The sequence below is a fragment of the Mytilus trossulus genome, unplaced genomic scaffold (genome assembly GCF_036588685.1).
Source record: "Mytilus trossulus isolate FHL-02 unplaced genomic scaffold, PNRI_Mtr1.1.1.hap1 h1tg000220l__unscaffolded, whole genome shotgun sequence".
Lineage (NCBI taxonomy): Eukaryota > Metazoa > Mollusca > Bivalvia > Mytilida > Mytilidae > Mytilus > Mytilus trossulus.
In genome coordinates, this window is record NW_026963313.1 from 208,748 (window position 1) to 269,349 (window position 60,602).

The window sequence follows — 60,602 nt, forward strand, 5'->3', positions numbered from 1 at the left end:
ACGTTTATTGAATGCATCACCGATTTATCTCTTCTATTAATTTATAATGTTGTATAACATCAAGGATCATTCAGCGATACGTTAGGCAAATCGATGAGTGATAAAATGATTGAATAGGGTTATCAGTTATGATTATAAACATCCATCCAACATCACCAGACAAACACATTCACACCATGTGAAGGTCATTATACGTTAATTGTATTCGTAACCGATTTATCTGTTTGATTACCTGTATAACTCGAAGATTAATCAGTGATAGTCATATCAAATCGTTAAATGATAACATGATTGGATAGAGTTATCAATGTTGATCATAAACATCCACCCAACATCACCTGAAAATAAACACACCATGTGAAGGTCAATATATAATAATTTTATTTGCAAAAATACACCCATATGGGTCAAGCAAACACAAATACAACATTTAATACAGACAGTGAAGAATTACAAATATAAACATAACAAAAAAACCATACGTGTATTATATTCGTGTATTATATTCGTTACCGATTTATCAGTTCTATAACCTGTATAACTCAAAGATTTATAACAAATCGTTAAATAATAACATGATTGAATAGGGCTATCAATGTTGATCATAGACATCAACCAAACATCACCTGAAAAACAAACATTTCACGTGAAGGTCAATATTTAACGTGTATTGTATTCGTAACCGATTTATCTGTTCGATGACCTGTATAACTCAAAGATTTATCGGTGATAGTTATAACAAATCGTTAAATGATTACATGATTGGATAGGGTTATCAATGTTGATCATAGACATCAACCCAACATCACCTGAAAAACAAACACACCATGTGAGGGTCAATTTACGTGTTGTATTAGTTATCGATTTATCAGTTCTATTACCTGTATAACTCAAAGATTTATAACAAATCGTTAAATAATAACATGATTGGATAGAGTTATCAATGTTGATCATAGACATTAACCTAACATCACCTGAAAATCAAACATTTCACGTGAAGGTCAATATACGTTTATTGTATTGTTAACCGATTTATCTGTTCTGTTATCCTACTATATAACATCAAAGATCATCAGAGATCTGAGTCAGGTACACTTATGGAAAAGTGTTGATTTATTACATGATTGAATAGGGTAATCAATTATGATTTTAGACATCATCCCAACATCCGTTTATTTTTTTTAAGCCGATTTATCTATACAATAAGTATATGGTGTAAATCTAGATAGAAGAGACCAAATCAATCATGGATTGAATACTTAGCAAATAAAGGTGGTCTGGAAAGAGGGGCTTTATTTCTGTGTTCTTTAATTTCTGATGGCATTGTTTTCCCATTCTATAATTTTCGTCCTTAAATTTGTTTTCAGAATATTTACGAACCCAGTTATATTTTTCAGCCCATTGTTCTTCCTCGTGAAAACCCCATAACCTCATACCGTGTTGAACGACTAGCAGTTATGTCCAGTGTTAAGAAAATAAAAAATTCAAAAACCACGAAGAGGATTTATATTGATACAGGTATTACTGGTAGATTACAGGATAAGTCGAGTCGTCCCCTCGTGACATAAGCATTTGAAAGGTGTTCGATTGAATATAATGTCTCTGAATCATCTTCTCTCACCGCTTAATTATGAAAGCAATATTAAATACAATCTATCTTATTTCAAACATCGTGTTGACAATTCGAGTCTTAGAAAAATGGTTAACACCCATGACTACTAGCATGCGAAATGTTGTGCTGTAATTAGAAAGCCAATTATTTTGTCACCGATCTGCGGGACTGTATATACCAAAGAAATGCGTATCGTCATTTTATGGTTGAGATGCGATTTTGTTAAGCCGTCACAATAGACCACTTTCGAGTTCATCCGTCACCGGAAAAAACTCGTCAATTATACGCGCTTTTATCACCGTCATTTGTGCGGTTAGGGGCGTCGTCATTTCCCTTCCAATGTTGAGCGAGTGGTTGGAAAACTATAATTCTATATTATACGAATTATTCGGCAAATTGAATTCTCAAAATTGACAATCAACACTGCTGTCATTAGGGAATTGTCAGTAAGTACCTACAGAGCAACCATTATTTCTAGTTTATCCTGCACAAAGACGATCACTAAGACGCTTGATGAACGTAAATAGTGCAGGGATACAGGCGACCCCCTCTATCTGGTAAATGACGTCATACAGGCGTGCATAATTGACGAGTTTTTGCCGGTGACGGATGAACTCGAAAGTGGTCTATTGCGACCAGCTCCAGGGTAAGGTTTAAGACTGTTTATTATATGTTGATAATGCAGTGTTTGAATCCAATTGACTTGAAAGTCACTAGATTCTATTACTTCAGAAATTGCATGTAACAGTTATTGTTAAGGTATAGCAACATTGTTTCAAATAAACAGCAAATATCTTTGGATGTTTATATTAACGTAACTAATGTTCAATATTTACTTGTAAAAGAACAGCGCAATGATAAACACTGCCGATAGTTGTTGTTAACTAGGTAACCTTGATAACCTTATCTGTAAAAAAAAACCAGGAATTTGATTTTGAGATATACAATATTTTTTTTATCTTGTTTACACAACTTAAGAAACATTTTACTTATTTATAATATTTTTGTTTATATTAATCTCAAGATACGTCAATTTTAAAATAACGAAATAATATATATATATGTCAACACTATAAAACTGAGTTACAACTGGGTTTTTTTGTCAACCAAAATACAGAATTATAATTATGTTGGATTACTATTGATTTATTGAATTGTCTGTTTACATGTCTAACTCCTAACGTTGTCGTGTTGGTACAATATCCTCTTTTCAAAATAATGGCCTTCATCTTGAAATAAAAATAATTCTGAAACTGACATTATCAAGATGCTTGATTTCTTGATTGACAACATAGTTGTTACGCTCGGAGGACGTGTTTTTCAACAGACTGTCGGCATTCCAATGGTCTTGGCGACTTATTTTTTATTATTATTTTGAGTCTGACTTCAAACAGGAACTTGTCAGGAAGAAAGATAATATCCTTGAACTCTACTTTCCGCTATATAGATGATGTTCTTTCAATAAATAGTTCAAAATTTTGTGACTATGTTGAACGCATTTATCCCATCGAACTAGAGATAAAGGATACTACAGATACAGTTAAGTCGGCCTCATATCTTGACTTACATCTAGAAATTGAGCGTGCGTTGCAAACAACACTTTACGACAAAAGAGATGATTTCAGCGTTAACTTTCCATTTCTAAGTAGCAACATTCCAACAGCACCTGCATACGGGGTATATATCTCACAATTGATACGATATTCCCGTGCTTGCATTTCCTATCATGATTTTCTTGTTAGAGGGTTGCTGCTCACAAGGAAGCTATCAAACCAAGAGTTCCAACTGGTGAAGTTGAAGTCATTCTATCGTAAATTTTACGGACGCCATAACGAGATGGTTAACCGTTATGGAATAACCGTTTCACAAATGATATCGGATATGTTCCTTACGTCGTAACTACAATACCATTCCCTTTTATCAATTGTGACCTACCGAATAAGACTTTTTTCATTTTTAGCCATGGCGTTGTCAGTTTATTTTCGATATCAGTAGGAGAACAGGGCTGGAATTGCAATTTGAAAATTTAAAATAGAGCTAGTCCATTTGTGTCTACAGGCTAAGTATATGATGCTATGCATCAATTGCTAATCAAACAATTTTAAAATATATATGATGTAGCAAGTCCCGTACCAATGTAACCGATAATGATACCAGATTGACGATAGGTGACATGCGTACATAAAGAAAGTTTCTTAACGATGAAGGTTCTTCGAATTAGTTTGCCATCCACAAAATCAAAACCGGACTGAAATCCATTGCTTTGGAACGGTAAATAATATTTGTTGTACATGTTGCGCTTGTCCGTATCAATTAATCGAAAGCATAAAAAAAAGGAATAGTCAGATAAACTTTGCTTCTTACAACGAACCTTATTAAACCGAATCCTGCATAAACCGAAAACCTGTTTAAACCAAACATGCTCTTAAGCACCGTCATATAGGTATCTCTATAAGGAATTCCCTCCTTCAAAGGAACACTTCTTTCCAGAATCGGTTTAAAAGTTCACAATATATATTTACAGGAGTATATTCACAGGGTCATACAGGGTTTACAAAATCTACGCCTGTAGGGTGAATGTTTGCTACATTCAATGGTCCTTTCGTTAGTTTGACGGCAGAACATATCAAATTGCATACGTTGTGAACCTGATAAAATCGAATATTGGCCAAAACCGAACACAAGTCCTAAAGAGGTTCGGTTTAAACAGGTTTCACTGTATGTTTGAGTGAAAGTATGTTTTGTCGGATCGCATTTCTCTTTCCCGGCTGTACTAATAACTATACATTTTGAACCGCAATTCAAATGTTATCTCCCTTTTATGCTCAGTTTTCTCTGGTCTCCAATTTCACCTATAAAGACTGGATGTTTATACCGATTTATGCTTTTCAATATTTGCCTTTCACTGGCATTAAGTATTTTGTTTGGTAGTGATAATCTAAATCGAAATAGATTGTCGAGACAATTGAAATTGGTATGAATGAAAAAAAAAATACTTCATTATTCGCATGCGTTCGAATTGAATCTTTGGATTAAGCTACATCAGAAACGCCGAAACTCAATCAATTTAAAGCCAAGGTGTATAAAAGACCTAAACATGAAGAGCTATATCATGGGATCAGGGTGAATCAGTAAAACCAGTGTTCTTCATAAGTAATATTTCAAACAAACATACTTAGAAACTTTTCCCTTTTCCCCACAAACCTATAAATTGTACCAATTAATGAATTTCTCGAATGTTATGACTCTTAATAACATTAATTTAAACATATATAACACTACCATCACAACGTTTGTTCAACAGTATTCTGCTAAAATCCTTCTGTCTTTAAGTACGATAAATCTAAACATTAAGCAATTTATAGCCCAAACTATCCCATTTAACAACTGCTTATATCATTATCGCTGAGTTAAACTTAAGTGAACTTTTAACTTTTTCTATCCCTAATATTCAAGGTCATAATTTATGTTTGCTTATATTCAAGGTTATAATTTGGGTTAAATTTTTTCAGAAACACATTCGGGTTCATTTCTGTTGTAAGAATCTGGGACATATACTTAAACTTATATAGATTCTTATATATCACCACTTGATATATGATGTTTAATATGTTAATTTTTGTGTTGTGTATATATTTGCATTGTCTTGTTTATATATGCCTTCAATCCCTAGGTTTTGAATTTTCCTTCGAGTTCGGTATTTCGGTTATTTTACTTTTTTCTTTAAATTTTTGGCCCATTATTTCTTGTTCTGTTAATCACATTTAGACGATCATTTCAACGTCTGACACTTACTTTAAATGTGCATTTCATTAAAAACAAATTAAAACATAGAACACATGTATTTTATGTTAAAACTGTGAAGACTTGTTCCTAGTGTCCATTAGGAGATGTGATATATTCATTGCTAATCAGACTCTAGTCTGTAGTAAGATTTCAAATGAGATAATTTTCCACAAGGTAAAACATAATATAAAGCTTACGAAATATACCTATACCCACTTACAGACCATAGGACGGTTTGGGCTGATTTTCGGTTTTATCGGGTTCACAACGCATGCAATTTGACGGTGCTTAAGAACATGTTTGGTTTAAACAGGTTTTCGGTTTAGTCAGGTTTCGTTGTATTATAAAGACATGACATGTAAAAATAGACGATCTTGGTTTGGTGTCCTCATTGCTGTGTTGTTCGAATATCGTGGCAATGTTTCTTTTTTTATTTATTTCTTTATTCAGATCATTATTATTCTTTATATTCTAGCACCTAATTAAAACCTATGTTTTCCATTTGTTTTCTCTTTTTTTTTTTATCAAATGTTCATAATGTTAACCCCGAGGGTATCATCAGGCGTGTAGTACTGAATACTTTTCTAAAATTTTTCATTGATAAATTCAAAAATTATTCCAAATTATAAAAAAAGAAGATGTGATATGTTTGCCAATGAGACAACTGTCCACAGTAGCCCAAAATGCCATAGACATTAACAACTATAGGGCAACGTACGGGTTTCAACAATGAGCAAATATAAAAAAGAAGATGTGGTATGATTGCCACTGAGACAACTATCCACAAGAGACCAAAATGACATAAACATTAAAAACTATAGGTCACCGTACGGCCTTCAACAATGAGCAAAGCCCATACCGCATAGTCAGCTATAAAAGGCCCCAATATGACTATGTAAAACAATTCAAACGAGAAAACTTAGCTTATTTAGAATGTTTAACAGCCTCCAATCGGCAATCCTCGGGTAACTCTGCTGCTCTCCTTATATGAGATACGGAATCGGCCGAGTTTTGACGAATGAACTGACTCGTGCAACGCAGATCTTAGATGGTATATGCGTTTTTTTTCAATTAAGTTCTTTGCTGTTCATATCCCTTCAAGTATTCAGACAATATTGGCTTCAAATCGTTGCTCCTGAACGTCCTGGTTGATGTAAAAGATGCTTGTTATGTTTTGTGAGATTTTCGGAATGCTCTAGTTTTATCCATTTGAATGCCTTAAAAAAATGCCCTTTCACGCACATTTTTCTTTTTCGATCTTTTACATATATAATTACAAACCCTGTAAAAGTCTTATAAAATCTTTGTAATTTTTTAATAGTTTCAAAATTACAATGGCTAGTATCTTTATTGGTTCTTTTATTAATCCCCTAATAATATATGCTATGAAAAGCTTAGTATTTTAGACTTAGTAGCGAACCTCCTTAAGCTATTTAAAGCGCTTAAAAAATATCACACAAGTCTATAATTTTAATACTAGATTGATTTATGAAACTTATGTTAACCATATATATAAAGAGGCAATGTCAGAGAGCACTAGACATGACTGTTCAACAAAAAATATAATTTGGTCAAAATATATTTTACCCTTTCAGTATAAAATTATTTTGAAAGATTACAATCGTACGCACTGGTGTGTAATATTGAACTTTCAATGGTATCTTTAATTCGATAAATGTATCATGGCCGATAAAATATTAATGAAATACTATACACGACTGGTGAATATAATAATTTTTTATGTGTCCTCCGGCACTTATTTTTCCATGAACCCTCGGAACGGGAAAACTAAAATACTTATATCATGAAATAACTGATAAATGACTATTTAATTATGCATGAACAGTAATACACTACTATATTATCATGGTATATTGTTCTATATTTTGGATAATTCAATAAAGTATAAAGGACTAAGGTCAATTAGTTTAGCTTAGTCTGGTCATGTTTATATGTTAAACTGAACTTTTTATTTTCAAATGAATATCAAATTGTGAAGGAAGGGCAAAAACTATCGGAGCAATTTTCAAGCACACAAGTCAAAAATATTCTGACATCGCCATAATTAAAAACGAAAAAAAAAAGAACAACAGACAACAGTAACAAACACTCTGGAAGGATAAGAAGATCCTGCTCCGTACGTAACACCTGCTGTGGATTTATTTATTTTCGTGGGTACTTATTTTCGTGGCTAAAGGAAAACTAGCATATTTGTAGATTTTTAACTTCGTGGTTTTGTGTCATTCATTTAACTTTTAATTTCGTGGTTCACCTGTACCAACAAAATGCACGAAAATTGATATCCAACGAATAATAATGAATCCACAGTAGAAGGCTCAAGGGAAAAACGAGCACTAGCATTACAAATGTGAGAGAATTAAGGCCGCATTTCTTTCTTACCAAAATTTTGTAAACGTTTTGTCGCGTTTTGTCGCGTTTGCTGTTGTTTTCTAAACGCTACAAAAATAGAAACAAGTACATCGATTTAGTTTACTTCAACACATGGCCGAAACTTCCGTTATACAGCAAACTTTTCAATGAAATTCTTTGAAGGGAAAACAAACATTTATAAATTAATTTGATGTAGGGAAATTACGTAAACCATCAATCAAATGTTCATCTTGACACTCTTCCAAAACGGAAATTGGTGAACATAGACTTTAACTACTGAATTATAGTTTGAAGATGATTGACAGAGAAGATTAATACTTTGTTTTATACTATGGGACAAGAGCCGGATTGGATGAATAATGTTTTGTTTTATTCATTTGCAATCTTTATCGTTCCTGTAAAAGATAAGATAAAGTAAACAAGTATACATTATACGAAATTTGAGTTGTGTTCTCCTTTTCAGTCACCAATGGGCTCTGAAGTTCTATAGTAAAGACAAGAGCAAAATATTGATTTTCCACATGTGATCATTTATGAAATGTAATTTCACGGGTTCATTCGATAAATGAAAACTAAGTATCTTCATAGCAGATGCACTTCTACACGTGAAATCGTTAAATATGCGAGACATAATGTCTTGTCATTTTCAAATTCAAACCGAAGTACGGTATAAAAAGCGATTGTCTCGCTTAGCATACTGCTTTAAATATACGCTAATTACTGTGACGCTTTGAAAAAAATTAGTCGTATTAAAATAATTTTACTGGACCAGTTGTATCGTCATACACTGGTCTATCACCTTAGAAATTAGCATAGTCTAACCTCTTTTGTTGTTTTACTGACATTTTCGTCATTATAGTTAAAGCTTAGCATAGCTAAGTGAATTTAAATTATTTTATGCGAGAAAAAGCTGATTTTGCTTGCTATCAAAAGGGATTCAAACGTCCTTTTCGCTCCCTCAATCCACCACTTTACCCAGTGTTTAAACCTGTTATTAATTAAAATATCGTCAACTACAAAATAAAATTCAAAAGAATATAGTTCAAAAAAGCTACAAAGGCGACAATAAATTCTCGGTTACATAAAACATTGTTTATTTTATTAATAATTTTATTCGACGAAATGATCAACTGCATATATAAAAAAGAAGATGTGGTATTATTGACAATGAGACAACTATCCACAAAGACCAAAATGACACAAACATTAACAACTATAGGAAACCGTACGGCCTTCAACAATGAGCAAAGCCCATACCGCATAGTCAGCTATAAAAGGCCCCGATAAGACAATGTAAAACAATTCAAACGAGAAAACTAACGGTCTTATTTATGTAAGAAAAATGAACGAAAAACAAATATGTAACACATAAACAAACGACAACCACTGAATTACCGGCTCCTGACTTGGGACAGGCACATACATAAATTATATGGCGGGTTTAAACATGCATCTCCTGATTTAGAACCAATTGTTGATTTCAATTGACCTTCATATTAAAAAAGTTGAACTTTTAATGCATAAAAAGCAAACATTTCATGGTTTTATGATCCGTCTTAACAAACAAAATAGTGCAATTTGTTAAAAGAATACATTAATGCCTTGGGTCTAATGTCTCTGCACTGCATTTTTTTTTAGATATTTATATAAAGAATATGAATATAAGGAGATGTGGTATAAATGTCAATGATATATTAACCATCCACCAGAGACGAGCTAGGATATTTACAACTACTGGTCACCAGTGGCGGATCCAGCCATTTAAAAAGGGGGAAGGTCCCAACCCATTATAAAAGGGGGGTCCAGCTATATGTCCCCATTCAAATGCATTGATCGGCCAAAAAACAGGGGGGGGGGGTCCCAATCCCCAGACCCCCCCCCTAGATCCGCCAATGGGTCACTGTTCGCCTACAACAATAAGCAAACCTCAATAAAATAGACTCAGCTATACAAAGTCCAAACATGACATTTTTTTATTTATATTGCATGTATACGTTCATATTTTTATTTAGAAGCCAGCTGATACCAACCTTAGGGTGCGGAATTTCCCGCTTATTTGTAGACCCATTGTGGCCTGCTCGTTGGTCTTTGTCATATTCCCCATATTCATTCTCAATTTTACTATATACCATAGTACTTTGGGTTTTCAAAACTAGAGATAAAAATGTTTCAATAGAATTTGTAAAGTAACAATCTTTGTTATTAATGAGACCCCTCGTGTTGCAGGGGCGGATCCAGTCATTTAAAAAAAGGGGGGGCTAACCCAGGACAAAAGAGGGGGGGGGGGTTCCAACTATATGTCCCCATTAAAATGCATTGATCGTCCACAAAAAATGGGGGTTCCAACACCCGGAACCCTCTCCCTGGATCCGACACTGTGTTGATAGTAACGTGTATTCATTCATAAAAATTAGTTCCGTATTTGCATAAAATGCTGATTTATTTCTTTTATTTAAAATACTTTGTAAAAGTAGAAGGAATTAGACTACGGTAATTGTCTACAACGTTGTAATTTATAATAGATTAAGAATAATGAAAATATCTCATATTTAATAACCCATTCAGTGGAACGTTAAAAAGTACAAATAAACGTTTTTGAAATTTAACAAAAGAAGTTATAACTTAGCAAAGTCATTGTTTTATTGTTTTACAATATATGTTATTTAATCACGCCAATATCGACGACCTATTTAAAACAAAAACGGTGTGTAATTTTAACTAGGTGTTATACGTTAATGAATTAACAAAAATGTAAAGAATAGTTCTTATTCCTTGTTAACCGTTTTAAAGTATACTTTGTATATATTATAGTTTTTAATAATGGGATTTGACAAGTAAACAAAACAATTTTGATGTCCGCAGAATGAACTTTTGTTTCAGTGTTACTTTTGGATAAATAACGTGTTGATGTTTCGATGTATTGGTGCTTTACGTCTTAAAAATGACACTTCTTAACTTTTTGCCGATTGTCTTGCTCTTTTCCTGTCTAACTTTGGATTTTTCTGCAGTTAATAGTCTACATTTGCCAGATTTATACAAATCTAACCATCAAGGTACAGTTATTTTCGTACTTGTAATAAATTGATGAAACAAACGTTCATACATGTTTTTAAATATATACGTATTGCACAATTATAGTTTTTAAATGTTAAAAATAAAACGGGTATAGGGACTTAAGCGGTTGTCGGTATCAAATGCACAATCTATCAGTTTGATTGGCTTTCTTAATTCGATACCCGTGACGAGAAATTCCACCACTCTCGCTACTTTAAAAACCTCCTGTCCCGTAAAAATCTTTAAGGTCTCCTGAACGACGTAATTATGACCTATCTTAGAGTCTCCCTTTTCTAGTGGTAGTCCAAACTTCCGCATTTCGAATCTTCAATACCTTACATATTTAAAATATTGTTTTAGGCGTTCTCGTCTCGAACATACTGAACAATTTGCCACTGAACGCTAAACAAACAACATTTTATCAATCGAAATATGTTTAAAAGTAATAACTACCATAAGTGCGCCTGAAATATGTTTCTTAACTCGAATAATTACTGCGCCCTGTATCCATCTGTGTCCTTTACATGTTGAATGATAGTACTGTACGGAATCTTGCGACTGGATTATTCAAGCTACAGCCTTCTGAATTGATTTCTACGGGGAAGCACGATTTTAAAAATACTCTATTTTAAAAATTGATTGAAAAACGATAAAAACAGTCTTGGGTTATCTTTCTTATTCCTTATACTCGAGCTCTAGTTGTCTACTTTTCTTTATCCTTTATTTGTTTGGTCCAATTTTCTCTCTCCTTAATTTGTTTACCCCATATTTATTTATTATTTACTTTTTCCCATGTTTTCTATTTCGTGCCCAAACTTTCTATGTTGTTCCAATTTTTCTCTGTTTTGTTCTCATTGTTCTCTATTGAGCAAACCCATTTCAAACCCCTCACACATGTGAGTTTAGTATGCTATATATACAAAGGCAATTAAAACAAAAGTTGAAGAAAGTCAGAAAATAGCATGGCAAAAAAACAGGTTGAAAGACAAAGCAACAATCGACAAAATATTACACACTGGACAGATCAATAGCACAGCACGAATCAAAGCAACCGATATATTAAGAATTTTAACATAGATTATCGTGATATTTTATTGTAATAAAGTGTAGGAATATACTCTGATGATTTTCAATGCTTAAAATAACTTTATACAGTTTTCGGAGATTTTAAGTATTACCTCTTCAAACATTTGTACTAATTTAAATGTCGGAGATGGTGTTTTTTTCTTTCTTTTTCAGCTTATGTATCCTTTTCATTTTCTTCTGATGCTTCTATACGAGGAAAACGATCAACCGTTCTGAGTCTACCACGCAAACTGTCAACTAGATTTGTATTCCAGGATGAACTAGTAAATCTTGATCTCGTTACAAACACGAAGCTGTTAGCACTACCACCTATCCATAGAAACATTCATGGGAAGATCACCAAAGATGCAGATATAACTAAAGTACGTTCTCACTTTATAATAGTTCACTTATTATGCCTTACGATAAAACGTAAGAAATACCAAAAGAAGCACAGAGGCGGATTTAGGTGGGAGGGCAGGGGCCCGGGCCCCCAAAAAATTGGCTGCTTATTATAGGGAATCACTGAAGCGTGACGAGATCGGGCCCCCTCTAAAGCAGCCAATGAGCCCCCACTTATGAAAATATCTGGATCCGCCAATGAAGCAGAGGCCTCGGAGCTCATGTTCACCATCCATTTTTCACTTTCGTTGATATTTGTCTCCATGGCAATTATACCACGTGATCCTTTCTGAATAAAGGAGTAGGACCAGTAAGACCCCTTTTTGGCCCCAAAATATAGCAGTTTTACAAAATTGTTAAAATGTATACTTTAAGTTATTTATTGGACAGTATAATGCTTCTGCTACAGAAATATGGGCTGTTTTTGACAATACGTTGTACATATATCGAGTTCTAGCACCAGTAAGTCATGCTAAATTACTAAAATCTTCACAATTCTAGCATTTTGGTTACATTTTAGACGATTTCCGGGTAAAACGAAAGTGGCCGCATTCGTGTTCATCCAAAATATTTAAATGTAAGTTGTATTTGATGATAATACATAACATATATAAAGGTCGAGGATGAACACGGATGCGGCCCCTTTTATTTTTGACAAAAAACATCTGAAAAGTGACATTTTTCAGCATATTTGGTAGATTTTTCATATTTGAGCTTGAATCGGAGCGTTTTTAATAACTAAATTAGTTAAGATCTTTCACATAAAGTAATTGAGTCAAATAAAATAGACACTTAAGTGTTTAAAAAGTGGTCAACATCTTTCGTTACATGAACCTGAAATTTGAGGCCAAAATCGGTCCTTACCGGACGTACTCCTTTATTATCAGAAAGTAGCTCGATTAGGAGAACATATTTTGTATCTGAATTTACTAACTATAATCTGCGCAATATCTAAACTTATAAAGTTTTACCTAAGCCGTATACATTTTGAAAAATATTTCAGAAATAGTCCGATATCGCATCACACTTGACCATTTTTCGGTTTCCTGTTTTCGGAGACCTGATACAAATCTTAGATTTTGACTCGAAATAGTGATTTTTTTTGTAATGCAATTTTGTCTATTTCCGTAAACAATCATCATTGTTATCAATTGTGGAGAAATTTCCCGGTTTCCTATTCCTCTGAACGGAGATTTTAAGATAAAATTTTAGGTTTTATCTATGATTATTAATTCCTGGTCATGATATTTATGATTGTTTCCTTTCACAGCTATGCCTGTGAGGTTTCAAATAAGATATATTGCAATCATTATGCTGCTCCATCAAATTTTTCAGTTTTCATTGTTTTTTATGCCCTTTTTGCATTACGTTTTACCATATGTACGTCCGTCCGTTCGTCCGTCCATATGTCCCGCTTCAGATTAATGATTTGATCAAGGTAATTTGTTATGGAGTGTAAGTCCCATCAACTTCAGTCTTGTCACTTAGTACACAAGTTTTCTATATGATTTTTCTAATTTTAATGCCAAATTAGAGAGTTTTTACCCCAATTTCACAGTCCACTGAACATCGAAATGATAGTGCAAGAAGGCTATCCATGTACTGTGGACACGTTCCTGTTTAATATAGAACGATGACTTAAACTAAATCAGATATAGTATTTCAACTTTTAACTTAGACTTTCAGTTAACATATAGAAAATATAAAGACATCCTATATTTATAGTAGGAACCTGTAATTCAGTGGTTGTCGTTTGTTGCTGTGTAACATATTTGTTTTGCGTTCCTTTTTTTGAATACAACTTAGACCGTTAGCTTTGTATTTGTCATTGCAAGGCCAGTTATAACTGCCTAGCTGTGGTATTGCCTTTGTTCATTGTTGAAAGCCGAAAATTGAGCTAAAGTTGAAATTTTATGTGTCATTTGGTCTCATGTGGAGAGTTGTCTCTTTGACACTCATACCACATGTCCTTTTCAAATTTTATATTTTACAATGCAATTTTATTGATATTTAAGCCTTTTCTACAAAGATTGACTGAACCATAAGCCGCTAGTCACTGATTGAAAATGCACTCATTTCCAGGGATAAATATGAAAGTAAAATATTTTTACAAGAAACACTGTTGACTCAGAGATATGCCTCGCCTTTATGTCATTTTGATATTGTAAGGCAAACTTTGAAATGGCGAAACTTGCAAAACACACAGCATCATTGAATAATGAATAAAGCGACAGGACCAACTAATCTCTATGGACATGAGATAATCCACACTAAGCAGACACCACTTAAGTTTTCTTTCATTCTGAAGGATTTCCCATGCTTGGGAAAACGTAGCAAAAAAGACACTGTCCTCAGCAGAAAAGCTTGACTAATGAAATCACGTGCACCTAACACAATAATATACGACATTTGATATCGTCATGAAATATCTTCTATACGTCAAAAATGTTTTATAAAATTTATTTATCTTATATATTCACAACAGCAAATATTTTAGCATATTTATTTACTGTCTGAAAGTTGCATTTTTCAATTGTTGTCTTGTAGTTACAACCAAGTGAAAGATATTATCAAGATTTGAACAGAGGCGCATCATTTCATGTCGAATGCCGGGATCCATGTATTGATTACTTAATGGTAAGATTAGTCCAATAGATAGGGAGCTACCATTTGATATTTAGGGGGCTGCGCTATGATGAAACCTTTTGACATGCATTGCACAAGGTCATGTTTTTATCTGGCTGTTTATTACCTCTTTACACTAAATCCATTGGATGTTGGATGTGTACAGATTGATAGTTTAGTATTAGATGTATGATTTTTTTTATTAGTTGTTAGTGGCTTTGAACTAGCTGTCAGATAACTGCGAGTATTCTCAGATCTGTTCATTGTGGGGTTTTTTTTGTCGGGATGTATAAGTACCTTGCCACGTCCACTTGTATTTTTGTCCAACTGATGAGTTAAGCCTTTTTCAACTGATTTTTATAGTTCGTTCTTATGTTGTACTGTTATACCACTTTCCAAGGTTAGGGGGAGGGTTGGGATCCTGCTTACATGTTTAACCCCGCCACATTATTTATGTATGTGCCTGTCCCAAGTCAGGAGCCTGTAAAGTCAGTGGTTGTCGTTTGTTTATATAAATGTGTTACTTATTTGTTTTTCGTTCATTTTTTTACATAAATAAGGCCGTTAGTTTTCTCGTTTGAATTGTTTTACATTGTCTTATCGGGGTCTTTTATAGCTGACTATGCGGTATGGGCTTTGCTCATTGTTGAAGGCCGTACGGTGAGCTATAGTTGTTAATGTCTGTGTATTATGGTCTTTTGTGGATAGTTGTCTCATTGGCAATCATACCACATCTTCTTTTTTATATTTGAATTGCAATCTCTGTCCTGACTTTTTACTGTTGTGTCTATCCGGTCCTGCCTGTCTTTGATTAGTTAATCCTGATTTTTTTTAAACATTTTTGTTTTAACACAGTTTTTTATCCTCCCCTTTTCACTCGAAACTCCTGTCCTGCATTTTTTTAAATTCATCTTAGCCCCTCCCACTTTCTCCTTCACCCCACCTCACCGCTAGATATGAAATGGTAGTTTCCTAGAATATAAGGATTAAAACTTTATTTATTTTGACGCATGAGCCCAACATATATCTTCGTCTTTCGACCCTATCAATAAATACTTGAGTCGACCTTGGTTTTTGAACTGCTTTGTATTTAAACGTTTAATACTATTACTTAAAGGGAATTATCTGTGGTTAGCTAAAGGGTTAACCCTCTATTTTCCCTGACGTATAAACTCAAAAAATATCTTCCTGTTTCGCTGTTACGATAGATACTGGATCCGACCCCGGTTTTTTAAACTACTATGTACTAAGGGAATTATACGCAATGCATAATAATATATTATATTATTTGTTTACGGAGAGATATTGTTAACTGAATAGTAAGATATGTATGTTTATCTAGTGTGTCAAACAGGAAGTGAAGATAAAAAGAAAATTGTACCTATGAGTTATCCGAGGTTAATATCTGTTAACAAAAAGTATGGGGAAATTTCTCAAATAAAGCATCATCCTGTTCGATTGCTTGAAATAGTATAAATGAAACTATTTTCGGAGATTATTATATAACATCATATAAAGGTTGTTTAAAAGTACTTTAAGATGTTAAGTACCTGTAATGAAATGTTGTCCAGGATTTTGAAATTTAAATGACTTTTTGTTTGCTTTAGTCATATATTTGAATCTAAGTTGATAAAAGGTTATAAATCGGAAAGATATCGAACGTATGCATTTCTTGATTCGATTGCTAGGACGCTTTAAATCATATTTTTTTTTTTAAAATTGAAGACCTATAACTATTTGAAAGGAATTATATCATGAGAACCCAAAGTAGACAGAAAAAAACACTTTTAATAGGTTAGCCCTGAATTATGATGAGGGTTTCGTTAAAGTAAGCAAACTGTGAACTAAGCCATTGCTTTATACAGTAGTATCCGTTTTGTGTCTGCAGGAAGTATAAATCATAAGATAATTATATTTTTTAGTCAATATCAGTTAGCAAAAACTACAGGGAAATTTCCCAATAATTCATAATCCTGTTTGCTTAAAAAATTAAATACATGCATAATTCAACGGTAAACATTGAATTGAATTTATTAAAAACTTAAAAGGAATATTGACACAAACACATAGCTCTATTTAGTATTCTTTTATAAAAATACATTTAACTTAAACAACATATTGACAAAACAGCATATAAAACATAAAAGAAATATTGACAAAAACACAATGCTGTTTTTTTCTTTCTAAAATTGTATTTGACTAAAACAGCATATTTACATAACAGGACATATATTATTAAAATATAAATATAAAGAATCTCATTTGTTTTCAGACTGGATCATTCATGCTGAGAGAAGAGACATATTTCGTATCTCCAATAAATACCATGAATAATACCACGTATAGAATCATTCACCAGATTACTAAACCAGATCCGTTAATGTCCTTTAATGATTTTATTGTAGAAGGTATGTGCAAATATATTTCCCTAAGGTCATCAAAACCTTGTCACAGAATACAGAACAAATATCTAGAAAGACATATCCTATGTCTTTATGATTTGAAGGGTAGTATGTGCTACTGGTTTTACTCATTGTTACTCAGTAACCTAAGGTTGTTCATTTCTGTGTGATTTGGTCTCTTGTAGAGAGTTGTCTCATTGGCATTCATACCACATCTTCCGAGTGACCCCTGTGAAAAAAGGCAAATAAATCTTTAAAAAAAGCACTCTGTTGCTATGTGGTAGCCAACAATCTTATGACTTGTTGCAAAATTGTTCACTTTACGTCATGTCTAGGAAGTACGATAGTTATATGATTAGAGCACCATAAAATGTATTTTCCCTCATTGTTTGAAAGCATAATGTTTATCATTTCTAAAATATAATATTCACAACGCGAAAAAAAAGTCATGAGATTTGGAGCAGCTAACATGTATAACAAATACTTATGTAACTATTCAATATCAATGCCGTTTATAACATCATGTCTTTGGTCTTTGTGGATACACATACATGTATCATAGGCAATCACACCTCATGGAAGGTTTTCGTTTTTCTTCCAACAAAATTTCGTTGTAATTTTAAATAGTTGATAAATTTAACATCTCTTCTACTAAAAGAAGTTAGAAATTGCCATAGCAGTCGATACATGTAGCACGAACAAGGAGCAGCTTAATATTTTGCGATAATATAAGAAAATTAATGATGAATATTTAAAAAACCGAAAACATTGTTAACAGTAGATATCAATTGATACACCTAAATATCAAACCAACAGACATGCCATTCACCCTTGGCCGTTGTTCTCGATGAAAACTATATCTCTGGGGTTAAACAATATTGCATCAACATAATCAAAATGTAACAATGGTATAATGTCCTGACAATGTATAAAAAACGTGACTAAGAGTAAGATGACAATCGTTCGTTTTGTTTGCTATTCTTCTTGTTTTCTCTATAGTGTCATACACATTACTTAATCACATTTGTATAACACGCACATTGGGAATCGTAAACAATATCAATGTAACAAACAAACAATTATGAACCATTGAAATTTGAAAAGGATGAGCTATTGTCCTGTTGATGTACATTAGATATATTTCGAGCTTAAAAACAATAAAATGTTTTCTAAAGTTTAAAATGTAAAATAAGGAAGAGCGTAAACATCTGCAACTAATTCACGTTGTAACATCTAAAGTCGACACAGAGACGACCAGGTTGACATATCAAATAAACACCTTTCCATTGTAATACATAGTATTCCATATTTGTGATATTATGTTTTGTTGTTGTAGCCTGCGATCCGCTAAATTAACGTATACTACAAGTCTCATGTCAGTCATATCATAAGCATAGCATGCAATATAATCGCACCTTTAGCAATAATTTACAATCATCGTTCTCAACAACAGTCTTCGGTAAATACCTTGCAATATATGAAACTTAAGGCTGTGCAAAATTTTTCGGAATTATAAAGTTTACCTCACCCGAATAAGAAAGTCTGCTTCAATATGTGTCGATATTTATCTTAAGGAATACTAGTTGAGCTTCACTTTTGCCTTTTGTTGATGAACAGCCTATTTTCAAAATGTCATTTTCTCCTATGCATACACTACATGGAGCAATAAAGTTAAGCTGCATTGTTTTCTGGCACAATAACACATCTCCTTTCATAGATAAAACATGTATAGCATGATTGTTACAGTCAGTAATGACTATATGACCTTGAGAGGTCGTAGCTATTCCTTCAGGGTTAAATTTGTTCCATCCACCGTTCACATCTGGATTCCCTATATAACTCCATTTCACTGAGCCGTCATTACCAAGAACAGTAACTCTTCCAGAGTTATCGGCAGTGATAATGTCAGACACACAAATATCACCGTTAATATTCGTTGTTATACGGTACGGACACGTAAATAACCTTCGTTTGTCTTTGTCGTATTCGAAAGTAAATTTCACTTTTCTGTCCATACCAAGTTTTCTAATTCCTCTGCGAGATGTTTCAGTTATTGGAAAGGTTGGGGCATTTTCCTGGAATCCGACTAAAATATCGTTTTCCCTAGTGATATGAATTCCTAATGGAAGAAATGGTGATATACTTGACAATTGTTTTAATTGTCCTTTAGGAGTTAACATTTTAAGAATATGATTACTGTAAAATGACAATAAATATCCCTCATCATTGACCAGTTTCGCTATGTCATACACTTTAACACTGGTCAATTCTTGAATTAAATCTATTTTTTCATTGACTTTCACTTTTTGAAGTATTTTTTCTTGAGGATTATTGATCCACAGAATATCACCATTTTCTACTATTCCAACAACAGCCGGAAGTTCGGTAGTGACTACTTTAATGACGTCCATAGTCAAAGCAAGTTTTGTTCCTTTTTTCTATATTTTACATTATCCAACTGTTATATCCATAATCTACTGATATATATATACGACTCCGTTATCTAAGTTGCACTAGGTGTAATATATGGGTTTTAAATTTTTGAATTTAAATTTAAATTTAACGACAAGCTTAACATGACCTTGTACCGTGTTCGATCCTTTTATACTGAGCAACACGACGTATAAAACATTGATTTAAAATGGTTTTCATTTCCGAGATTCATCAAAACTGAAACTGATTAACATAATAAACGGAAACAAAATGGTAAAATATCTTTTCTAGAGTATTCATCAAATTTGTTATAATTATATGCATGTATTATAATAATTATCTATCATTATATCGTTATGACTTACTGAATCAACTATTAATAATAATAGTCATATTCAGACTAGAAATTTGAAACGACGATTTTATTTGTACAATATCATATATCCACGATCAACAACAAGAAAAGATAGATTATAAGGAAAAGCATCAGCTTTATTTCTCAGAAATTTATCTTTTTTTTTTAAATCTTTATTGTCTAGTTCAGTATTGATGTCATTTATACAAAGTCCAGCGGAAAATATGTCATGCATAATCAGGATTTTTAAAAACATAATGGTAGAATACGATATTGGTATTCTGTGTAATTGTACCATTAGTACGTTAACTTCAATTTCTCTCCTTCTAATTGTACCTGTACTTTCCTCTACTGATTGTACATATACACCTGCATTTCAATTTTCGGTCATTACAAATTGTTCAGAAAATGGACGATGAATAAATTTCAGGTTTTTTGTTTGATCTCAATTTGAATAAATGTTTACCTTGAAAATAAACTTCAATCAATCAACCAATCAATCAATCAATCAATCAATCAATCATGCATGCATGCATTCAATCAATCAATCAATCAATCAGGTAACTAATTGATTAATCGATCAGGTAATTAATCAATTCAACCAATCAGCTATTTTATGTCTTTTATCAATTACTCAATAAATCAATCATTTCATAATCAATCAACAACTGAATCATTATTATTTCTCCCGCCATCACAAATGCAATGTGGACTATTTCTTCATCTCATACAATAGTGTAAACATGACACTTAGTATACAATGTTTATATATAGCAACTAATTGATTTTGTAATGGTAAATCTTTAATTTACAACATGCAATAATTTATATTTATTTTCACCACTACACCATTGTTGAACTTCACATGCAAAGAATTTTAATGTCCCATAAATAAGTTTACTATACAACGTTCCTTTTAAAAGATGATTTTGAAAAGAATTTAAACAGGTAATCATATCTGTTTTGGTATACTAATTTTAATTGTATAAATGAAATGATTGAGGATTAAATAGATCGTCAAAAGTTCAAAAAGATTAAAATCGAATGATAAACATGTGTAACAAAGGGTGTTTGGTCTACTTTAATCATTTATTATTAATAAACGAATGTGTTGATTATATATGAAAACCTTGAACGAGTCTATGTCGAAAACCTCAGGGTAAAAAATCACAGAGAAAATTACAGGGTAAAAATTACATTGAAAACGAAAGGGTACAAATCATAAGAAAACCATAGGGGTAATTCAAAAAGAAAACAATTGGGTAAAAAGAAAAAAAAAACCATAGGATAAAAATCAAATAGAAAACCATAAGGTTAAAATCGAATATAAAATCATAGGGTAAAACTCAAATAAAAAAATCAAATAGAAAGCCATAGGGTAAAAAACAAAATGAAAACCTGAGGGTAAAAAACAAAATGAAAACCAGAGGGTAAAACAAGACAAAAAGAAAACCATAGGATAGAAATCACATACACAAATCAAATAGAAAACCATAGGGTAAAAAACAAAAGAAAAAAACATAGGTTAAAATCTAATAGAAAACCATATATAAAACCATAGGGTAAAACTCAAATAAGAAAATCAAATAGAAAACCATAGGGTCAAAATCAAATAGAAAACCATATAGGGTAAAAAAAAAACAAAAAAAAACATAGGGTTATAATCACATAGAAACAATAGAGTGGATATCAAATAGAAAACCATAGGGTAAAAACTCAAAAGAAAAACCATAGGTTAAAAATCTCATAGAAAAACATTTACGGAAATATGTAAAATTCATCCAAATCTTTGATAATATGAAATAGGGTTGCTGTCCCCACATTTCCTTACAGATTGAAATGAATTGCATATTCAGTAATTAATGTGCCATTTTGTCTTATGCTTAGTTCGTTTCTGTGTGTGTTACATTTTAATGTTGTGTCGTCATTCTCTAATATTTAATGCGTTTCCCTCGGTTTTGGTTTGTGAACCGGATTTGTTTTTTTTCTATCGATTTATGAGTTTTGAACATCGTTATACTACTGTTGCCTTTATTTATTGAATTAAAATGCATGAGAATATTAAAAAGCGAAGCATCGCAAAATATAAAACTTAGATGTAATTGAAATGGAAGCAATGTTCTGCTCAATCTAGTAAAAATAAGTTCCCTGCACTTGCTCTTTTTTGTTTATATGACGCTCGCGACAAATATGCACACGGGGCAAGTTCTGCTTTAAAATCTACAACAATCGCATGAGATCTCTTAACATTGCCGCTTGTCAAAAATTATCAATAATAGATGTTGGTTCTGATTTTTTGAATAAACAGAAAACAAGTATTGGCAATCATAAAACATCTTCTTTTGTATATATGCCTACCATGTAAAATCTCGCCACAAAAACACATTTAAAATACGCATATAGTGTTCAGGATAATAACAGTCGTACATTGTTTGGAAATCAAAGGTTTATTATACTGGACTTGGTAAATAAGATTAAACTTCATATAAATTCGTCAGATTCGTGTTACCTGACCTATTATTACAAGCTGCTTTCCATTCATTCTAGGTAATGTTTCTCACAATAGCCGAGCAGAAGATAACCAAAGGTTCAAAAGACAAACATTTAGATATGCAATAGAAATATTTCTAGTCATAGATTATTCAGTTTTCAAATTGTAAGTATTTATGAGAGTATATAAAAAGTAATTTTGCTATAAATTTGTTAAAAACATCATTTACAGACTTTAAATTCCATTTTCAATTTTAATATATTTTTTTTTTAAGGTAAACGTACTTTTTTTATACGGTTATAAATGAGAATGGAAACGGTAAAATGCGTCAAAAAGACATTGTCAACAACCCGACCAAAGAGCAAAAATACAAACCAAGGCAAACAATGATTCTTCAACACAGCGTGAAAATCACGCTCCCGGATGCAGGCTTCAGGTAGCCCATACACAACAAATTGTATGTAAAGTTATTAAATCATTGCAAATGGTATTTGAGCATGAACACGTTTTTTTGTTTTTTTGCATTCTGCAATTTCTTCGTGGTCTTGTATAAGATAATATCTATCCGTGCTGTGAATGATGTTAAAGTATGAAATCATTTAAACGAAGAATATATATTAAAATTAGACTGTGGAACTAAAGGGATATCGTTATATGCATATTTTCCTTCTTATTTTGGTTAATTAAATGTAAATTTTAGATCTTTGATAGTTTACACTACATATAATAGTTATCAAAGGTACCAGGATTATGATTTAGTACACTAGACGCGCGTTTTGTCTACATAAGACTCATCAGTGACGCTCATATCGAAATAGTTATTAAGCCTAAAAAGTACAAAGTTGAAGAGCATTGAGGATAAAAAATTCCAAAAAGTTGGGTGAAAAAACATACATGTATTTCACCTCCGAAATATTGACTACACGGGATTGGATCATATGACAGTCGACAGGCATATCTAAAATACAATAAAAAACAACTTAAAACATACATTATATCATTGAATTGTGAAGCTAATCTGAAAGATTTTTAATCATAACTTTATTTTTTAGTTGGATGGACGAAAGTGAACAGAATAAAACAGTTGCTATGGATAGAATTAACACATATTATGCGTTCATGATCAATGGGGTAAGCAAATAAGCTAAAAAAAAACCTCAAACAGCAACGATTGGTATGCCAGTTTAACAGACTAACCAAGAAGGAGTTCGCTTAATAACCAAATTGTGAATACCAAATCACATTACAACTTTACTTCAGTGTGTAACCTTACGATTTGCATGATGAGTGTGATGAAGAAAAATAATGCATTAGTGATAAATATAAACATCAATATGAAAAAACAAAACAAAACAAAAATTGAGAGAGAAGAATTGATCCCAAGTGGAAAATCATCAGTAATGGAATGACAGACAACATCATGGCCAAAAAAGAAATCAGACAGACAATTTTCCAGAACATAAATCAGACTAGACAAATGTAAAATCACAAAAATACTGAACTCAGAGGAAAATCTAATCGGAAAGTCCATAATCACATGGCAAAATCAAATGACAAACACACATCAAAAACGAATTGACAAGAACTGTTATATTCCTGACTTGGTACAGGCACTTTCAAACGTAGAAAATGGTGGATTAAACAAGGTTTTATAGCACTTAACCTCTCACTTTGACGACAGTCTCATCAAATTCAGTTATATTTACAATGATGCGTGAACTTAACAGACATAGACTGAACTAGTATATATTTGTTTAGGGGTCAGCTGAAGGACGCCTCCGGGTTCGGGAATTTCTCGTTACATTAAAGACCTGTTGGTGACCTTCTGCTGTTGTTTTTTCTATGGTCGGGTTGTTGTCTCTTTGATACATTCCCCATTTCCATTCTCAATTTTATAATAAATAAAATAGTACAAATATGGGTACAGCAGTCATCATTGTGTAACAATTTTTAAAGGAACAATGATGCGTGAACTAAACAGACATAATGAATAAAATAGTCAAAATATTGGTACAGCAGTCATCAAAGGGATGTCCCTCACTCTACACTGAAGCAACTGTATCATAACAAGTTCAATATAGGACTATTTTTGAGACATAATGGTGTCTTGGAAACACAATAGATGCCCTTGCAGATGCAAAGTGTTATTTTAAAATACCTCAAATTGAGCATGGAAACGCTCCTCTTATTCAAGTGAATACTAAAAAAAATACTGTTCAACTATCTCCCAATAAAGCTAATATTAAAAAATTAATAAAAACTCTGACAACATGTAGACCTTCAATATATGTACAAACAGACATCAAAGTGAAAACGTCCTAGGATCTAAACTGTAGGAGGAGTTATGCGAAATAACTATATACCCATAATGGGGCGGACGTACAGAAGGACGTACCGTCCATCCTACCAACAGGGGTAAAACAAACCCTATCTCTTAGTTGCTGAGGTATAAAACACAAGATTGGTAAACACGAATATAACAGGGAAAAACTGGGGGTAAATAAATTTACAGTATGAGTTTTTCTTATTGTTGAAGGTGGTACGATTGTATGTCTATATAATATCGTTGATCGTCTCAACGAGATTCATTTTCTCGCTAGAGTCGGTATGGCGAAAGTTAGAAACACAATTGAGTTTAGATGACCAATAATAATCTGTTTACCGCTAGTATACCTATAGTGACATTGTTAATTTCATTGACAACGGGCACGTACACCCTTAGTTCCAAGCGATAATTTTGCATATCACTCGACTCCGCTGAGGAAGTAAATTATCAGTCATCAAGATCAAAGAAAAATTTCGTCAAATAGCGGTAATCTTGCTTATATCCAATGCCGAATGAACTTTGGAGGAAAGTAGTCTCATTGGCACATCACTATTAATCATGTATCATATAATCTACATTATTTTATTTTACTTTATCTTTGAGTGGGCGTCACATTTGAATATATATTTTTTTTAATTTTATTTCAGGTAGACATACGGTACAATAATTTACCAAACGCACCATTTTCAATAGGATTGACGTATATAGGTATCTATATATCCGAGGTAAGTGCGACAAAATCAACTAGATACATATTATTTCACTTCTGTTGATATAATATTTTGCGTTAAGTCCAATGATTTAAAAAGAAAATAATGACATGCTTGATATTGCAGGTCACACGTCTTAAAAAGCATATGTTCTTTTTCAACTTATGCGTTTATTTAACTCATCTGTGGCGACCTTTCCCCTATCTTTGAGGATACACAATACACAGAAAGGATGACAAGAAATAAACATGATAAACATAACATCAAAACACGCCAACACTCGACTCTTCTGAATAAATATAATTATACACAAAAACAAACAACAAACAGCACATTGTTTTTTTAAGTGTTTCATAAAATAAATCTTAATTAGCTTTTTATATATTTTTACAAGACACAAAGTGATTCATACTGGACGGAAAACAGAAAGATAACCCAACCTTCAGGTGAAAGTAGAATAGATCCTGATACAACATTAGCAATATTCAGCAGCTGGGTTCAACAGAATTCACAATCATTATCAAATCCTGATCATACCATGTTGTTCACAAAGTAAGTCAATTTATAAAAGATAAGATGGGATCTAAGATTGCAATTTCTTTTGCTAAGATTGCTAAGATTGCTCGGTCCGTTTCTCTGTGTGTTACAATTTAGTGTTATGTCGTTGTTCTCCTCTTATATTTAATGCGTTTCCCCCGGTTTTAGTTTGTTACCCCGATTTTGTTTTTTGTCCATGGATTTATGAGTTTTGAACCGCGGTATACTACTGTTGCCTTTATTTATCAGTATGAAACATCGGTATTGACAGGTGTAAATGAACTGCATATCAACACGGACTATGTTTATCCTCATTGTTACGTCCAAGTATGTATGTTTGGACACAAAGAAAAAGCATTTCTATTTCTTCGGATGATGCTTGTTTTCTATGAAATATGTACTATGATGTCAATTAAGAGAAGTCTAACGATTTAAAAAAAATGTGAATTTAATTGGGAGAGGAGGCCGTTCATACCAGGGTAGTTGATGGTATATAACATTGTGTGATATATAAGTAATTTTGAGAGGGTTGAATTTGAAAAGCGGAATGAGTCTACAAACCATAAAAATAACTGCAAAGATATACGGATTGACTTCCCAAAACAAAAAGTTATAAGAATACAGAACTCCAAGAAAGATTTATAAAGGGAATCTATAAAATCTTACATAATGAAACGCTCAACTACACAAAACAACAGAACGAACTGAAACCATCTGTGAGATCCCTAACTTGGTTCAGGGTATTATGTGCACTTTCATGGGATCTAAAATAAAGTGAATCAGATAAACAAGAGTAAATTTTCAGATAAGTAGGACGAAAAAACCTGTTTCAAACAAATAACATTAAAAAGATAAAAGGATACTTTTAGTCAATATCGTCTAGGTCAGACTGCATACCAAAACATAAATTCAACATCATTTCTTAGCTTTATTTATGTGTTGTTAAAGTGAGACTGAATACCAAAACATAAATTCAACATCATTTCTTAGCTTTATATATGTGTTGTTAAAGTCAGACTGAATACCAAAACATAAATTCAACATCATTTCTTAGCTTTATATATGTGTTGTTAAAGTCAGACTGAATACCAAAACATAAATTCAACATCATTTCTTAGCTTTATATATGTGTTGTTAAAGTCAGACTGAATACCAAAACATTCAACATCATTTCTTAGCTTTATATATGTGTTGTTAAAGTCAGACTGAATACCAAAACACAAATTCAACATCATTTCTTAGCTTTATATATGTGTTGTTAAAGTCAGACTGAATACCAAAACACAAATTCAACATCATTTCTTAGCTTTATATATGTGTTGTTAAAGTCAGACTGAATACCAAAACATAAATTCAACATCATTTCTTAGCTTTATATATGTGTTGTTAAAGTCAGACTGAATACCAAAACATAAATTCAACATCATTTCTTAGCTTTATATATGTGTTGTTAAAGTCAGACTGAATACCAAAACATAAATTCAACATCATTTCTTAGCTTTATATATGTGTTGTTAAAGTCAGACTGAATACCAAAACATAAATTCAACATCATTTCTTAGCTTTATATATGTGTTGTTAAAGTCAGACTGAATACCAAAACATAAATTCAACATCATTTCTTAGCTTTATATATGTGTTGTTAAAGTCAGACTGAATACCAAAACATAAATTCAACATCATTTCTTAGCTTTATATATGTGTTGTTAAAGTCAGACTGAATACCAAAACACAAATTCAACATCATTTCTTAGCTTTATATATGTGTTGTTAAAGTCAGACTGAATACCAAAACACAAATTCAACATCATTTCTTAGCTTTATATATGTGTTGTTAAAGTCAGACTGAATACCAAAACATAAATTCAACATCATTTCTTAGCTTTATTTATGTGTTGTTAAAGTCAGACTGAATACCAAAACATAAATTCAACATCATTTCTTAGCTTTATAAATGTGTTGTTAAAGTCAGACTGAATACCAAAACATAAATTCAACATCATTTCTTAGCTTTATATATGTGTTGTTAAAGTCAGACTGAATACCAAAACATCAATTCAACATCATTTCTTAGCTTTATATATGTGTTGTTAAAGTCAGACTGAATACCAAAACATAAATTCAACATCATTTCTTAGCTTTATATATGTGTTGTTAAAGTCAGACTGAATACCAAAACATAAATTCAACATCATTTCTTAGCTTTATATATGTGTTGTTAAAGTCAGACTGAATACCAAAACATAAATTCAACATCATTTCTTAGCTTTATATATGTGTTGTTAAAGTCAGACTGAATACCAAAACACAAATTCAACATCATTTCTTAGCTTTATATATGTGTTGTTAAAGTCAGACTGAATACCAAAACACAAATTCAACATCATTTCTTAGCTTTATATATGTGTTGTTAAAGTCAGACTGAATACCAAAACATAAATTTAACATCATTTCTTAGCTTTATATATGTGTTGTTAAAGTCAGACTGAATACCAAAACATAAATTCAACATCATTTCTTAGCTTTATATATGTGTTGTTAAAGTCAGACTGAATACCAAAACATAAATTCAACATCATTTCTTAGCTTTATATATGTGTTGTTAAAGTCAGACTGAATACCAAAACATAAATTCAACATCATTTCTTAGCTTTATATATGTGTTGTTAAAGTCAGACTGAATACCAAAACATAAATTCAACATCATTTCTTAGCTTTATATATGTGTTGTTAAAGTCAGACTGAATACCAAAACACAAATTCAACATCATTTCTTAGCTTTATATATGTGTTGTTAAAGTCAGACTGAATACCAAAACACAAATTCAACATCATTTCTTAGCTTTATATATGTGTTGTTAAAGTCAAACTGAATACCAAAACATAAATTCAACATCATTTCTTAGCTTTATATATGTGTTGTTAAAGTCAGACTGAATACCAAAACATAAATTCAACATCATTTCTTAGCTTTATATATGTGTTGTTAAAGTCAGACTGAATACCAAAACATAAATTCAACATCATTTCTTAGCTTTATATATGTGTTGTTAAAGTCAGACTGAATACCAAAACATAAATTCAACATCATTTCTTAGCTTTATATATGTGTTGTTAAAGTCAGACTGAATACCAAAACATAAATTCAACATCATTTCTTAGCTTTATATATGTGTTGTTAAAGTCAGACTGAATACCAAAACATAAATTCAACATCATTTCTTAGCTTTATATATGTGTTGTTAAAGTCAGACTGAATACCAAAACACAAATTCAACATCATTTCTTAGCTTTATATATGTGTTGTTAAAGTCAGACTGAATACCAAAACACAAATTCAACATCATTTCTTAGCTTTATATATGTGTTGTTAAAGTCAGACTGAATACCAAAACATAAATTCAACATCATTTCTTAGCTTTATTTATGTGTTGTTAAAGTCAGACTGAATACCAAAACATAAATTCAACATCATTTCTTAGCTTTATAAATGTGTTGTTAAAGTCAGACTGAATACCAAAACATAAATTCAACATCATTTCTTAGCTTTATAAATGTGTTGTTAAAGTCAGACTGAATACCAAAACATAAATTCAACATCATTTCTTAGCTTTATATATGTGTTGTTAAAGTCAGACTGAATACCAAAACACAAATTCAACACCATTTCTTAGCTTTATATATGTGTTGTTAAAGTCAGACTGAATACCAAAACATAAATTTAACATCATTTCTTAGCTTTATATATGTGTTGTTAAAGTCAGACTGAATACCAAAACATAAATTCAACATCATTTCTTAGCTTTATATATGTGTTGTTAAAGTCAGACTGAATACCAAAACATAAATTCAACATCATTTCTTAGCTTTATATATGTGTTGTTAAAGTCAGACTGAATACCAAAACATAAATTCAACATCATTTCTTAGCTTTATATATGTGTTGTTAAAGTCAGACTGAATACCAAAACATAAATTCAACATCATTTCTTAGCTTTATATATGTGTTGTTAAAGTCAGACTGAATACCAAAACACAAATTCAACATCATTTCTTAGCTTTATATATGTGTTGTTAAAGTCAGACTGAATACCAAAACACAAATTCAACATCATTTCTTAGCTTTATATATGTGTTGTTAAAGTCAGACTGAATACCAAAACATAAATTCAACATCATTTCTTAGCTTTATATATGTGTTGTTAAAGTCAGACTGAATACCAAAACACAAATTCAACATCATTTCTTAGCTTTATATATGTGTTGTTAAAGTCAGACTGAATACCAAAACATAAATTCAACATCATTTCTTAGTTTTATATATGTGTTGTTAAAGTCAGACTGAATACCAAAACACAAATTCAACATCATTTCTTAGCTTTATATATGTGTTGTTAAAGTCAGACTGAATACCAAAACACAAATTCAACATCATTTCTTAGCTTTATATATGTGTTGTTAAAGTCAGACTGAATACCAAAACATAAATTCAACATCATTTCTTAGCTTTATATAATTTTGTGTTGTTAAAGTCAGACTGAATACCAAAACACAAATTCAACATCATTTCTTAGCTTTATAAATGTGTTGTTACTGCATCAATATATAGTGTAAATAATTTCATGAAATCATATGCACTAAAAATGATGAATTACTTTATATATACTTTTTAGATACCAACTTGTGCGAGGTGGGTCAACTAGTGCCAATGGTAAGTATTTTAGTGTTTCAAAAAATTATCTGTGCTATATTTATACTTTTCCAAATTTAGAAAGTTGCTTGATAGAAGTTCTAACATTACAAGTTTGTTTTAATAAAAGGCAACTGAACTTGACACTTGTGTATAAAACTCCGAAATTGTTTCAACAGTTCGAAATTTTGTCATAAAACATGTTTTTCGTCTTCAACTTTATATGACATGCATATTTTTGCATAATGGTATCAAAGGTACCAGGATTATAATTTAATACGCAGACGCGCGTTTCGTCTATATAAGGCTCATCAGTGACGCTCAGATAACAAAAGTTATGAGGCCAAACAAGTATGAAGTTTAAGAGCATTGAAGACCCAAAATTCCAAAAAAATTGTGCCAAATACGGTTAAGGTTATCAATTTGTGATGTATCTTATATATACAAAAATATGTCACTTCCTTGGGCGTGAATGTGCTTTAACGGTAATATGTGAAAGACGTATTTTACGAAATAGGAATACATTTATATTATTTTCTCTCCCTTATCTTGGAATGAGTTCTTAATACTAACTGCCAATAAACGTCTAGTTTGGTGCATTGCATTTATTCCATAATAACTCTATTGTGTATGACAATGTTATATTTTAATTACAGGAGTTGCCTATCTTGGTGCAATGTGTTCCCCATTAAGTCAGTCTCTCGTGCGAGACAATTTTAATTTCATATCACAAACTGCGGCAGCTCATGAATTAGGACATAGGTGAATATCAAGTAAATGATGTATAAATATAAACATAAAAGGGAGATTACATTTTGATATATATTAATGATATAGCTGATGTTTTTTCTGGATTTGGGAGGCTTTTTGCAGATGACACTTCAATAGGTCATACTGCTCCTAATGAATCTATTTAAAAAATTTTAATAAGTACAGATCTTGTTTATTTAAATGCGTGGTCAAACAGATGGCTAGTGAAGTTTAACCCAAATAAAACTGATATTGTGATATTCAGTATGAAAACTATACAATGTAATTTTTCTTTTGATTTTGATGTATTTAACACGGAAAGTACCTATAAAGATGGAAGAACATACAGAAACAATCATTAAGAACAATAATTTGTAAGAAGGTTATTAAAAGATAGTAAAATTCGATTTAATTGATGATCAAACTTACCGCGATATGGATATGTAGTAGGCATTATAGGAAACGAACTGAAAACAAAATAAATTTACATTTTTAGTCTTGGTGCTATTCATGATGGGGATCAAAATGTGTGCAATAAAAGTGCTGCCTTCATTATGTCCGCTACTGGAAGTGCTAAGCTTGATGATACAGCCAGACATCCGTGGATTTTCTCATCTTGCTCTGTTACAGAGATACAGACAGTGATGGATAAACTCAATAGGTAAGATAGAGGAAACACGTGGTCGAAGGTAGACATCATACTAAACGACACAGCATGTAAATATTACCTATATTGTATTTATAGGAACTTGTTTTGCACTTTTTACTTTATTCGGCCTTTTCAACATTTTTTATTTTGAGTGTCACTGGTGAGTCTTATATAGACGAAACGCGCGTATGGCGTAAATATAAAATTTCAATCCTTGTATCTATGATCAGTTTATTTTGCAAAGAATGTAAGCAATTGAACACTATGAATAAATGCCTTTTTCAAAACAATACATGTGCAATCGTCTCTGTACCTGTGCTACAGTTTTGATTGATGGTTTGATGTATATATATATACGTAAATGTAGTGTACAGGGAAACCAATAGCTTTTATTTGCATAGTGTCTGTACGAAGCAAAAACTAAAAACTAAATCAATTACTAGTACTAGACGCCAAATAATTTATTAGGTTTAAACAATTACATTTTGCTTTGCACACAAGACATTCTTATATATAGATATAAATATATATATACCTCACGAGAACAGTCTTTATACTTTAGTTTCCATTATATGCTATCTCTTTGAACGGAGATGGTATACAAGTAGTACTTATGAATATTTTGTAGATAAATGTATTTTTTTGTTCTGTTTAATTGTTCCTTTTGAAATTGTTACCAATGATGTCTGCTGTACCCATAATTTGACTATTTTATTTATTATGTCTGTTTAGTTCACACATATTATAAATATAACTGAATTTGATGAGACTGTCAACAAAGTAAGAGGTTTGAAAATGCCTGTACCAAGTCAGGAATATGACAGTTCTTGTCCATTCGTTTTTTATGTGTTTTGTCATATGATTATGCTGTGTGATTAAGGACTTTCCGATTTGATTTTCCTCTGAGTTCAGTGATTTTGTGATTTTATTTTTCACTATCTCCCTTTCTCTTCTTGTCCAATTGAATACAAATTAATATCCTATTCATTGCAATCATACCACATTATGATTATCTTTAATTTCACATATCATTTGAATGCATACACAGGCAGTATGGATGGTGTACGAGTATGTTCGAATTAATACCACAAAACAACTAACATCCTACAAAAGTAAAGTTTTCATACCCGGATGTTGAAAATTTGTTGCCAGTTGTGCACTTACCCCAAGATTGAAAAGTTGATAGTATTAAACGTTAAATGTAAAATCAAGGAAACTATATGGAATCAAATACAGTTGGTATTAATGCTCAAAGTTAAGACCTCGTGACCATGCTGAATGAGTATGAGATAATTATTGATTTAACATTGACTTCTCAAATAATGATTAGAACGGTGAGTGGATATCCTTCTGGGAATAACCTTAAATTGATTCTTTGAGGTAGAACTATTTTTTAAAAATATATACTTTGCAAAACTGTTCCTTATTCCGTACTTTTTTTTAAATATAATCAAAACTAAAGTTTAAACTGTTAATGTAAATTTATGCAGAATAAACAGGTTAATTTTGGATAAAGTATTTAACTTCTATTAGATATTATACTCCACAGAGAACTGTAAAGAATCTAGACAAACAATTAATATTACCTGTTTACAAACCACCTAATATCTAAATCAATATTGCCTTACATTGTGCAAATTTTATATGTTTATTTGTTTATTTATGACACCAATATACGTTGATGTACCCATATTTTGACTATTTTATTAATTGTGACTGTTTATTTAACGCATCATGTAAATATAACAGAATTTGATGAGACTGTTATTAAAGAGAGAGGGTTAGCGCTATAGAACCAGGTTTAATCCACCATTTTCTACATTTGAAAATGCGTGTACCAAGTCAGGAATATGACAGTTCTTGTCTATTCGTTGTTGATGCGTTTTGTTATTTGATTTTGCCATGTGATTATGGACTTTCCGAATTGATTTTCCTCTGAGTTCAGTATTTTTGTGATTTTACTTTTTGCATATACTCAAATACATTCATCAAGTTTTATGCTAATCTTTTTTGGTTAAATGTAAAACAGAACGTATACACTGGTTTGTATACTGTCAGCTAGATTTTTATAATGGAATCATAGATGTAAGATTGGATCTTCTTTATGTAAGAATAAGAGACAGGCAATTATATTACATATTCTGATCTTTGCAATCAATTATGTTATAGTATGATAATTTAACTGACAATGTGTCTAGTAACCATTTTTTCACTTTTTTTTAAATTTTAGTCAAGGACCAAATTGTTTGCTGTCCACCACTTCAACGTCAGTTATAGATATCTACCAGTACATGTCAGACCCTATAGGACAAGATTTTACCATAGATAAACAATGTCAGCTCATATTTGGTTCAACGTCATATGCTAGCAGGGTAAATAAAGGCAACAGTAGTATACCGCTGTTCAAAACTCATAAATCCGTGGGAAAAAATCAAAAAAAATCGGGGTAACAAACTAAAGCTGAGGGAAACGCATTACATATGAAAGGAGAACAACGACACAACATTAAAATGTAACACACAGAAACTGACTAAGCAATAGACAAAATTCTATATATTACATTATAAAATTATCTATAAGTAAAAACGAAATCTTATGTAAGAAGTGACCATTTTAAACTATGGTTCTATAATACATAGAAAAAAATCATATAGAGAACAATATTTTACCATAGATAAACAATGTCAGCTCATATTTGGCCTAACGTAAGATAATAAAGATATATAATGGAGAACCGCACAAGTCTATCTTTAGAAGTACCTTAGCTGTATTTAGTGAAACATTTCGGAATTTTTCATCTCCGACGCTCTTCAAATGCGTACCTTTTTACTTTTTTTAATTCGATTATACTTTATAATCCTTTGAAGACGAAACGCGTGTCTCGCGTGCAAATTTTATAATCCTGGTATAGATGATGAGATATTTTAAAGAGTACATAAAATTCACAGCAATTATGAATTAACCAGTAACAACTCATCAACGATGCAAGCTTTAAATTACCACATCAGAAGCGCGTTAAATATACATACCTCACATACGCACATACCGTACTGACATTTTGAGGTCTTGATGAGTAGGCATATCTTGCTTCACATGCGGTAACTATCGAGCATGGTGAGTTCACATGCGGTGTTAAATCTAATTCGATGTTGTAACAATCGAGAAAACTAGGAGGGGAAATTCATGATCGTGACGGTAATACTTACAAAGTGATGACTTGATATTTTAACATTGAAAACTGCTATTACCTTAATTCTTATTAGAAAGAAATTAGACAACTTTAACAACTTTAACACTTTAGAAATAAATTTATATCATACATAAATATTTATTTCCAGGCTATATACAGTAACAGTTTCGCCAATATATGTACCGGACTATGGTGTTCAACAGGAGGAACCAGTCTATCTCTAGTTATACCGGCCGATGGAACAACGTGCGGAAACAACATGGTAATTCTAATAAAAAGTAAAATTACAAAAATACTGAACGACGAGGAAAATTTAATCGGAAAGTCCGTAATCACATGGCAAAATCAAATGACAAAACAAATAAAAAACGTCTGGACAACAACAGTAATATTTGTGACTTGGTACCGGTATTTTCAAATGTAGAAAATGGTGGATTGAACTTGGTTTTATAGCGCTAAACCTCTCACTTGTACGACAGTCTCATCGAATTCCGTTATATTTTCAACGATGCCTGAAAATAACAATCATAATAAATAAACTAGTAGTTAAAATATGGATAAAGAGGGATTTGTAGTAAATTATTTTAATCGAGTTTTTCTCTTTGACAGTGGTGTGCTGGTTATTCTTGTGTTAATGATCTGTCAGCTCCATCCATTACAGGTAAAATAAAATTAAATGTACAATAAAGATCAAATTCAGTAAGAGTTTTATGATTACTATCCCAATTTATTTGACCATGAGGCAAAAAACTGTTATGGAAAATATACGAGTTTGATATTTAGTAGGTTCCTAGAAATTTGTCTTTTTTATATCAGTTAGTTTAGAATTGTTATGATCAGGGGCGGATCCAGCCATTTTAAAAAGGAGAGGTTCCTAACCCAGGACATGAGGGGGGTCCAACTACATGTCCCCATTCAAATACATTGATCATCAAAAAGGGGGGGGGGGTTCCAACCCCCGTAACCCCCCTCTGGATCCGCGCCTGATGATTTATATTTATGAAAAACTTGTTGTTTTATTTTTAAAAATGTATATTCACTTACATAGTTGTTCAAACTTTCAATCTAAATCCATTTTTATTTGTTTTTATTCTCAAAATAAATCTATAATTGCTTGATAGCTATCTACATTCTTATTCAATAGATGAACTACGAATGATTCTGATTCATATTCACAATATATTGTAGATAGTTGTATGTTTGGTGATACCCCATTTACTCCAATCAATGGGGAATCATGTGCATCCTATATTGAGAGTCAACCATGGCAGTGCTATAGAGATGATGTTTTCAATATATGCTGTCAATCCTGTTTGAATCATAGAACTAATGATACCGGTAAGCTTTCATGTCGCACACCTCGTAAATTAGGATAAGGAGATGCAATATGATTTCTAAAGAGTGAAATAACAATAATATCTCCGTGAAAAATGGTCCTTTATCATGGCAATATCAAAAGCGCAAAACACACCAAACGAAAGAGCCAATATACCACTATTGTGAAAGGAATGTTTACAATAACAGGTCACCGTAGAAGTTGCAATGAAGAAAACAATTTACGTTTTGCTGACCTAATGCCTAATGACAAACAATATAATTAGTGTTTCTTGTTTATATTTATCTTTCCAATCTATATAATAACTCCTACCGTTTCACTTGAAAGTTACAAAGTCAGACTATCAAAGTGCAGTTGCAAATATTTATAAATTTTATTTTGACAAAAGACAAATTAGAATGCCCTTATTCAAATATAAAGAAAGCTCAAATTCAAATTTAATTTATATGGGCAACATTTTAGTGAATCGAAGGTAGATCCCAATAATCTATTAAGAAAACACAGCTAGTGGTAGCACATAAAAGCCGAGGGAATTGCATAAACCCGTAAAATAGCTAAACCGATTGTCTCAACATGGTAGTAGTCTCTTGTTATGCGTGCATCAAACGCCATCCATGCTCACTGTTGATTTCCATGCAACTACTGGATAACTCATGAAAATGAATTGAAATATCAACAACGAGCATTTTAACCTTAACACAGTACAATAACCACCAGATCATTTAATATATAAATTGTGCATGACGCAATTTTGTACAAGAATATAGTTGTCGTTTTGACAAGGTTTTACATCTCCCCCCTTTTGTTTATTTATATTGTATTAATGTGATGCCTGAGCTGCTATTTGTTTGTCCTGTGTTTGTTCACTTGTGTTTGTTAAACATGTTGTAACGTACCATTATATTAATCATATATCTCGGTATCGAACGTGCTTGTGACCCAGATTATTTACGCATAACTGAGTTATGACTATTGAACAGCGAAATAATACTGTTGCTTTATTTACAAGCAGATATAAAAACAATGGCATGAAAAATATGAAAGAAATTTTATTATTGAAGAATTTTTGCAATTTTCGTTATAGAATGCATTTTTGGTGATATTGGTGACTGTTCGTCATTAAGTCCAAGGGATTGCTATACTACTGCCTTAGAAAACCAATGCTGTAGATTTTGTCATCAACATAAAACAAATATCAATGGTAAATAGTCTACATAGTTGCATTAGTAAATTGATACATAATATTTTAAAAAGGGCTGATATAAGAGCTATTTGTGAAATGAAATAACTATTTTCTAAGATGTATGTAAAATGAATACATATGCCGTAAAAGCAACAACAAAAAATATCCATTGAAAGACATTTAAGTGTTATAACTTTAATTTACGAAATTGAATAAAATTGATCGTGGAAGGAAGAAATCGCACAAGAAGGTGTGGTCAAATGGCGGAATCGAACTAATTCCAGTATTTGTAAGATCTTTAACGACACTTTAAGTAACGTATTACATGTTAAGTGAAACTGCTTTGGAATTTATCTATTCAAGTATTTGCTCAATTGTAGATTGTAGATTCGGAGACAAAACGTCAGGTTGTATGGATACGTTATGTCCATATTATGTTAATCCTGAGTGGTGTTGTGAAACATGTCACAACCATCTGTTTCCTACGACTGTTGCAACAACAAATATAGGTCGGTTCAATGTCATTGGTTATACACAAAGCATCGACTTTAATGTGTTTGGTCATACATATACCGTTTATGCACAAAAAATGGGATCATTTCTTCATTTTTGAAAAATGCAAAATGCTTAGACTATCATTTTGCTTTTAAACCATTATTGTCATACATATATGCAGTACATGCTTTTTCAAGACAGCAATGAAATCAGAAAGAAATAAAGTGCTGTGATGCATTATATGGCTTTAATTTAAACAACTACTACTTTAACGTATGTAAAACATGTCGCATCCAAAATTGAATCTACAGAAAACCAGTTGAATTCAAATATTAAGTTTTTAAACAGACCATGCATCAAAGCTTTTTATTTCTGGCTTAAATTAGTATTATATGTTATAGGCTCTGCGTGCTTCATATGTATATTTCAAGGTTTTTTTTAAAGCTTATTGCAAGATACGCATCACATATATTTTATGGTTGGTCTCAATTATTTACAATGATACTGCACATTGTCATTAGTTATGGGTGATGAATGCAGCTACATCGGATATCATTACAAACGTTTGCATAATTTCTAGGTATTCATTGTTTAGGTCATGCACAAGTAAACAATTATTTGTCAATAAACTGCAAACTTTATATTGTTAAAGAACTATATTTCAAAATATTTGGTATTCACAATGTTAACATTTTTTGTTTTAATTAAATTCAAATGAAATCAATTAAAGACATTTCATTGCATTTTACTGTTTTACCGCACAGATAGTTTTATTTAAGTTTTATACTTCTTTTTAAGATTGTTTATATGGCGACCTATGGCAAGGATGTATGGAAAACCTTTGTCCATATTATGTTAATCCTCAAGGTTGTTGTCATACATGTAGACAATATATTGCAAATCGTAATGTGACAACAACAACACCAAAAACAACATCGACAATTACAACTCCGACAACAACTTCTACAACTACAACTCAGAGGACTACAACACCCACAACTACAACTCCGACAATAATTTCTACAACACAGACAACTACAACTCCGACAACAACTTCTACAACTACAACCCAGAGGACTACAACACCCACTACTACAACTCCGACGACAACTTCTACAAAACCGACAACTACAACTCCGACAACAACTTCTACAACTACAACTCAGAGGACTACAACACACACAACTACAACTCCGACGACAACTTCTACAACACCGACAACTACAACTCCGACAACAACTTCTACAACTACAACTCAGAGGACTACAACACCGAAAACTACAACAGCTCCGACAACAACACTGGCGACTACAATAACTCAAACAACAACTTCTACTACAACTTTGACTACAAAAAAAACATCGTCAACAATACCGACAACTACAGCTCCGACAACAACAACACCGACTACAACAACTCAAATAACAACAACTACTACGACAACAACACCATCAACTACAACTCCGACGACAACAACACCGACAACTACGACTTCTACCTCAGAACCAACTATCAAAAATACAACTTTTTTATCATTTACTGAAGCCACAACGAAATCTGCAACAACTCCAGAAAGTCTTTCGCCTGCTCCCCTAGGATCCGATACTAAAGGTTAACATATATGATATTTTACCAGTCTTTTTATCATATCTAATAGATATAAAATATTCTGTTAATATCGGATGAATAACCAGTTTTGTATGCGCCTAGATTCTGATTAGCAAACTTTGGAACAGTTGAAATCATCACTTTTCAGAAAAGCATTATTATGTAATTCATGGAATATAGATAATTTGAGGATATGAAACTAAATTGCTTTTCCCATATTCACTAATGTATTAATAGCACTTCTGAAAACATTCGCACTGTTCTGTCTTTCAATTGCAATGTGAAGGGTGAATATGTAATTCAAATTATTAATATACCATTGGCTTCAAAATAAAGGCAACAGTAGTATACCGCTGTTCAAAACTCATAAATCCATGGACAAAAAACAAAAATGGGGGTAACGAACTAAACCCGAGGGAAACGCATAACGACAAAGCACTGAAATGTAACACATACAGAAACGGACCAAGCATCAGACAAAATCCCACGAGAATAACAAATATAACATCAAAACCAAATACATGAATTTGAGATAGACAAGTACCGTGACACGTCTTATCGCAATGTGAATTTACTCTAAAAAATAAGAGAAAACAAACGAAGCAACGTTAAAATGTAACACACACATAAACGAACATTAATATAACAATGGCCATCTTCCTGACTTGGTACAGGGCATTTTAAATGGGGAAAAAATGGTGGGTTGAACCTGGTGGCATGCCAAACCTTGCACTTTAATGGCAATGTTAATATAACATTGAAATGACAACATAACATAACAGGACTACAATACAAATAAATAGGAGAACATATTAGACAAAGAAACACATGATTGATAGATAACAAAAAAGCATCCGGTTTATAATTCAATACGCCAAAAACGCGCCTCGTCCACACAAAACTGTATTAATTATGAAATATGTGCTCCTCTTTTCCTTCATATTTTTGTTTTCATTTATTCTAGAAGAGAATATTTCAGTATAAATTATCATGTTATTGATAAACAAACTAGTTGAACGGGCATCTTCTGATATATATTTTGCTCTTACGGTTTAAAAAGATCAGTTTAAATTAACTACCCGGTTAAAGCAAAATGATATCTACCTTTATCTTTATATTTTATAGACAAATGGATGATACCGGTCATTTCAGTTCTGGGCGGCATTTGTCTTTTACTGTGCATCATTGTCCTGATATTATTTCAATATAGACGCAGAAATGGTAGACAAAAGGTAGGAATAATGAATAAAAAAATAAAAATGTTTTTCATTTTGTCTTCAATTTAAGTGACAAAAGCCAGTTATCTAACACATTGAACGCATATTTGATTATAAATCCTTTTTTGAAATATTGTATATCTATTTTATAAATATCAGTTGCTAAGGGTCCGATAAAACAAAAGCATACTCGCTGAAGTTTCCTCGTTTAGAAAATAGAGTATAAAGATAGGAAATATAGTGTTGATTTATTTGCAAGAATCACAGACAATAGAATATTGGACGACACTGTAATTTTACATGGTACACTATCAAAACTTAAAACAAAATCATTAGGGATGGAATTTTGGCTTAATGTAGTAATACAAAAATTCAGCTTTCGATTTAAACATCTAAGTCTAAAATAATTTTGTCGTGTGGATTGCAGTATATTAAGCGGACCCTATCAGCAATTTTGTTTTATTTTTTCAGTTCTAGATTTTCTGAAAATGAGCACTTTTGTGGTACGCTTACTAAAACAGTTTAGAGGGTCAACTTTTTAATGGTTTGCCTATGGACCCATAAGAAACAAAATCTCAACTGTTTTTTATGAGAGAAAACGTAAAAAATCATGATTTTCGTCTTTGTTTACATCTTTTCATTGATCACCAGCACCCGTCAGGACCGAATCACCAGCACATTAAATGTTAACTGGTGATTCAATATATAAGTATCAGTAATCTGCTATTAATCAATAATCGGCCAAATTAAATAATTATTAGAGATTGCATAGGAAAAAACTCACTTCCCAGTTTTAATTTTGTCATGATTTGTTTTTGTCATTTCTGAAGCATAAGTATATTGTGGTAAGTAAAATCACTAACATCTTCGCTGTCGTTCATATCTTATAATGCATTGTAGTTATTTTACATCTATTTGATTTTCAATTATCGAAATGCGATTATGCTAAGTGACCAATACACATTTATACATTAACAATGCTCACCTTCATTCGTTACCCAACGTGAAACTCAAAGAATCTCTTTTATGTTGCGTAGATGCACAACTGAGTGTAACTGAGTAAAAATATATGTTAGCTATCTATAAAACCAGGTTCAATCAAAAAATTTCTACATAAGAAAATGCTTGTACTAAGTCAGGAATATGAAATTTGTTATCTATTCGTTTGATGTGTTTGAGATTTTGATTTTGTCATTTGATTAGGGACTTTCCGTTTTGAATTTTCCTCGGAGATCAGCTTTTTTGTGATTTTAATTTTTACTCTGTTTTGTTCTTTAATGTTTGTTTTTGCTGCATGTAGACAATTAAGTATGCCTATTTTGTTTTTTACACTCATTGCTGAGTCATGTAACTTATAATTCAATCTGCTGTTTCGTTTGAATGCACTAACTGAGATTTGTGATATTAATTTTTTTTAAAGATCCATAAACTAAATTGAAATGATCCTATATCTATATTTCAATCCTGGTATCTACACACCATCAAAACGACGTTTAAATGCAGTTTGTGCGATATGAATGTTCGGAAATAATGTCATTTTAGTGAATATAATTGATCTAAGGGGGACGAATATGTTTATATGGCAATTTTTTTATAAATCTATAAATAGTGCTTTCCAATGTTTTCCTTTCTTGGTTGACTAAGCCAAGCAAAGCAAGTAGACGTGATATCAATAACAATAATTCGATGAATAACCCACGTTTGTATGATTTTTGTAGAAGCAACCAGAAAGACAAGCTATTCTTCGAGAGAGTCCCGTTTGGCAAACTATTGAACCCGATAAACAGATATTTGATAACAAAGGGTTTCAACCAGAGGACAATCACAAGTATGAATCAAAACGATATGTCATGCATTGTATTTCTTATGTTCTTCCACTTCCTTTGATAAACTTTTTTATGCCTCACCTACGATAGTAGAGGGGCATTATGTTTTCTGGTATGTGGCTCCGTTCGTTCGTCCGTCTGTGCGTCCGTCCGTCCGTTCAGGTTAAAGTTTTTGGTCAAGGTAGTTTTTGATGAAGCTGAAGTCCAATCAACTTGAAACTTAGTACACTTGTTGCTTATGATATGATCTTTCTAATTTTAAAGCCAAATTAGACTTTTGACTCCAGTTTCATGGTCCACTGAACATAGAAAATAAAAGTGGGAGTTTTGGTCAAGGTAGTTTTTGCTGAAGCTGATGTCCAATCAACTTAAAACTTAGTACATATGTTCCCTATAGTATGATCTTTCTAATTTAAATGCCAAATTAGATAATTACCCAATTTCATTGTCCATGGAACATGGAAAAGGATAGTGCAAGTTGGGCATCCGTGTACTTTTGACACGTTCTTGTTTATCAAACAAATGTTTGTGGAAAACAATAACTAAATTAAAGCTAGTGATTGTTTTGGGATCGTTTGCAATCTATTTTTTCAAATTAATTTTACTATTTGTCATTTTAATAATTTTGGGAAAATGCATACAAATAGGAATAGTCTCTCAATTAAGAATTGAATGCTCCTTTTTGTAAATTTAGTGGGTGGTAAAAGCGTTGACCGAAGTACATTTTGTATGAAGCGCGGAAGCGCTTCATTCTAAAAATGTACGCACGGTCAACGCTTTTACAACCCTATAAAGTTTCAAAAAGAAGTATTCAATACTTATAATTACATTTTCTTAGCTAAAATCATGAAAGCACGATTTTTATCCAGTTTTATTTAGTTCACCTGTGCACTTTTTTGTGGGACCTCGTGTCATCATGCATGATAAATGTTATTGTCTGATGCAATTGTTTACGGAATAACATGTTAGCCAATCAGAATAACGTATTATAATGAAACTAACATCTAATGTAATTATTGAATAATAAACCAAAAAAAATATATTTCACATAACACTTCAAACTTCAAAGAAATGCAATGGCCACCAAAGTTTGAAGTGAAATGTTTCAAAAGGTCAGATTTTCCGGATCCAGTAGTTAATGTTTCATATATAATATGTTGGCGAGTAATAAAAGAGTGTATAAATATCCAACAGCATGTGATCAAGTGATTATTTATGGTCCTGAAGTGTTCATCATGGCATTTTTCAAACTAATTATATTTTAGCACATTAATAAAAATATGTTATGCGTTTGATTTTTTAAATAAAGGTTCTTTCAGCATATGTTTCGTCATCAATCATAGAATTTCATGCGACCGTCATACAAGTGACAGGTGGTTAAAATAGCTATGAAACCAGGCTTTATCTACATTTTCTACATGAGAAAATTTTGGACAAGTCAGGATTATGACAATTGTTAACCATTCGTTTGATGTGTATGAGTTTTTGATGATTTTGCCATTTGATTAGAGACTTTCCGTTTTTTTTTAATTTATCTCGGAGTTCAGTACTTTAGGGATTTAATTTATTGCTAATAACAATGCAATTAAACCTTATATTGATTTTGTATTGAATTCATCAATTCTATCTGCAGTGTTGTACAGAAAGGGACATTTATATCATACAATGTGAGTCGACCTGGGTATCCAGATTACAATCGACCAGTGTCTGCTGCTGATGTGACCCTTACTGAAACCATTATAGACAAACAAGTCAATCAGATCGGTAAGACGTATGGATTGTCAACAGAAAATGAAAATAGGTTGAGTAGCATTATTGAGGACCGACAAATGCAGAGGAATGGTGCATTGATCAGCGAAACAAAAACATCAGTACCAAGACGTTCGGAGTCGGATAGGACCGTACGAATTCAGACTTCGACACCTCGATATGAAAAGAAAGACAGTCCCCGAAAAATTATCGAAAAAGCTAGGGAGACTAGCTTGAGAAGGCATGCAAGTGATAGTATTATAGAAGGTTCGATGCTCGATCGGAGACTGCATTTAAGAGACAGATGGTTACGAGAACAGCAAATGAGGAACTTAAAACAGCAACAATACATCCGGGGCACTGACGTTTCTCCACGACATAGGCAACAAAATATACAACCTTTAAGAGGTCATGCATTTCAAGCTGTGAACAAGAGTGAAAGTCCTCGTGCGTATTATACGACAGGAGAAGAATATTTACTTGTCACACCGAGACAGCAAGCACATAGATCTCCTCGGTTACAAAGTACTCCAAGGTCACCGCGTCATAATAAACCAATGACGTCTGATGCTCATGGCACAGTTTCTGGGAAACCAGTTGTTGTTTACACTGAAGGTGGGGAACCAGTAATGCTTTATCCAAATCAACACTCTCTCAATAGAAAACGGAAGAAAGGTTTGTATAATGCTTAACCATATCTCATAACTGATTTGATTAAAGCCAGTAAGTTTCAATTGCATATACATTTCTGATAAGAGTATAACCCGCAAGGTTCATTAAACCTTGATGGTGAACTTGAAATGGCAATTGTCATCTGCTGAATTGTAAGATAAACTCAACAAACATACCAATCTCGCAGGTTAAATTTAATGGGGAAGTTCATAAGGACTGACAAATTATACGTTAACAACCAACCGAACGAGTTTTTTTGAAAGTTGTCTAATTTGGCAATCATATCACATCTCATTTAATTTATTTTATTGGATGATTACGGAATCAGGTATTTCCCATAAACAAAAAGTAAAATTGGCTTCATGTATATACAAAATTCAAAGAATAAACAATTAAAAAGAAGTTTTAACAGGCTACTATTTAACCGAAAATACACAGGAACGGTAGCCGCTGTTGCCATTTTATTCCCATACATTAAATGGTACACGTGTAACTCAACTTGTTCAAAAGGCATGTATGTCATAAGAATTTATAAACTATCAATGTCAATGTTGAGCGTGCATGAAAATGATTCATCTTCAAACTTTTTCATGAAAACACACTGATGCCTGAATGAAAACAATATAAAAGTGTCTTGAATACGTAAAGTTTGCGTCTATATTATGTACTAACACGGAATGTGAGTATATTATTTTCATTGTTTTGCTATATATATTTATATTGTTGTACAAAAATAATTTGCTCTTTGTTCCTGCTTAGTATGTATTCTTTCATTTTTTCAGATCGGGTTCGCATCAACCGTGCTGGATATTTTACAGACTTGTGATTCGTATATTATATAACCTATTTATCTACTATATAGTGTGGTAGTATTATGAACAACCACTTTTTATATAAACTTATTGTGATGTTCACCAAAATACCATAAGCTTTTCTTGAATAAATATAATAAAGAGTATATTTGTTTTTACACAATGGTTTTATGTTCGAACATGATAATACAAAAAAGTTGATAAAAAATTAATGCACAAAGAGCATCTTTTCACGCTAGAAATATATCAACAGATAAGTACTTGTAACAATCAATATTAACAATGCATCATTTCAGTGAACGAGAAGCAAAAGATATCAAAAGGGACAGTCAAACTATATGATCAAAAATACACTGACAACGTCATGGCTAACAAAGAAAAATACAAATAGACACGCAATAGTACACAAGAAACAATGTTCAAGGAATCAGCGCACAAATCTGTTGACTATTACCATATAACTATAAATGTTAACTCAACTGATTCAATTGTGACAATTTTACGGTAATAAATACAGTTCCGTAACTTAACTATTATTTCAAAGGATTTGAAGCTTTTGAGTCGATGCTTCAGTGCGGGTTATGCATTATAGTTCATCGGCAAAAATGGCAACGAAAAAGTGATTTTAGCATTTACAAATGCAAAACACAATTGAGTTATTACTGTTTCATAATGAACTATGAAGCCTGCTTTATAAAGATAAAGGAACATGTCGGTCAGATGTGGAGCACAGTTGGTTCCCATAGAAATGTACACTTTATATATTTTATTCTGATTGATACTATGTGCTGTGTATTGTATTTTATCTCACTTTATCATACTTGATTGCGTTCCTTTTAAATCAGATGGGTGTGTCTGTTGTCTTACTCGCTAATTGAAGCTACGCCATTGGGTTGTGTATCATATTTTTGAATGTTATTTGATCAAACTCAATGCAGCTTCATTGATATGTAGTTTGTGCCATGTGGATGTGATATCAGTTTTAATAATGTCAAAATAATTATTGTTATAATGGATAAAAAAAATCCCCCCAAATATCCAAACGGATTTAGATTTACCAGAATTATGAACTGACATGCGTATATGTAAAGGAAGTGTTCAAACATGATGAGTATTAAAAAGAAGTATATACACAACTACTGTGACCTTTTTGACCAATTTCAATTGTCAGTCAGTCTAAGAATTCCATGATTTTATTTGTTGTAATTCATGTTGTGTCAAATCATCCAACGATACTTCCATCAATATCTCTAAAAAAAAATGAAATTATTCAATATTTCAAAACTTTCACATATCTACAAGAGCGGCTAGATAAATGTAATATACCAACGAAATCAGAGAAGTAGATCTTTAGAACTTTTCATCTTCTGTTTAGTTTTTAGTTTTCGAAAATTTCAATGGTCAATCCAAATTCATTAGTCTAAGAAAAACATGCAACTCTATAACAAAACGATAACACTGTTCAAAATATTAACAGAATAAAACACAAGGCGACTTCGAGTGCTCCTAAGCGATTGACGATTTTTATCGTTAAAAAATGGTTCATTGTTCAAAACAAATACCACTCGTACAGAAACCTGAACGGTCATAAGAGTTTCACAGACAATCATCATATTTAAAAAAAAAAGACAGGCAGGGAAAAAAGTTAGCCTTCTTCCATATGACAGGAATTGCAAGGTTTTTCATAAACTCCGCATAGATCCCAGGATTACGCCAGATTTGCGTTTCGTGTACAAAAGACTTACCAGTTACGCCCGTATTGGGCAAAATAAAGTACAAAGTTGAAGAGCATAGAGGACCACCAATTTCTTCATATTTAAAATATGGTTTTTTTATTAATTTTCCTTATTGTATATCGAATGCATGGTTCTACCGTCTTATGTATTTACTCATATTATAGTTTAACTTGCACCAAAGATCAAAATTTTTACATACAGTATAATAAAGCGGGTTAATTTATAATGTTAATGATTTTCTTATCCCAGACATAGATAACCTTATCCGTATTTGGCACAACCTTTTGGAATTTTGGGTCCTCAATGCTCTGATACAATGTACTTTTTTTGGCTTTAATACTATTTTGATATGAGAGTCACTAATAAGTCTTGTGTAGACGAAACACGCGTCTGGCGTATTAAATTAGAATCCTGAAACCTTTGATAACTATTCATTGCACGGGTCTTTTGTAATAACTCACATTATAGTCTAACTCGTGAAATCCATGCATCAAAGATCAAACGTTTTACATAAAATATATTCTTAATCAAGGGGATTAATGTATAATGTTATTATAATGAGTGTCTTTATGTATGAAACCTCTCCATGTAGTTTCCATTTCATATTGATACAAAATGACGAATTTTATTTGAAAAAATTACCAATCATTTTAAGTTTAGACATATTAGAGTTGATCTTTTTCCAACAATTTTCAGAGCTTTTTTTTTTTTTTTTCATATTCAAACCTTTATTCCACAAACTTCTCTATTGTATCAAACAAAAACAAGTTTCGCACTAAGGAAGGCAAATAATGGACACCTATAGAAAAGTTTGTCATACAGTAATGCAGAATAACAATTTTTGTGTATCTATTTTTGTTTTAAATATGTGAGCTTTCATAATAACTGTAGGACTCGTCGCAAGTTTCTAATCTGCAAAAAGTCCAAGTAAGACCAAACTGTTAGAATAAAATGCAGCCACAGGTTTTACAAATGAGAAGCAAAAGATACCAGAGGGACAGTCAAATTCATTGATTGAAAATAAACTGACAACGAAATGGCTTAAAAATAAAATGACAACTGACAGACACATAATATCATACTAGACACAACATAGAAAACTTAAGACTAAGCAACACGAACGCAACCGAAAACACGGGTGATCTCAGGTGCTAAATGCATTGATTTAATATTTTTGCACAATCACTCATAAGAACCCATAAGAGCTTTGAATATGACGTGTTGAGTATGTATTGGCACTCAGTATAAATCGCCTTTTCAGAATCTAAAGGACTATTGTACGTACACCAAAATGAAACTAACGTTACGTCATTGGTTGAATTTGTATTGTTTAGAACGTTTTAAACCAATCATAACCTTTTGATGTACGCTTTTGAAAATATTACCCCGAATGCATTAGATTCTGAAACGGCGATTTCAAAAACTCACTCTGTTTGACAAATATAATACTCCTTCCATTCGCAGTCTCCATCTGCCCATTTGCCTTTATGGGTCCAGTTATTTAGAACACAGTCCTCCCCACTATTGGCATTATTCGGGTCCCCTGGGATCCAGTTATTATATGATGTAATTCCTGTTTGGCTAGTTGTCCACAGAAAAGTACCCTCTTGTTCCAAATCACTGAGTCCGAGCCAGTATTTTCGTCCTTCAATGAAACACAACACAATTAATGGCAAGGGGAAAATTCGCCGATTTAAGTGTCCAATGCAAATCTTTGTCCTTCTTTGGGATTTATTCCTAACATGTCTATGCTAAGTAACACAAATGATTTCTCCATAAGTTAATAAAATAATTCACATTCATTTGAATGTTAAACACATCAGATTCGATTAGTGTGTACTATATTTATTTCAGTATAACAGTAAATAATTACAATTATCTTTTAAAAGTGATGATTCTTATAATACTTCTTTTATAAATTCCTTTATTCCTAAAGAAACAGTGGCAAATATATAAACAACGCCAGATAATGTCAACGAATCTAGTCAAAATACTAGATAACCAGCTATCACGATGGCATATACAATAGTATATATGCTCCCAACTGCCATTCAAAACAACTGTTTTTGTTATCTTGCATAATATTACATAAATAAGCCAAAACGCCCCTTACCCGTTTTTAGAGTTTCTGAGATTAAATAATCATCAATAGGTTTATTTATTGGTTCTGCTAAATATCCTTCAAATGACCTGCATATTTCCTACAATATACAAAAGAATAAGGTATCACCATAAAAATGCTTTTTAGAAATGCATATATGTGAGTTTATATTAGTTTTGATAACAATCATATTAGCTTCTAGTATGCCAGCAATCATATTAGCTTTGATAACAATTATATTAGCTAAGAAAACAATCATATTAGCTATGATAACAATTATTACATTACTAATACAAGTTTTATGGTTTAGCTAGCAATAAACCCAGTTTAATCAACCATTCACTGCATAAGGAAATGTATGTAAAAAGTCATGAATATATGACAGTTGTTTTCTTTCGATTGATCTTTTGATCTTTTGATTTTGACATTTGTTAAGGGCTGTCCGTTTGAATTGAACCAATACTATTCGTCGCTGGGCTTCTAAAATGTTGTATATGACTTTTTTGGCTAAAAATACTTTTTGACACTAATAGTCTGGGCGGGAGGAAATCTTTGGTATTGCAAAATAGCATACAGTTAGACCAATCAAAATGTGTGAAATAAGCCAATTTACAAAGTTGCCAATGTCAGTTGCTTGTAAAGTTGGCTTCCATAATGTTGTATGAAAACTTGAAAATCGTTGTAGAATGGCTTTTGGGGGAAAAAAATAGTACATTTCTTTATTGCTGTGAAAATATTTTAAGTTTTTGGATAATCCAAAAATGTCAAAGTTTTTATTTCACTGCTATTTACAAAAAAGTTCAAGTTCACAATCGACATTTTGGAAGAATGCATTTTGACAAAACTTTCAAAGCCTGTTTGTGAGATATTTTTTTTCTTGAAAAAATTGTAATTTACAACATTTTAGAAGCCCAGCAACGCATTGATGTTCTTATGCTTTCCATCCACGTTAACCCTTCTAATTAGTGTACCGGTATACCTATAATGATGACTTTCGAATACAATAATTGGTCGTTGTATCAAAACTACGGTTGAAGTTTTGTCAGAAAAAAATTACCGTAAACGATGTTGGCCACATTAAAGTTCATGTGGATCCTTTGGCAAAATGGTTGCATCTAGGGCATGCCATGCCCTAAAACTTTTTCAGATGCACAAGTTTGTCTGTAAATTTTGAGGTAAAAATGCAGCCATTTTAGCCATAGGGTCCACATGAACCTGAAATCTTGTGACTTGTTTTTTCATTATTTTTAACTCACGTATACAAGAAAAACCATATTACAATATCATAAGCTCATATTGTTATAGCTTGAAAGCATCCTCCAATCGAACGAGCCACATGAACTTGGTCGCCTGTCGATAAAATATGTTATGTACATATCTTTTAATGAGCATTAAAGTCAACACTGAGGTTGTGTTGTGAGTTTGGACCCCGCTTGTGAGGGTACACTTGATTCCAACCTAAATTAACTAGAATTGTCAGTTTTTCGTTCGAAGGTCGGTGATTTTCTCCGCGCACTCCGGCTTCCTAGGGACGTAAAAACACAAAATATCTTATCAAATTAATGAGCAGTAACCTGACATTCCCCCTCTAGCCAACCCATTTACAATATATACCTCAGCCTCGGCCCAAGTCACTTGATTATGTGAGAATAGAAAACACCATCCACTTAGACTACTAGTCTTCTTCCATCCAGGGGCACAGCAAGTTATTACCGTTACACCTGTATATGTAAACAATAAGATTATTAAAATCAGCACAAGACCCCTAGGAAATTGAAACCTCCATATTTTTGACGCTATGTACTTTTGAATGAGTCAAATGGTTTGAACACCCCCCTACCCCCACTCCCAATCCTGGGTTGGAACCCCCTTTTAAAAAATTGGTTGATCCGCCCCCAGAAATTCTATTTTATTTGAACATTGCAGAAAATCATGTCTTTCCTGTGCTTTCACTGACGTTTTTTGGTGAATGTAATCTACTCGAACGTACATCGAATTGTGATGCATAGCATCTCGTTCAGATCAGCCTATTGATCAACCTTAAGTCAGGAACTTCGTCTGGGTTGTTTTTTGTTTATTATGTTAGTGTTTTGTCGAATATTATATTGACGGAAATCATTTTGAAATTGATGAGTTATTCTTAACGTGTCTCGAATCTGGCTTATTAAATTTTGTTCATAAAGTGTTTTTCCATCTGTTTTAACCATGTTGTTGTTATTCTTGTGTCTAATGTTTTACATGCTGCTTTTGTTTTTTCCTACTTTAAACCTAGGGTAAAATAAAGAAGGTATGAAAGGGAAACTGGCAAACCGTCGCAAAAAAGAAAAGAAAAACGACGAAGACATACAACAGTATACAAAATATATATTATAAATTAAAGATTGCGTTTTACGAACCCCACCGATAAACCGGCCAGGATTTATTCTATAAAAATTCACTACTCATATTAAACTTACATATTGAAATGAAAAGAGATTTCAAAACAAACGACGCCATTTCGAACACTTGAAGAAATTAAGTATGTCAATCTAAACTCGGGCTTGTCATTTATTAATACATGTAACTGATAAGATATATATATATATGTCTTGAAAGGTTATTCCAGAAACACGTGCCACGTACTGTTATTGGAAGTCATGTTACTACCAATGTACGCGATTGTACCATTCTTAGTGACTGATAAGTTCCATAAGTTATTATTCGCCTAGTAAATAGCTAATGTTACGGTATCACTCTTGAACATTTGCATGTGTCTGAGGTTTTGAATACATTTTGAATTTGGTATCCCCATGATTTCAGTGATTCTTGTATTGTAAATTGTTTGCCTGTAATCAATCGATAATACGATTTGCTTGGTGTGCTGAAGGCCCATTGGTTGCCCTCGATGCTCTGGTTTTCCGGGTACATAGCTAGACACAAAATAATGACTAGGTAGAAAATACACAGAATAAAGCCCCGTTATACATGATAAGTTTAACTAGATTTACTAAAATTACAACTCTTTTAGCAAAGTTGAACTTAGACATCTTATGTTACTTTTAGTGTTTATACTAACATTTTATGTATATTTTATGTATTTTATTTCCAAAATATCAAGTAGGGAGAAAACAATTATGCTTGGAAATTAAAGTTATGACGAGAAAAGCTTTTCACCATGGTTGTATTCTGCAATGGCTCAAAATGCCCTTAGCTGTTCGTATGGTATAATAAAAAAAAATAAAGCAATAGTGGACACTTCGAAGCGACAAATATAAAAAATTGTAAAGAGTTATTACACCTCGGACTACGCCCTCAGGAAAATAACCGTCCTTTGGGTTGATTATTTTGGATATTTACCTTTTCTATATATACGGGTAATAATTGTATGTTGTTTTTTCCATTTTTGATACTTGCGTCAATGAAAAGAATACTAAAGTTTTATAAATTCAGCTATTATAGATGAAAAAAGAGACACAGAAGGTAACAACTTCAGGTCACCGTACGGCCTTCAACAATGAGCAAAGCCCATACCGCATAGTCAGCTATAAAAGACCCCAAAATGACAAATGAAAAATAATTCAATCGCAAAAACTAACGGCCTCATTTATGTACAAAACAACTATAACGAAAAACAAATATATTATGCATCAACAAACGACAACTACTGAACTACAGGCTCCTAACTTGGGACAGGTACATACATTCAGAATGTGGCGGGGTTAAACATGTAAGTGGAATCCCAACCCTCCCCTAATCTGAGACGGCAGTGTTGTAACAGTACAAGAACGACCTATAGCTTTTTTTTAAATCTTAAGTGTTATGGTGTCATAAAATGGTGTTTATCGCTGTTAACATACAAGGACAACAGAAAACAATGAAATACCAGTTAGAGTAACATCGTGCTTGAAACAATAATTGGTCATTTGGCAAATGACTTTGTGAAGACTGTGCGTTGACCCCTCAATTGCTTTTGCATATTTGTGTCGTTGGTTGTCTTTCTCCATGACGTGTTCGATTTCCACTTTGTTTTTTTTTATTTATAGTATCGTTTGCCTGGCGTTGAGTCGGGTTTTGGTAATGTCTTTTTAATTTCAAATAATAAATAATTTAATTAGTGGTTTAAACATTTCTGTGGAAACGCTGTACTTAAATGGGTATTTTTTAAAGGTCTATAAAAGAGGGACGAAAGATACCAGAGGGACAGTCAAACTCATAGATCGAAAATAAACTGAAAACTACATGGCTTAAAAAAGGAAAGATAAAAAGACAAACAGACAAATAAAAGTAGATAAGACACAACATATAAAACTACAGACGAAGCAACATGAACCACAACAAACACTGGGGTTGATTATCCGGATCCCATACATGTATCTCACGTTATATGTTCTATTTAGACATTTTACTTTGCTTGAATAGAAGTTACTTATGTACTAAATAAATGTTTCAAATAGAGTCCTAATAAAGAGCATGTTTAAACTTTATGCAAATATGAAATGTGACCAAAAGTAGAGAAAACCGCGTGTCCCTGTGAAACCCTTTATTAATTATCCTTTAAGTTTTATGAGTATTTTCTATGTTATGTAATAAAACCTTTTACTGTTTTATTTTACTTGCAAAACTCAAATGTGCACTTTTTCTATATAACCTATAACCGTATATCAATTTAGCAGCTTTGTTATATTTGGCATTTAGAACTATTTTTAAATTGGTTTGTTATTAAAATTTTAAATCGCGAAGTTTAACGAATACTTGAGTCATTGATTTTAAGAAGAATGTAAAAAGTTTAAAACCTTGGATAAATATCAATAAATAAATCTATAGTGGTCATGCCATGTGATCATGTCGGGTATGTATTATATATTGTTAATTAAGCTCATATGTTTGTAAATATCTAATATCACACTTTTGAATTTGTATATGGTGGTTGTGTGTTCACAAATGTTGTTGTAAACTCTCTAAATCATGACAGTTCTTTTCTTCGATTGGAACTTATTTAGTTAAGATTATGTAACAGGAGGGTTGGGTGGCTATGGCTATATATAAGTTCTACCTGTTCTAAGGGGAAGCGTTACTGATGAGTCTTTTGTAGACGAAACGCGCGTCTTGCGTATATACTAAATTTAGTCCTGGTATCTATGATGAGTTTATTAAGCAACCCCGCTACCCTTGTATATCTGATATCAGTGAAACTTAAACAGAGCGAATTTGATTTAGGTTCAGCTTATCTTTTATATGTCTATAGGTTTGTATCCTATAAACCAATCTACAGCAAGGTTAATACTATTCGATACAGCTGTCCTAGATGATTCAGGGAGAAACACCAGACATCTTATGCTTTACCTAAGTGCGTGTTATGGTTTAAGTTTTTAGTTCTGTGGTAAAAGGGAAGTAATTCAATTTGATATTAACCGAGCTTAATTTGAGAGCTGATTATAAGTCTGATAATACGTACAGTCAGTTAAGTCTGCCTCATACTATTAAGTCGGCTTACAGTTGGATCTGCCTCATATATTGCCTTACAAATAAAAATTGACAATGAGGGTCAGTTGAAAACTGAAACTTTCCGACAAAAGCAGTGATTTCAGCTTCCCAATTGTAAACTTTCCATTTCTATGTAGCAACATCCAGTAGCGCCAGTATGCAGAGTATATAGTATCTCCCAGTTGATACGATATTTTAGTGCTTGTATTTTCTTTTATGATATAGACATAAAGCTTTATTTAGAGTCGGTATAAGCAAGCAATTACAAAACATAAGCTCTGAAGAGCTTTTAAAACCGACATAACAACAAATAAAACAAAAACATACATATTGAGTTATGCACACAACATTAAACATATACAGCAAGAGTTCAATCAGTATATAAACATACAGCACACAAGTTCTTTAAGCATCTTACAAGTTTAACACATACTGATACATGCAATTATGAAATAAAAACACAAAAGCACAAATGAAATGGTATGCACATAAAAAGCATATGATATCCTTGATAGAGGATTGCTGCTCACAAGAAAGCTATTAAACCAAAAGCTCCAAGTGGTGTAGTCGAAATCATACATTTGTAATTTTAGGGTCATAAGTTGGTTGATCGTTATGGAATATTTGTTTCAAAGATGATTGCGGATATGCTCCTAATTTCGTCACCACTACCAAGTCCCTTTTTATCCCAATAAAGTCTTGATGATATACATTAAAGTATTCCCAACAATTCCGCAATTATGTATAAAACAATATTATTAAAGTGCTTGAGTTTGAAGAAAATAAGTAGCAATAATGCAAATTTTAACGTGTTAGTTTTTAAAATTGAAGGGATGTCAACCTTATCCAAAATGACCGAATTGGTATTTTAAAGACCAAACAAGCAGATTAACAGTTCGGAGGAGATTACGTCCAAAATTTCGACCGAAGGTGGCTGCGTATATCTTATATCAACTTCACAGCCAAAAAGATGCGCCTCTTAAGTATATGGAGAGGTCAATGGTTAACAAGACATATGTTTTCACTTAAAAAAATAATCTGTAAGGGTTCCGCGGAACCCAGTGTCTCGCCTATTTTTGCTGTAAATTGCAGGCTCAACAACAATGAGGAAAAAAATCAATAAAAATATTCCTCTTGTTACTATTTTATGATTGCAAGAAAATCTAAGTCCATTTAAAAGTAATTTAAATTACAGAAAAAACGGAGTAATCTTTTTACAAACTTTACTTCTGGATTCAATCTTATGATCATAAATAAGCTTCTGTCCATGTTTAGTACAAACCCAGGATAATATAAGAAAGTTATTAAAATTTTAAAAACTTTAACCACAGAGTGAATGTAAAGGTTCCCCGCAGAAAAACTAAGTCCATTTAAAAGTAAAATATGGAAAAAATGGATTTATTTATTTACAAAATTTACTTCTGGATACTATCTTATGATCATAAACAGTCTATGGAAGGTGCGATACGATAAAATCTTTTCTTATATCAATGAGCGATATTGTCTTATATCAACGAGTTGCATTGTGGGAAATCTCAGACGAATGTTTACCATTTTTATGAAGGAACGAAGATTTCTCGGTATAAAGTAATGATTCTTTTCTTAAAACAGGCTGACATTTATCAAGACATACGTCTGCTGTATAATTTCCATGAATTATTTTAAGTTATACCAAGCAAGGTGTATTTAAACGAGAAAATTTAATTGTTGAATAAATGAGACATAAATGCACGATTTATCATTTGTAGATGTACAAATTCAATGAATGTCATGTAGCAAATTATGTGGAATGCAATTAAGATGAATTCAATTGTTGGATAAGCCAAAATCGCCCATAAGTCAAAGATACTGCTATATTTTAAAATATCAATGCGATGTTTGTCTTATATCATAGCGATATTTTTTTAATATCAAAAAATTATGAATGCGATACTTTTCTAATATAACTACTATAGTTTTCTAATATAAAATTAATACGATGACACATCACATTGCATGTCAAAAGAACCGCAAACATAATTCACAAACTTAGTTCATGACCGGCTTAATGTTTGAGGATCAATATCACTAAAATTTCGTATCTGTAACAAAATTAACGCTTACACGATTTTATCATTTTGAAAATGTTGCTTGACCCTATTGATATTTGAAAGTGTTAACAACCTGTTCAGTCTATTGTTTTCAATCACATGGTTTAACCAACTAATTCTGTTTGAAGTGATGATGCAATGGTGGAACTTAAATGCGGTTGTAAATAACCTACCAACCTATTAGATTCTGATATAGGTCCAGTGGCCGATCAATGCATTTGAATTGGTTATATTGCGCTAAACCTGTCACGTGTATGACAGTATCATCAAATTCTGTCATATTTACAACGATGCATGAACAAAACAGACATAATAGGTAAAATTGTCAAAATTTGGAGAAAGCAGTCAAATATTAATACTAATAATTACTAATATCGATATGATATTTTAAAAGTATCGCATTGATATTTTAAAAGTATCGCATTGATATTCTAAAAGTATCGCATTGTTTATTTATGCATATAAGAAAAACACAGCACTTCAAATTTTACACGGACATAAACTTCAGCTTCTAACTAACTTCTGAATGTATATTTAGACTCAATTGTTGTTTATATTTTTACAATAAGTTTTAAAGTTAGTATTTTCATAATTTTTCGTTGCCGAAAACAACATTTTCCGCATGGAATATCTGCATATTTACAATTGATATTAGACAATATCGCTCATTGATATAAGAAAAGTTTTTATCGATACGCTTTTTCCATAGACTGATAAACAAGCTTCTGTCCAAGTTTGGTACAAACTCAGGATAGTTTAAGAAAGTTATTAAAATTCTAAAAACTTTAACCACATGCAGAGTGAATGTAATGTTTCCCCGCAGAAAAAAACTAAGTCCATTCATAAGTAAAATACGGAAAAAATGGAATTTTATTTTTACAAAATTTACTTCTGGATATTATCTTATGATCATAAAAAAGCTTCTGTCCAAGTTTGGAACAAACCCAGGGTAGTTTGAGAAAGTTATTAAAATTCTAAAAACTTTAACCACAGAGTGAATGTTTTGTTTCCCCGCAGAAAATACTAAGTCCATTTATAGTAAAATACGGAAAAAATGGAATTTTATTTTTACAAAATTTACTTCTGGATACTATCTTATGATCGTAAACAAGCCTCTGTTAAAGTTTGGTAGAAATCCAGTATAGTTTAAGAAAGTTATTAAAATTTCAAAAACTTTAAACCAGAGTGAATATTTGTTGACGCCGTCGACGCCGCCGACGACGACGGAATGTAGGATCGCTTAGTCTCGCTTTTTCGACTAAAGTCGAAGGCTCGACAATAATTAAAAAGCACAAAACGAACCTTCAAATTGATGACATCTTACATGTAGCAATGTGCAAAATATGAGGAAGTTCAGAAAGTTATTGTAGAGTCTTCTATATGATTCAAGATTTCAAGATTTATTAGGAAAACACTCAGACACATTTACAATGTGTTACAAGAGGTCATTATTGATAACATATATACATTAAATATGACAGAAATGAACAAGGGATTAACAAATTAATACAGACAAAATTTAAAGAAGAGAAGATTAACATTAACAATTTCTTATATAATTATTTCAATATTGCAAAGTGACAAAAGACCTTCCATACAAGTTTAACAATGTTTGGATTATTTCTATAATATTGTGGTAAATATCTGTTTCTCAAATTTACTATCTCTGCATTTTTACAAATAAATAATAAGAGTGCACGTTGCAAGATATTTGCAACTTAATTAATCATGCAAAAAAAGTAGAATTTAAAAGTTTATTTGTACTTTATATTTCAGCTCCCGATTTTTCAGTGAGTGGCGTCCAAATTCCGGTACAAAAGCTAAAAAATTTAAATAAAATAAAATTACAACTGAAGCAAACCATTCTATCCGAAGGGAATGAAGTGAGAGGAGGTTGCATTCTTCCGAATGGAAACTTGGTTTTTACGGACTACTCGGAAACCCGACAGTGTCTGGCCGTTTATAAGAAAGATGGAACATTTCTGTATGATATTCCATTATCACCAGTGTCAGCTTTTGGTATTGTCTCGTTTGTAAAAAGCACCGTTGTTGTTTCTGGTGGCCATTCCAAAACTATTTCCGTAGTAGATGTAAACAATAAGAAAATACTGGCCTCAATTCAAACTGATTGTGGTTGCTATGGTATAACAAAGCATAAAGGACAGATTCTATTCTGTGGAGAAAACACTGGAATTCTGAAGTATGATGTGGACAGAAAAACAATTTCTTTGTTCATTAGTGATAAGACAGTATCAACGTATTCAAACATAATTTCAAATGGGGAAAAAATATGTTATACAAACCCCCACGTTGTAACACTCCTTGATTCACAGGGAAAGAAACTATTCCAAATCCGAGATGACAATTTGATCAAATCTCCACGAGGGATAGCTATGGATGAATTCATGAACATATACCTGGTCGGTTTAGATTCTCATAACCTTGTTGTTATAAGCCCGGATGGAAAAGACAAACTGGAGTTACTATGCAGGAAGGATTGTGGTCTAAAGTTTCCGGCAGCAGTTTATTATGATAGTGGACAATTACTTATATGTCAAGGATTTGGTTGGGCATTTCTATATGTTGTTAAATGATGTAAAAAAATCCAAATAAACAGTTAGTTCTTCTTATTGTGTTTATATTTACCATCAATTTAATTGATTATTATGTGATCTATTGTGTGTTATGTAAATGCATGTTTGCTTAGTGTCCAGTGGCAAATGTTTCAAATCTAAAAATAACAATTATAATGGAACTTGATGTAATGAATATATATATTTATGTTTTTATTAGGTATATATATTTCACTGTAAATTGGCACAAAGGCAATTTTCGTATTTGGCACA

At 32.1% G+C, this 60,602-nt stretch overlaps 4 protein-coding genes across 4 annotated transcripts; 2 read left to right on the top strand and 2 right to left on the bottom strand.

The window, feature by feature from the left end:
• Positions 1-17,068: 17,068 nt before the first annotated feature.
• On the bottom strand, positions 17,069-19,994 carry LOC134701129 (uncharacterized). Its single transcript, XM_063562274.1, has one exon. It carries the CDS (start codon positions 19,746-19,748, stop codon positions 18,885-18,887), a length of 864 nt encoding a protein of 287 aa, XP_063418344.1. The 5' UTR covers positions 19,749-19,994; the 3' UTR covers positions 17,069-18,884.
• A 5,229-nt stretch (positions 19,995-25,223) lies between these two features.
• On the top strand, positions 25,224-46,498 carry LOC134701121 (uncharacterized). Its single transcript, XM_063562264.1, has 17 exons — positions 25,224-25,232; positions 25,590-25,667; positions 26,047-26,204; positions 30,863-30,900; positions 31,536-31,641; positions 32,126-32,290; positions 34,509-34,680; positions 35,617-35,730; positions 36,078-36,129; positions 36,657-36,806; positions 37,889-38,005; positions 38,368-38,496; positions 39,281-40,093; positions 41,216-41,322; positions 43,026-43,135; positions 44,767-45,557; positions 46,337-46,498. The coding sequence occupies exons 1-17, from the start codon at positions 25,224-25,226 to the stop codon at positions 46,378-46,380; spliced, it is 3,153 nt and encodes a 1,050-aa protein (XP_063418334.1). The 3' UTR covers positions 46,381-46,498.
• Positions 46,499-47,543: 1,045 nt separating this feature from the next.
• Positions 47,544-52,742, bottom strand: LOC134701143 (lectin BRA-3-like). Its single transcript, XM_063562288.1, has 5 exons — positions 52,660-52,742; positions 51,818-51,924; positions 50,216-50,303; positions 49,531-49,747; positions 47,544-47,616 (listed from the first exon to the last, which is right to left on the bottom strand). The coding sequence occupies exons 1-5, from the start codon at positions 52,697-52,699 to the stop codon at positions 47,589-47,591; spliced, it is 480 nt and encodes a 159-aa protein (XP_063418358.1). The 5' UTR covers positions 52,700-52,742; the 3' UTR covers positions 47,544-47,588.
• A 2,184-nt stretch (positions 52,743-54,926) lies between these two features.
• LOC134701135 (uncharacterized) lies at positions 54,927-60,382 on the top strand. Its single transcript, XM_063562282.1, has 2 exons — positions 54,927-55,031; positions 59,533-60,382. Exons 1-2 carry the CDS (start codon positions 55,025-55,027, stop codon positions 60,348-60,350), a joined length of 825 nt encoding a protein of 274 aa, XP_063418352.1. The 5' UTR covers positions 54,927-55,024; the 3' UTR covers positions 60,351-60,382.
• Positions 60,383-60,602: the final 220 nt, after the last annotated feature.

Excerpts from the sequence above, each read along its gene's own strand:
- LOC134701129 (XM_063562274.1), bottom strand. The coding sequence starts at position 19,748 with ATGGACGTCATTAAAGTAGTCACTACCGAACTTCCGGCTGTTGTTGGA.
- LOC134701143 (XM_063562288.1), bottom strand. The coding sequence starts at position 52,699 with ATGGCGTCGTTTGTTTTGAAATCTCTTTTCATTTCAATAT. Across the intron at positions 51,925-52,659 it reads ATCTCTTTTCATTTCAATAT|GTGTAACGGTAATAACTTGC; the intron begins GTAAGTTTAATA and ends TTACATATACAG. Across the intron at positions 49,748-50,215 it reads CTCAGAAACTCTAAAAACGG|GACGAAAATACTGGCTCGGA; the intron begins GTAAGGGGCGTT and ends GTTTCATTGAAG.
- LOC134701121 (XM_063562264.1), top strand. Across the intron at positions 38,497-39,280 it reads TGTTGCAACAACAAATATAG|ATTGTTTATATGGCGACCTA; the intron begins GTCGGTTCAATG and ends CTTCTTTTTAAG. Across the intron at positions 45,558-46,336 it reads CAATAGAAAACGGAAGAAAG|ATCGGGTTCGCATCAACCGT; the intron begins GTTTGTATAATG and ends TCATTTTTTCAG.